Here is a 72,089-nt window from a genome sequence, read left to right as displayed (position 1 = left end):
CCCCCCTTGGGTTGTGCCGTGGCGGACATCTTTGTGGGCTATACTCGGCCTTGTCTTCGGACGGTAAGTTGGTGGTTGTAGATATCCCTCTAGTGGTGTGGGGGCTGTACTTTGGCAAAGTGGGTGGGGTTATATCCTGCCTGTTTGGCCCTGTCCGGGGGTATCATCGGATGGGGCCACAGTGTCTTCTGACCCCTCCTGTCTCAGCCTCCAGTATTTATGCTGCAGTAGTTTATGTGTCGGGGGGCTAGGGTCAGTCTGTTACATCTGGAGTATTCTCTTGTCTTATCCAGTGTCCTGTGTGAATGTAAATATGCTCTCTCTAATTCTCTCTTTCTTTCTTTCTTTCTTTCTTTCTCTCTTTCTCTCGGAGGACCTGAGCCCTAGGACTACCTGGCATGATGACTCCTTGCTGTCCCCAGTCCACCTGGCCATGCTGCTGCTCCAGTTTCAACTGTTCTGCCTGCGGCTACGGAACCCTGACCTGTTCACCGGACGTGCTTGTTGCACCCTCGACAATTACCATGCTGGTCATTTACGAACATTTTAACATCTTGACCATGTTCTGTTATAATATCCACCCGGCACAGCCAGAAGAGGACTGGCCACCCCTCATAGCCTGGTTCCTCTCTAGGTTTCTTCCTAGGTTTTTGGCCTTTCTCAGGAGTTTTTCCTAGGGAGTTTTTCCCAGCCACCGTGCTTCTTTGACATGCATTGCTTGCTGTTTGGGGTTTTAGGCTGGGTTTCTGTACAGCACTTTGAGATTTCAGCTGATGTACGAAGGGCTATATAAATAAATTTGATTTGATTTGATTTGAACCCAAAGAGTGAGCCTGTCACCAAGTCAACCCAAAGAGTGAGCCTGTCACCAAGTCAACCCAAAGAGTGAGCCTGTCACCAAGTCAACCCAAAGAGTGAGCCTGTCACCAAGTCAACCCGAAGAGTGAGCCTGTCACCAAGTCAACCCAAAGAGTGAGCCTGTCACCAAGTCAACCCAAAGAGTGAGCCTGTCACCAAGTCAACCCAAAGAGTGAGCCTGTCACCAAGTCAACCCAAAGAGTGAGCCTGTCACCAAGTCAACCCAAAGAGTGAGCCCGTCACCAAGTCAACCCGAGGAGTGAGCCCGTCACCAAGTAAACCCGAAGAGTGAGCCTGTCCCCAAGTCAACCCAAAGAGTGAGCCTGTCACCAAGTCAACATGAAGAGTGAGCCTGTCACCAAGTCAACCCGAAGAGTGAGGAAATATGACCACATACTTGTTGATCTGGGCCAGGAACATGCCTTATAGAGCATAGAACTCAGCTGTCATCTCCTTGGTGAAGTACTTCAGGTTGGAGGTGGAGATGAAAACAACTGTTCACCAAAGATATTCAGCCTCTATTTAGAAAGGGGATATAATACAGGAGGTTGGTGGCACCTTAATTGGGTAGGATGGGCTCATGGTAATGACTGGAGTGGAATCAGTGAAATGGTATCAAATACATCAAACACATGAAAATATTTTTAGATATACTGTAGGCCTACTGTAGGCAACATGAGTCTCACTAGTGTTGAGTAATGTGCTGTTAAACGTGTTGTAGGTCTTATTTATTTATTTTAATTTAACCTTTATTTTACTACATAAAGGTCTACTTACTCTGCTGGCGTCTTGACCCAGTTTATGCCCTCATTTGCAATGCAAACCATAAGAAATTACTATGGGAATAAATGGAAGAGGCAAGTGGAAGGGGGGAAAAGTAAGGAACTTCTCTGTCGGCCCTGGAGGCCTTTTGAAAACATGTTTTCACAAGGGCTATTAGCAGAACAATAGTCATAATGTGGTCCCAAAAAAACCTCTCTGACATAGGGTCCAGCATATCTATTGATAATGATCGGCCTCGGGCCGATTTCGGTGTGAGTTATCTGGCCCAAATGTATTACTTGAGGCTCGGGCCGATTGTAGCTACTCTCTGGCAGATGATTACACGGGCTGCTTTATATAATTAGCATTTCATTATTTATTTATTTTTCCGTATTTTCTCATTGAAATGTGATCAACATTTTTTTTTTTACATTTAAATTAAATTCTTTAAGAGTCCTGTTTAAGTAGAATTTCAGCATTTTAATACTTTGTGCAAGAAAGTTGATCAGCATTAAACATTTTGTGGATGGGGCCTCCCGAGTGACGCAGATGCTGGTTCGATCCCCGTGCTGGCCACGACCGGGAGACCCATGAGGTAACGCACAATTGGCCCGGCGTCGTCCGATTTGGGGGAGGGTTTGGCCGGCCAGGTGGTGGACTTTTGGTTTCGTCTGCAAACAACGTTTCTAGGATGGGCTATTAGCGGGACAATAGACTTTTTCCTTTTTTCAGATTACAACTGTTCACTTTCGGTTATTTGAAAACGAAATCATCTCCAAAATATCATTCTTTTTTAAACAAGGACTTGAAAATAAGATCGGGAACTCTGCAAACAACGTTTCCAGTCCGAGAGTGAGAATGGTAAATTACTGTAATTAAACATTCGTTCAATATATTGGAATACAAAATAAGCCATCCATCCACCCATTATGGGCTATTAGCAGGACAATAGATGCTTGCCAAGAAGGAGGGTAGGGGGAGAATTGTATCATTACGGATGAATGTTTTCAGTTGATGCCAAACAAGTTAGATCGGTTTAAATCAGGAGGCCTACATGTAGAAGTGAAACAAATATTTTTTGATATACTGTAGGACTATCGTAGGTGTTGTAGGTCTTTAATTTATTTATTTTGGTGCTACCGTTCCAGGGTTAGGACTGTAACCACCAGAGGACTTGAAAATGAGCCGGTGCTGAGAGGATCACCAAAACAAAAGTTATTTTAGTTTCAGTGCATTTTCTTTAAAAAATAGTTTACAGCCTATCAATGTGTAGGCATACTGTGTAATTAATTCGATAATGTGAATGTGTTCTTGCAGAGCATGCAAATTTGCCGACAACCATCCGTGGAGATCAGTGGACAAAGGGCTGGACAATGAGCCGCACCGAAAAAACGCATGGTTCCACAGAATACCAACTGGGGTGGATCCTGAGGCAAATGTGGCATCTTCATCAACGTCTTTATGCAAGAGGCATCACTACAGTCCCTGGTTCAACGCCAGGCTGTATCACATCTGTCAGTGATTGGGAGTCCCATAGGGCGGCGCACAATCGGCCCAGCGTCATCTGGGTTTAGCCGGTGTAGGCAGTCATTGTAAATAAGAATTTGTTCTTAACTGATGTGCCTAGTTAAATAAAGGTTAAATAATTTTATTTTTGCAATTTTGTAATGTGTTTTGTTTAGTAAATTGTTTTGTAAATATTAATTCACATGTGTGGTGCCACTAAATAACAATGAACTATTTAAATCAATAATGTCAATATTTGTATTATAATATATATTTTTTTTAATTATAATGGAAGGAAGGTGGACAGGGAGTTAAAAAAAGTTAACCCCAAAAGGTTCTTTGAGGAACAATTATGAGGGGTGCTTCGAATAACCTTTTTCAAAGATTCTTTGAAGAACTTACAGGGGTTCCCCCACAGTTTCAGAGACTTGTCCGGGATGCTGGCCTTCTAGCCAGAGATCCTCTGTCCAGTGTCTGTGTTCTTTTGCCCATCTTAATCTTTTATTTTTATTGGCCAGTCTGAGAAATGGCTTTTTCTTTGCAACTCTACCTATTTCGATCTTGCAACCTTTCGATTACTAGTCCAACGCTCTAACCACAAGGCTTCCTGCCGCCCTAAGAAGGCCAGCATGCCGGAGTCACATCTTCACTGTTGACGTTGAGACTGGTGTTTTGCGGGTACTATTTAATGAAGCTATCAGTTGAGGACTTGTGAGGCGTCTGTTTCTCAAACTAGACACTCTAATGTACTTGTCCTCTTGCTCAGTTGTGCACTGGGGCCTCCCACTCCTCTTTCTATTCTGGTTAGAGCCCTTCTGCGCTGTTCTGTGAAGGGAGTAGTACACAGCGTTGTATGAGATTTTAGGTTTCTTGGCAATTTCTCGCATGGAATAGCCTTAATTTCCCCCGAACAAGAATAGACTGACGAGTTCCAGAAGAAAGTTCTTTGTTTCTGGCCATTTTGAGCCTGTAATCGAACCCACAAATGCTGATGTTCCAGATACTCAACTAGTCTAAAGAAGGCCAGTTTTATTGCTTCTTTAACTTCTCTTGGCTTGGGGGCAGTATTTCGACGTCTGGATGAGAAGCGTGCCCAAAGTAAACTGCCTGTTACTCAGGCCCAGAAGCTAGGATATGCATATTGGTAGATTTGGATAGAAAATACTCTAAAGTTTCCAAAACTGTTAAAATAATGTCTGTGAGTATAACAGAACTGATATGGCAGTATCAGAGTATGGGTATTTTCAATTGAATGTCTATACAGTGTCTAATGGGTTAGGACACAGATTGCAGTTCCTATGGCTTCCACTAGAAGTCAACAGTCTTTAGACATTGTTTCAGGCTTGTTTTCTGAAAAATGAAGAAGAATGAGACCTTTTTGTCAGTGGACTGAGGAAGAATGCAGAGCTGGTTTGCGCGCGTGACCGATTGCGCAACCTTCGTTGTTTTTCCTTTCTATTGAATACGCTATTGTCCGGTTGAAATATTATTGATTATTTAGACAATTGACAACCTGAGGATTAATTATAAACATCGTTTGACATGTTTCGACGAACTTTACCAGTACTATTAGGATGTATTCGTCTGCATGTTTTGACCGCCTAGGAGCCAGTGGATTACTGAACAAAACGCGCCAACAAAACTGAGTTTTTAGGATATAAAGAAGGACTTTATCGAACAAAACAAACATTTATTGTGTAGCTGGGACTCTTGTGACTGCAACCACATATAGATCTTCAAGGTAAGTGATTCATTTTATCGCTATTTCTGACTTTTGTAATTCCTTTACTTGGTTGTAAAATGTTTGTATGCTTTTGTAAGCGGGGTGCTGTCCTCAGATAATCGCATGGTATGCTTTTGCCGTAAAGCCTTTTTGAAATCTGACAAAGCGGCTGGATTATCAAGAAATTAATCTTTAAGCCGATGTATAACACTTGTATTTTTTATGAATGTTTATGATGACTATTTCTGTATTTTGAATTTGGGGCTCTGCAATTTCACCAGATGTTGTCAAGGTGGGTCGCTAGCGGAACGCCTGCGCCAGAAGGTTAATCAGAACAACAGTTTTTAACTGTGCTAACACAATTGAAAAAGTGTTTTCTAATGATCAATTAGCCTTTTAAAATTATAAACTTGGGGCGGCAGGTAGCCTAGTGGTTAGAGCATTGGACTTGTAACCGAAAGGTCGCAAGATTTATCCCCGAGCTGACAAGGTAAAAATCTGTCGTTCTACCCCTGAACAAGGCAGTTAACCTGTCTGGGCTAGGGGGCAGTATTTTCACGGCCGGATAAAAAACGTACCCGATTTAAACTGGTTACTACTCTTGCCCAGAAACGAGAATATGCATATAATTAGTAGATTTGGATAGAAAACACTCTAAAGTTTCTAAAACTGTTTGAATGGTGTCTGTGAGTATAACAGAACTCATATGGCAGGCCAAAACCTGAGAAGATTCCATACAGGAAGTGCCCTGTCTGACAATTTGTTGTCCTTCTGTTGCATCTCTATCAAAAATACAGCATCTGTGCTGTAACATGACACTTTCTAAGGCTTCCATTGGCTCTCTAAAGCCGCCAGAACGTGGAATGGGGTATCTGCTGTCTCTGGGCAAAGTACAGCAGCATAGTTTGTAAGTGGTCAGCCTGGGGACAGTGAGACTGAGATGCGCATTCACGAGACTCCTCAATTTTTTTCTTTCAGCCTTTGAATGAATACAACGTTGCCCGGTTTGAATATTACCGCTATTTTAAGAGAAAAATAGCATAAAAATGTATTTTAAACAGCGTTTGACATGCTTCTAAGTGCGGTAATGGAATATTTTGAATTTTTTTGTCACGAAATGTGCTCGCGCGTTACCCTTCGTATAGTGACCTGAACGCACGAAGAAAACGGAGGTATTTGGATATAACTATGAATTATTTGGAACCAAAACAACATTTGTTGTTGAAGTAGAGGTCCTGGGAGTACATTCTGACGAAAAATAGCAAAGGTAATTTTTCTAATAGTAATTCTGAGTTTAGTGAGCCCCGAACTTGGCGGGTGTCAAAATAGCTAGCCTTGATGGCTGAGCTATGTACTCAGAATATTGCAAAATGTGCTTTCGCCGAAAAGTTATTTTAATATCTGACATAGCGATTGCATAAAGGAGTTCTGTATCTATAATTCTTAAAATAATTGTTATGTATTTTGTCATCGTTTATGATGAGTAATTTAGTAAATTTACCGGAAGTTTTCGGTGGGGATACATTTTCTGAACATCACACGCCAATGTAAAAAGCTGTTTTTTGATATAAATATGAACTTGATTGAACAAAACATGCATGTATTGTATAACATAATGTCCTAGGAGTGTCATCTGATGAAGATCATCAAAGGTTAGTGCTTCATTTAGCTGTGTTTTGAGTTTCTGTGACATATATGCTTGCTTGGAAAATGGCTGTGTGATTATTTGTGGCTATGTACTCTCCTAACATAATTTAATGTTTCGCTTTCGCTGTAAAGCCTTATTGAAATCGGACAATGTGGTTAGATTAACGAGAGTCTTATCTTTTAAATGGTGTAAAATAGTCATATGTTTGAAAAATTGAAATTATTGCATTTTTGAGGTTTTGTATTTCGCGCCACGCGTTTCCACTGGCTGTTGAATAGAGTGGGACGTTACGTCCCACCTAGCCCAGACAGGTTAAGCAGCATGGCTACCAAAGCAATCTGCAGCGATACGTCATCCCATCTGGCTTGTGATTAGTGGGACTATCATTTGTTTTTCAACAGGACAATGACTCAACACACCTCCAGGCTGTGTAAGGGCTATTTGACCAAGAAGGAGAGTGATGGAGTGCTGCATCAGATGACCTGGCCTCCACAATCACCCGCTCTCAATCCAAATGAGATGGTTTGGGATGAGTTGGACGTGCTGAGTGACTGAAAAGCAGCCAACAAGTGCTCAGCATATGTGGGAACTTCTGGAAATGTGGGAACTCCTATTGGAAAAGCATTCCAGGTGAAGCTGGTTGAGAGAATGCCAAGAGTGTGCAGAGCTGTCATCAAGGCAAAGGGTGGCTACGTTGAAGAATCTAAAATCTAAAATACATTTTGATCTGTTTAACACTTTTTTGATTACTACAGGATTCCATATGTGTCATTTCATAGTTTTGATGTCTTCACTATTATTCTACAATGTAGAAAATAGTAAGAATAAATAAAAACCCTTGAAAGAATAGATGTTTACAAACTTTTGACTTGTACTGTACATCAAACACATGGTTTGTCCATATTGTTGCTGCTACCATCTCTTACGACCGAAAAGAGCTTCTGGATGCCACGAAGAGGAACTACGATGTGGGGAATCATGAGCTTCTCGCAGTGAAGATGGCGTAGGAGGAGTGGAGGCACGGGCTGGAGAGGGCAGAACATTCGTTCATTGTGTGGACAGACCACAAGAACCTGGAATATCTCTGCACCGCCAAGCGTCTCAACTCCAGGCAAGCTAGGTGGGCCCTGCTTTTCACCGGTTCAACTTCTCCCTCTCATATCGACCGGGATCCAAGAATGTCAAGCCGGATACGCTGTCACGACGCTATAGCCTCATCGCTGATTTCCAAAACTGGCACCCCGGTCAACCAGACATGCACCCAGGTAGGACGCCATGTGGAGCTGGGGGGGTACTGTCACTCCCTGATCTGTTTCACCTGTCTTTGTGCTTGTCTCCACCCCCCTCCAGGTGTCGGCCATCTTCTCCATTGTCCCCAGTGTATTTATACCTGTGTTCTTTGTTTGTCTGTGGCCAGTTTGTCTTGTCTTATCAGGTCCTACCTGCGTATTTTCCCATCTCCCTGCTTTCTCAAGTTCTGTTTCCTAGTTTCCCTGGTTCTGACCATTCTGCCTGCCCTGACCCCGAGCCTGCCTGCCGTTCTGTACCTGCCTGACTCTGACCCGTTTACGAACCTCTGCCTGTCCTGACCCCGAGCCTGCCTGCTGTTCTGTACCTTATTGACTTTGCCCTGGATTGCGGACCTCTGACTGCCTTTGATCTATATTTTGCCTGCCCCCTGTTTGGGTCAATAAACATCTGTGACTCTAGCTGTCTGCATCTGGTTCTTATTCTGAGTTCTGATAGATGTATAGCACACTGAGAGACAACAAAAGGAAACCAGATGTAGAGGACACTGTGGGACAACAATAAGTCACCAGATTTGTCAACTCTCTCTCAATCTTCTATTTTCAGTTGTTCTCTCCTTTCTCTTGTCCTCTTCATATCCTCTCCTCCTTCTTTCTCTCCTTGCATCACTCTGAGTTTCATCTCACCTCCAGCTCTCCAACTTTCCTTCCCACTCACTATCTCTTTCTCTATCTTCCTCCTTCCCCTCTCTACTCCCCACTTTCTCTCTGTGTGTGTGTCTGTCATGCAGAGTAAATGAGTACTTTAGAGAGCTGACATTTGGGAAGGTAGAGAGCCTGAGGGGTTCAGCTCACTGTGGCCTTTTAGTGACACCCCCATCCTGAGTACTGATAGGTAGGTGTGTGTGTGTGTGTGTGTGTGTGTGCGTGCGTGCGTGCGTGTGTGTGTGTCACCTACTCTGGTAGTGGAGTGCGTCTGTCTATGCATTAAGATACGTGTCAGTGTGTGTGTCAAATTACATGTTGTAGACTCACAGTGAAATTCATACTTCCCAACAATGCAGAGAGAAAGACAATAGAGAAATAATAGAAAAGTAAAACACATAATACTGAAGTAAACAATGAGTAACAATACCGTGGCTATATACACGGGGTACCAGTGCATGGGTACGAGGTAATTGAGGTAGATATGTACCGATAACTAGGAATAAAGTGACAGATAATGAACAGTAGCAGCTGTGCATGTGATGAGTCAAAAAAGTTAGTGCAAAATAAGGTTAGTGTGTGTTTCTGTGTTTCCTACCCTGGCAGTGGTGCTGCCTCCACATGAAGATGCTGCTCCAGTGGGAGAGGTCTTCAGAGACAATGGGCAGCCTGTTCCTCCAGGTCTTCACCACAGTCTTCATGTCGTGGAGGCTGGTGTTACGGCTGGGCCATGTTTTACAGCTTTTGAGGATTTTGCAAGAATTGAGGAATAGGGAGGGGGAGAGAGAAGGGGTGAAGAAGAATTGAGGAATAGGGAGGGGGAGAGAGAAGGGGTGAAGAAGAAAGAATGCTGGGTCGAGAACCATGGTGAAAGGAAACGATTGGGAAAGAGAAAATGTGTCAGGTGGAGAGAGAGAGAAGTGGTTAACAGAGAAAAAGAAGAGAATGGTAGAGAAGAGGGAGGGATGGAGAGAAATAAAAGAGGGATGAAAGTTGGCAGAGTTTATGTTCTTTCTCTATGACAGTTGAAAAGGCAGTGTGTCCAGGCCAATTCCAAAGCCATTAGCCCACTGTATTACAGGCTAACGATGACTATTGGAAAATCTTTATCTGAAATTAGGTCCGAGAAGCCAGCAACTGATAGATGGATCAGACTGTCTTATCAACCATCTACCTTAAGGGAGCGTCAAATGAAGGCAAGGGCTGGTGGCAGACAGAAAATCATATTACTTTAATGGCTAATCACTTCTTTCAAACATAAATAAAGACCTAAAGATTGAAAATGTGAAAAATAATACACTAGATTGGGTCTCTCCATTCTGAAGGGTCTAAACCTGGAAATGAAATGCCATTGAGCTGCTAGAATCTGTGCATAATGATCAATCATTTTATTATATCAACCCATCAATCAACCTGACAATCAATATGGCTGGTGTGAATTCATTGATCGAAAGTCATTGGAAAGTCCTGCATTTTGATGGCTTGATTCTGAATGCAGTTTGATCCTAGTTATTTACCTGTAGAAAGACTTTGTTTTAGAGTCACTCAGGACTTTAAGTGTATGGTACTGGAATAGAGACTTACAACTGCAGAGCTCACTAACCAGGAAAGAACAGTTACTTTCCTCTGCTTTTATAATGAAATGGACCACACACAAACGAATGTATGGTACTGGAATAGAGACTTACGACTGCAGAGTTCACTAACCAGGAAAGAACAGTTACTTTCCTCTGCTTTTATAATGAAATGGACCACACACAAACGACTGTATGGTACTGGAATAGAGACTTACGACTGCAGAGTTCACTAACCAGGAAAGAACAGTTACTTTCCTCTGCTTTTATAATGAAATGGACCACACACAAACGACTGTATGGTACTGGAATAGAGACTTACGACTGCAGAGTTCACTAACCAGGAAAGAACAGTTACTTTCCTCTGCTTTTATAATGAAATGGACCACACACAAACGAATGTATGGTACTGGAATAGAGACTTACGACTGCAGAGTTCACTAACCGGGAAAGAACAGTTACTTTCCTCTGCTTTTATAATGAAATGGACCACACACAAACGACTGTAGCGGTACTCAATTCAAATACCTGCTTTCAAAAGATAAAAGTCCTAAATCGGTTGGCGAACTTCCCAAAATCAAATCCCCAAGAACAAAATAAATTGGGTAGTACAATATTCTCACAATTATCTATTAATATCAGCTGATGCCACATTTCTAACCTTAATTTTGGAGTGTCCATTCATCATGTAAATGCAATTTTGGAGCAGGTATTTAATCAAACACTATCTGATGGGGGAAAGCAATTACGGACAGTCTAAACCTACTGGCTCTTCTCCGTCTCTATTTTTCATCCCTCTCACTCACCCTCTCCTCTTTCTTCCATTCTATTTCACTCTCCTCTTTCTTTCTATCCCTCCCTTCCTCCTCTTTCTTTCCCTCCCTCATAGTCTGTCTCTCTTTCTGTTATCTCCCTCCTTTTCACTCATGTCTAATTTTAAAGGTTGTTATTTGCCTTTCAGGGCAGTGTTTTTCCCCTCTTCACTGCCAGAATAGAGACGACTTATCAGTGTCATTCCACAGTAAATTGGCTGGGGTCACTGATGGACTCTTCATTTGGCAGTGATTTAAAATACATTTGTTACAGCCTTTTATTGCCTCTTGTTTCAGACTTCAGATATATTTGGGTGGTGCTTGTATGTGTGTCTGCCTCCATCTCTTACCTGAAGTAGTGGTGTGTGTACGTGGGACATGATGCGAGGCAGTCTCCTCCACTCCCGTATGGCCAGACTGGAGGATCTCCACCAGCTGTTCTATGAAGTTGAGCTGCTGCTCCTCTGGGTGGCAGATAGCCAGGTAAGCACGGTGCATGTTCACCTTCCACGCCATCTCCTTAAGACAGCTCAGCTCCACCTTACAGACAGACAGACAGACAGACAGACAGACAGACAGACAGACAGACAGACAGACAGACAGACAGACAGACAGACAGACAGACAGACAGACAGACAGACAGACAGACAGACAGACACAGGTTACCGACACAGGTTACAGACACAGGTTACAGACACGGGTTACAGACACAGCGCGGGAAACCCATTACCCGTGCACACACGTTAGTTACCTTTGAAAACACAAGATGATACACAGACGTATCAAGTGTGCATTTGTCAGTATGTGTGTCACTGTAGTGTCACAGCTGTGACAATTTGGACTGCAGTTGTTTGTGTGCATCTCTGAAGTGAATTACTTTATGCCACTGACACAAAGCAGCACTCTAACAGAACACACCAGCTGTTCTAGTCTATGTCCTATTCTATTCATTCTCCTCATCATTTTTAAAGGCCTTCGTGGGTCATGAATAATCAGCCTGACATGGAGGTGGACAGAGAGACTATATTGATCGGCCCACTGAGTGCTTTAACCACAACACTACCAATATCCCAGCTGAGCCTGCCTCCTGCGCAGTCAAACCTGGGCAACATGATTAGTTGTGTGTTTTCCCCTGTCTGTTGATGAGGAAAAGAATTACAGCGATCGGTCAACATGCACTTATCACAGACAAGGGGACATGTGATGAATCTCCACTAGACAGTGGTGGCCTTATCAGAGGCTTTTTAATTCAAAGCTGTGCCATTCAGTTAGACAGGCTTCCTCTCTGAGCCAGGGGGTACCGAAGCCTCACCACAACAAGCCGGCTCTACTCTGTCTTCTACCACCGCCACATAACAGATGTTGGGCCAATTACTCACTCACAGACATATAAATATTAGATCTATGCAAAACCATGGAGAAAGGAAAGAGGGAGGAAGAAAGGGAGAGGGACACATAGAGAGAGAGAGAACACGGAGAGAGAACGAATAAGAGAGAATGGAAGAAATAGTGAAAGAGGTAGCTAGTTAAATGTTTTTCTGGACAGTTTAATGAGATGTCAGCTCAGGAGTATTTGTTATGTGTCAGCTACTATCACATTCCCCCTATACTCTGCTTTAGAAAACATGAAGCCGATAAATGAACCTCCCTAATGCCGGTGTGTGTGTGTGTGTGTGAGATATGTGTCAGGGTGTGTGTGTTAGGCATCCCCTACCTGTACCAGTGCTTCCTTCATGGCCCCCCAGTTGGGGACCCTCCAGGCACACTCCAGTACCAGTTTGGGTTGCTGTTGCCTTTTGACTGGCCGATCTCGGTCAGAGGCTCCCACTGGTTCAACTTTTCAGAACACCTGCAGAGACACGGAGGAACGTTTATATCAAGAGATGTAGTTATACTGAATTTAACTTTCTACATGAGTTACAGGGTAAATCCAGTTATTAAAAAGCAATTACATAGTTATGGCACAGTAACAGTACAAACCCCAACCAGAAACCATTGATTACAGGCAACATCCGCACTGAGCTAAAGGGTAGAGATGCCGCTTTCAAGGAGCGGGTTCCCGAGTAGCGCAGCGGTCTAAGGCACTGCATGTCAGTGCAAGAGGAGTCATTGCAGTCCCTGGTTCGAGTCCAGGCTGTATGTGATTGGGAGTCCCGTAGGGTGGCGCACAATTGGCCCAGCGTCGTCCGGGTTTGGCCAGGGTAGGCCGTCATTGTAAAAATTTTTTTTTTCTTAACTGACTTCCCTAGCTAAATAAAGGTTAAATAAAAAAAAATAATACACAGATGATGCAATCTCTATTGCACTCCACACTGCCCTTTCCCACTTCAGCAAAAGGAACACCTATGTGAGAATGCTGTTCATTGACTACAGCTCAGCTTTCAACACCATAGTGGCCTCAAAACTCATCACTATGCTAAGGACCCTGGGACTAAACATCTCCCTCTGCAACTGGATCCTGGACTTCCTGACGGCCGCCCCAGGTGGTAAGAGTAGGTAACAACTCATCTTCCACACTGATCCTCAACACGGGGCCACCTCAAGGGTGCGTGCTCAGTCCCCTCCTGTACTCCCTGTTCACCCATGACTGCATGGCCAGGTACGACTCCAACACCATCATTAAGTTTGCCTGATCACCGACAATGATGAAACAGCCTATATGGAGGAGGTCAGAGACCTAGCTGTGTGGTGCCCTGATAACAACCTCTCCCTCAATGTGATTAAGACAAAGGAGATGATTGTGGACTACAGGAAAAGGAGGACCGAGCACCATTCTCATCAACGGGGCTGTAGTGGAACAGGTTGAGAGCTTCAAGTTCCTTGGTGCCCACATCACCAAGAAACTATCATGGTCCAAACACACCAAGACAGTCGTGAAGAAGGCATGACAAAGCCTATTCAGTTTGTCACATCTGGAGTATTTCTCTTGTCTTTTCCGGTGTCCTGTGTGAATTTAAATATGCTCTCTCTAATTCTCTCTTTCTCTTTCTCTCTCTCGGAGGACCTGAGCCCTAGGACCATGCCTCAGGACTACCTGGCTTGATGACTCCTTGCTGTCCCCAGTTCACCTGGCCGTGCTGCTGCTCCAGTTCCAACTGTTCTGCCTGCAGCTATGGAACCCTGACCTGTTCGCCGGACGTGCTACCTGTCCCAGACCTGTTGTCCCAGACCTGCTGGAACCCTGACCTATTCACCGGACGTGCTACCTGTCCCAGGCCTGCTGTTTTCAACTCTCTAGAGACAGCAGGAGCGGTAGAGATACTCTCAATGATCGGCTATGAAAAAGCCAACTGACACTTACTCTTGTGTTACTGACTTGTTGCACCCTCGACAACTACTATGATTATTATTATTTGACAATGCTGGTCATTTATGAACATTTGAACATCTAGGCCATGTGCTGTTATAATCTCCACCCGGCACAGCCAGAAGAGGACTGGCCACCCCTCATAGCCTGGTTCATCTCTAGGTTTCTTCCTAGGTTTTGGCCTTTCTAGGGAGTTTTTCCTAGCCACCGTGCTTCTACACATGCATCGCTTGCTGTTTGGGGTTTTAGGCTGGGTTTCTGTCCAGCACTTTGTGATATCAGCTGATGTAAGAAGGGCTATATAAATACATTTGATTTGATTTGATTTTGATATTCCCCCTCAGGAGACTGAAAACTGCACCATCGAGAGCATCTTGACTGGTTTGGCAACTGCTCGGCCTCCGACATCAAGGCACTACAGAGGGTAGTGCGTACGGCCCAGTACATCACTGGGACCAAGCTTCCTGCCATCCAGGACATCTATACCAGGCAGTGTCAGAGGAATGCCCTAAAAACTGTTAATGCCTCCAGCCACCCTAGTCATAGACTGTTCTCTCTGCTACCGAACGGCAAGCGGAACCGGAGCACCAAGTCTAGGACAAAAAGGATTCTTAACAGCTTCTACCCCCAAGCCATAAGACTCCTGAACAGCTAATCAAATGGCTACCCAGACTATTTGCATTGTCACCCCCCTCCCCCCACCCCACCCCCTATTTTACCCTGCTGCTACTCTCTGTTAACTATCTATTCATAGTCACTTTAACTCTACCTGCATGTACAGTGGGGAGAACAAGTATTTGATACACTGCCGATTTTGCAGGTTTTCCTACTTACAAAGCATGTAGAGGTCTGTCATTTTTATCATAGGTACACTTCAACTGTGAGAGACGGAATCTAAAACAAAAATCCAGAAAATCACATTGTATGATTTTTAAGTAATTAATTTGCATTTTATTGCATGACATAAGTATTTGATCACCTACTAACCAGTAAGAATTCCGGCTCTCACAGACCTGTTAGTTTTTCTTTAAGAAGCCCTCCTGTTCTCCACTCATTACCTGTATTAACTGCACCTGTTTGAACTCGTTACCTGTATAAAAGACACCTGTCCACACACTCAATCAAACAGACTCCAACCTCTCCACAATGGCAAAGACCAGAGAGCTGTGTAAGGACATCAGGGATAAAATTGTAGACTTGCATAAGGCTGGGATGGGCTACAGGACAATAGGCAAGCAGCTTGGTGAGAAGGCAACAACTGTTGGCGCAATTATTAGAAAATGGAAGAAGTTCAAGATGACGGTCATTCACCCTCGGTCTGGGGCGCCATGCAAGATCTCACCTCGTGGGGCATCAATGATCATGAGGAAGGTGAGGGATCAGCCCAGAACTACACGGCAGGACCCAGTCAATGACCTGAAGAGAGCTGGGACCACAGTCTCAAAGAAAACCATTAGTAACACACTACGCTGTCATGGATTAAAATCCTGCAGCGCATGCAAGGTCCCCCTGCTCAAGCCAGTGCATGTCCAGGCCCATCTGAAGTTTGCCAACGACCATCTGGATGATCCAGAGGAGGAATGGGAGAAGTTCATGGGGTCTGATGAGACAAAAATAGAGCTTTTTGGTCTAAACTCCACTCGCCGTGTTTGGAGGAAGAAGAAGGATGAGTACAACCCCAGAACACCATCCCAACCGTGAAGCATGGAGGTGGAAACATCATTCTTTGGGGATGCTTTTCTGCAAAGGGGACAGGACGACTGCACCGTATTGAGGGGAGGATGGATGGGGCCATGTATCGCGAGATCTTGGCCAACAACCTCCTTCCCTCAGTAAGAGCATTGAAGATGGGTCGTGGCTGGGTCTTCCAGCATGAAATGACCCGAAACACACAGCCAGGGCAACTAAGGAGTGGCTCCTTAAGAAGCATCTCAAGGCCCTGGAGTGGCCTAGCCAGTCTCCAGACCTGAACCCAATAGAAAATCTTTGGAGGGAGCTGAAAGTCCGTATTGACCAGCGACAGCCCCGAAACCTGAAGGATCTGGAGAAGGTCTGTATGGAGGAGTGGGCCAAAATCCCTGCTGCAGTGTGTGCAAACCTGGTCAAGTACTACAGCAAATGTATGATCTCTGTAATTGCAAACAAAGGTTTCTGGACCTGCTTTTCTGATGTATCAAATACTTATGTCATGCAATAAAATGCAAATTATTTACTTAAAAATCATACAATGTGATTTTCTCACAGTTGAAGTGTACCTATGATAAAAATTACAGACCTCCGCATGCTTTGTAAGTAGGAAAACCTGCAAAATTGGCAGTGCATCAAATACTTGTTCTCCCCACTGTACATGTTACCTCAATTACCTCGACTAACCTGTGCCCCCGCACATTGACTCTGTCCCGGTACCCGCTACTGTTATTATACTGCTGCTCTTTAATTATTTTTATTCTTATTTTTTAATTATCTATTTTTTACTTAACATTTATTTTTCTTAAAATTGCATTGTTGGTTTAGGGCTTTTAAATAAGCATTTCACTGTAAGGTCTACAACTGTTGTATTGGGCGCATGTGACAAATAACATTTGGTTTGATTAGATTTTTATGTACTCATCTAATAGAACTGAACGTGAACAAGATGTCTGAAAACCTGTACCTGTTGTGGTGGAGTGATGCTCTGCTGGTCGTAGAACTCGGCGGTGCTCTGCTTGGGCTTGCTGTGCAGGCTGAGGCCCTTCTCAAAGGCCTGCTGTTCCAACATCAGAGCAGAGCGCAGCCACAGTTTGTTAGTCTTCCCAAGGTACTTCAACACACAGGGCCTGATGGGGATAAGAGGCACACACTTGGACATGGCCTCCATGAAGCAGTTGAGGGCACTGGACGGGCAGTCCCTCTGAGCCTGGTGGCTCCCACTGCACAGGAACGGACTCATCTCACCTGACAGGGCCTGGGAGGAGAGGGGGAATGACGGGGAGGAAAGGGAGGAGGAGAAGGAGGAAAAGAGGGGAAGGAGAGTCTAGATAAGGCTCGGCGTCCTGCTAGTGGGTCAACTTCCGGTGAAACTGGATGGCGCGCAATTCAAATAAATAATCATACAAATTATGAATATTAAACATTTAGGTACATGCAAGTGTATTATATCGGTTGAAAGCTTAAATTCTTGTTAATCTAACTGCACTGTCTGATTTACAGTAGGCTTTACAGCAAAAGAATGCCATGCGATTGTTTGAGGACGGCACCCCACATCAAAATATTTTTTTCCACTGGCACAGGTCTCATAAATTCACAAATAGCAATTAAATATTCACTTATATTTTGAAAATCCTCCTCTGATTTGTCATCCAAAGGGTCCCAGCTATAACATGTACTGTCGTTTTGTTAGATAAAATTCTTCATCTCAAAAAGTCTGTTTAGTTGGTGCCATCGATTTGAGTAATCCACTCGTTCAACATGCCAAGATACGAATCCGAAAATCTACCCCTAAACTTTGTTTCAACAAGTCAAAATACATTTCTATTTAATCCTCAGATACCCTAAAACGTAATCAAACTATAATATTTCATATGGAAAGAAGTATGTTCAATAGGAAAGCGATATTAGCAGGTGCGCGTTGTCTTCACGGCGCGTGCACACACAAATTTCCAAGCAGATGTCCTTGTACTAAAACTCATATTTCTTACTCGTTTTGGAAGAAACAAGCCTAAAACCTTGAACAAAGACTACTGACACCCAGTGGAAGCCATAGTAATTGCATTCTGGGAGCTAGATTTAATTATTTCCCTATACGTTCCATTGTAATAGCATGGGTTCTCAAAAAACAACAATTCCGGTTGTTTTTTCTTTGGATTTCCTCCTACCATATCTATTGTGTTATGGTCTCCTACATTATTTTAACATTTATACAAAGTTCAAAGTGTCTTCTGTCCAATGGTACCACTTATATGCATATCATGGCTTCAGGGCCTGAGCAACAGGCATTTTACTTTGGGCACGTCAGTCAGGCGGAAATTGAGAAAAAAGGACCCTAGTCTGAAGAAATAATTAAGAAGACAGACAGAGAAGAGTGTTTCTAAAGCCAAAAGCACGCAATATAATGCACAACTAAAACCAAGCTAGAGCTGATTGGAAGCCACCATTAACTACCACAGCTTCATCTCAGAGACAGCCTCAGCTGAAATAACCACATTAAGATATTTATAACCAGAAATGATCAGCGAAAATATGGAACCTATTTATGTCTTGACCCCTGTGTGTCTCTGAGCGACAAACATCATCATTAAGAGGTCTAGTTCTATTTCCAATGTGTTTCAGAGTTAAAAGCTCAATCACCGACACGACTTCCGCCGAAGTTGGTCCCTCTCCTTGTTCGGGCAGCGTTCGGCGGTCGACGTCACCGGCCTTCTAGCCATCGCTGATCCACTTTTCATTTTCCATTTGTTTTGTCTTTGTTTTACACTCCTGGTTTCACTTCCCCAATTACTTGTTCATTATTTAACCCTCTGTTCCCCCATGGTTTTTTGTGAGTGATTGTTTGCATGTTATACGGTCCGTTATGTGGGCTTGCTTTCTTGTATTGTATTTGTCTATTTTGAGTAAATTACGTTTATTTATTCATATCTGCTGTCCTGCACCTGACTCCTCTACACAAGCTACACACAGACCTCATTACAGAATCACTCAAATAAAACGAATGGAGTCAGCAGGAGCAGACACCTTCCCTGTGGCGATAGAAGAGCGCATCCAACAGCACGCAACGATGTTGCAATGTCTGGGCACCGCCATGGATCGCGTGCTGCAGACGATGGATCATTGGGAGAGAGGAGGAGTATTTCCAGTGCCTCCACCAGCCCCAATACCATCGACCCCACTGTCCACCCCTCCTTCACCCAGTCCCAGCGGGATTCGGCTCGCTCTCCCGAGGGAGTATGATGGGACGGCTGCCAGATGCCAGGGATTCCTACTACAGCTGGAGCTCTACCTGGCGACCGTCCACCCGTCTCCTTCGGGACGTGAGAGCATGTCCGCCCATGTCTCCTGCCTCTCAGGCAAAGCCCTGGAATAGGCCAATGCCGTATGGAGTAAAGGAGACGTGGCATTGGACCATTACGCAGAGTTCACCCGCCACTTTCGGGCAGTTTTCGACCACCTGCCTGAGGGTCAAGCGGCGGGTGAATGACTGTTCCACTTGAGGCCGGGGATGAGGAGCGCGCAGGATTTTGCATTGGACTTCCGGACCCTGGCCGCCAGCGTGGGATGGAATGACAGGGCCCTGATCGATCACTATCGGTGCAGTCTGAGCGAGGACTTCCGTCGGGAGTTGGCCTGCCGAGACATCACCCTCACGTTGGATCAGCTGGTGGGCCTGTCCATCTGGCTGGACAACCTGCTGACTGCCCGCGGACGTCCGGATCGGGGCCTGTAAGTTCCATCCCCCAGCACCTCCGCTCCGACGCCCATGGAGCTGGGAGGTGCTGCACTTAGGGCAACTGGAGGAGGGGCCATTCCCTGCACCATCTGTGGCCGCAGAGGGCACACTGCTGGTCGGTGCTGGGGGGTTCCTCAGGGAGTCGAGGCAGCAGGCAGGGCACTATCGTGTCACCCCAGGTGAGTCGGCACCAGGCTCACCCAGAGCCCCCTGTTGCTCACATGTATGTGTTTATCAAATTTCCTAAGTTTTCCCCGCATGCCCAGCATAAGGCGCTCGTAGACTCAGGAGCTGGGAATTTTATTGACCGTTCTTTTGCCAATAGTTTAGGGATTCCCCTGGTTCCTGTGGATATGCCCTTCCCTGTGCATGCCCTAGATAGTCGACCATTAGGGTCAGGGCTGATTAGGGAGGCCACCGCTCCACTAGACATGGTTACGCAGGAGGGTCACAAGGAGAGAATCAGTATCTTCCTTATTGATTGTCCTGCGTTTCCCGTGGTGCTGGGCCTACCCTGGTTGGCCTGTCATGACCCCACTATTTTGTGGCAACAGAGGGCTCTCAAGGGGTGGTCACGAGAGTGCTCAGGGAGGTGTGTAGGGGTTTCCATCGGTGCGACTACGGTGGAAAGTCCAGACCAGGTCTCCACCGTGCGCATCCCCCCTGAATATGCCGATTTGGCTCTCGCCTTCTGTAAAAAGAAGGCAACTCAATTACCACCCCATCGACGAGGGGATTGTGCGATAAATCTCCTGGTAGACGCAGCACTTCCCAGGAGTCACGTGTATCCCCTGTCACAGGAGGAGATGGCGGCTATGGAAACATATGTCTCCGAATCCCTGGGGCAGGGATACATTCGGCCCTCCACTTCACCTGCCTCCTCAAGTTTCTTTTTTGTGAAGAAGAAGGATGGAGGTCTGCGCCCGTGTATTGACTATCGGGGTATCAATCAGATCACTGTGAGGTACAGCTACCCACTGCCTCTTATCGCCAGTGCGATCGAGTCAATGCACAGGGTGCGCTTCTTCACAAAACTGAATCTCAGGAGCGCTTACAACCTGGTGTGTATCCGGGAGGGGGGCGAGTGGAAGACGGCTTTTAGTCCCACCTCAGGGCACTATGAGTACCTCATCATGCCGTACGGGTTGATGAATCAGTCTTCCAGGCCTTTGTTGATGAGATTTTTAGGTACCTGCACAGGCAGGGTGTAGTGGTGTATATCGACGACATTCTGATATACTCCGCTACACGTGCCGAGCATGTGTCCCTGGTGCGCAGGGTGCTTGGTCGACTGTTGGAGCATGACCTGTACGTCAAGGCTGAGAAATGTCTGTTCTTCCAACAGTCCGTCTCTTTCCTAGGGTACTGCATTTCCACTTCAGGGGTGGAGATGGAGAGTGACCGCATTTCATTCGTGCGTAATTGGCCCTCTCCCACCAAGGTAAAGGAAGTGCAGCAGTTTCTAGGGTTTGCCAACCACTACCGGAGGTTTATCCGGGGTTTTGGTCAGGTAGCGGCTCCCATTACCTCACTGCTGAAGGGGGGACCAGTGCGACTGCAGTGGTCGGCTGAGGCGGACAGGGCTTTTGGTCACCTGAAGGCTCTGTTTACCACGGCTCCCGTGCTGGCTCATCCGGAGCCCTCTTTGGCATTCACAGTGGAGGTGGACACGTCTGAGACTGGGATCGGAGCTGTGCTCTCTCAGAGCTTGGGCACGCCACCGAAGCTCTGCCCCTGTGCTTTCCTTTTGAAGATGCTCAGCCCGGTGGAGCCAAACTATGATGTGGGGGACCGGGAGCTTTGGCTGTTGTCAATGGTCTGAAGGTGTGGAGACATTGGCTTGAGGGGGCTAAACACCCCTTTCTCATCTGGACTGACCACCGCAATCTGGAGTACATCCGGGCGGCAGGGAGACTGAACCCTCGCCAGGCAAGGTGGGCCATGTTCTTTACCCGTTTTGTTTTCACTCTGTCCTACCGACCAGGTTCCTAGAACGCTAAGGCAGACGCACTGTCCTGGATGTATGACACGGAAGGAGCAGCCCATGGATCATACTCCCATACTTCCGGCCTCTTGCCTGGTGGCACCGGTGGTGTGGGAGTTGGACGTGGACATCGAGCGGGCATTACGCACAGAGCCACTCCTCCCCAGTGTCCAGCTGGGCGTCTGTACACTCCGTCTGCTGTCTGCGACCGTTTGATCTATTGGGCCCACACGTCACCCTCCTCTGGTCATCCTGGGATCGGTCGGACAGTGTGTTGCCTTAGTGGGAAGTACTGGTGGTCCACAATGGCCAAGGACATGAGGGTTTATGTTTCCTCCTGCTCGGTGTGCGCCCAGTGCAAGGCTCCCAGGCACCTGCCCAGAGGGAAGTTACAACCCCTCCCCGTTCCACAACGGCCGTGGTTGCACCTGTCGGTGGACTTCCTTACGGATCTTCCTCCCTCACAGGGCAACACCACGATCCTGGTCATTGTGGATAGGTTTTCTAAGTCCTGCCGTCTCCTCCCTTTGCCCGGTCTCCCTACGGCCCTACAGGCTGCGGAGGCCCTGTTCACTCACGTCTTCTGGCACTTTTGGGTGCCTGAGGACATAATCTCTGATCGGGGTCCCCAGTTCACGTTCAGAGTATGGAGGGCGTTCATGGAACGTCTGGGGGTCTCGGTCAGCCTCACCTCAGGTTTTCACCCCGAGAGTAACGGGCAGGTGGAGAAAGTAAACCAGGATGTGGGTAGGTTTCTGCGGTCATATTGCCAGGACCGGCCGGCGGAGTGGGCGGCGTTCATCCCCTGGGCAGAGATGGCCCAAAACTCACTCTGCCACTCCTCCACTAACCTCTCCCCTTTCCAGTGCGTACTGGGGTATCAGCCGGTTCTGGCACCTTGGCATCAGAGCCAGATCGAAGCTCCTGCGGTGGATGAATGGTTTAAGTGCTCGGAGGAGACCTGGGACGCTGCTCATGTGCATCTGCAATGGGCCGTGAGGCGACAGAAGGCAAGCACCGACCGCCACCGCAGTGAGGCCCCGTGGGTCTGGCTCTCGACCCGAAACCTGCCCCTCCGCCTGCCCTGCCGGAAGCTGGGTCCGCGGTTTGTGGGGCCATTCAAAGTCCTGAGGAGACTGAGCGAGGTATGGTACAGGTTACAGCTTCCCCCAGATTACCATATTAATCCCTCGTTCCATGTGTCTCTCCTCAGGCCGGTGGTGGCTGGTCCACTCCATGAGTCTGAGGTGCGGGAGGTTCCTCCACCCCCTCTGGACATCGAGGGGGCCACAGCGTATGCTGTTCAAACCATCCTGGACTCGAGGTGTCGGGTGAGGGGCCTTCAGTACCTCGTGGAGTGGGAGGGGTACGGTCTGGAGGAGAGATGCTGGGTGTCAGTGGAGGACGTCCTGGACCCTTCGTTGCTGAGGGAGTTCCACCGTCTCCACCCGGATCGCCCTGCGCCTCATCCTCTGGGTCGTCTCCGAGGTCGGTGTCGGCGCACTGCTGGAGCCGCGCTTCAAGGGGGGGTTACTGTCACGACTTCCGCCGAAGTCGGTCCCTCTCCTTGTTTGGGTGGCGTTCGGCGGTCGACGTCACCGGCCTCCTAGCCATCGCCGATCCACTTTTCACTTTTTTCTTGTATTGTATTTGCCTATTTTGAGTAAATTACGTTTATTTATTCATATCTGCTGTCCTGCACCTGACTCCTATACACAAGCTACACACAGACCTCATTACAATCACTTCATATCAGGACCTTTAAATGGGCCTCTTAATACTGGAGCCATCTGGTTCGTTCAACTCATTACGTTTTTATCTTCGTCATATTTTGCATAAATGAATGGTTCCTCATTAAGAGGAAATTGCATGTTTTAAAGCAGAAATGTGACAGCCAAGGTCAGGCTGACTGCCTTCTAAACTAATGTCACTGAGGTGTGTGTGTGTGTGGTGTGTGTGTGTGCGGGGGGGAGCTGACAAGTCAGACCAGAACCTGTGACCCGTGTCAGCCCTGTCCAGGTGAATAATGATGACACAGACAATGCCATTAGATCCTTGGACCTCTATCATGGCGTGACAACCAGGGTTTTGACTTTAACCTTACACACTAAATTATAAACAGCTAATCTCAATAAATAGCTCATCTCAATAAATACCTAATCTCAATAAATAGCTAATCTCAATAAATAGCTAATCTTAATGTTGCAGATAAAAACAACATCAATAGCCACTGTTATAGAATTACTATTAGAATAGTTATTCTATTTCTAGGGATCTGACATGATTCCTTCCATCTAAACGTTCTGGAATGTTGCTCCCATCTGAACACACCCCCCATCCCCTACCTGTACCAGTGAGCACAATGCTTTACAAGCCATCGTAGCCTGGCCATTCGGTGCCAACCCTTTAAGTACCTTACTGTGATTGTTTTCAATTAAAATGTTAAAAAATAAACACAAATTACTTCTTAGCAAAGAGCCATTTCTCAAGCAATAATTTTGCTAGGACTGTCTGGGAGGGGTCTGAGCGTCGAGGGGCTATTATTGGCAGCGAGGTTTGGACTCTTTCTTATTGGTCTATTAACTAATTTACCGCTTGGTGATACCAACAGGCAGGCCAAAACTCCATCCCACCAAAACAGGCTGAGATTTCAGACAATCTTTTCAAACAGCTCTTACACTAAAAGGGCATTATCCACAATTATCCAACCTCAGTGTGGAAACAACTGCCAAAATAATGGAAACACCAACATAGTGTCTTAATAGGGCGTTGGGTCACCACGAGCCACAATAGCTTCAATGCACCTTGTGCATAGATTCTACAAGTGTCTGGAACTCTATTGGAAGGATGCAACAACATTTTTCCACAAACAAATTCCATAATTTGGGGTTTTGTTGATGGTGATGGAAAATGCTATCTCTAGTGCTGCTCCAGAATCTCCCATAAGTGTTCAGTTGGGTTGATATCTGGTGACAGAGAGCCATGACATATGATTTACATCATTTTCATGCTCATCTAACCATTCAGGGACCACTCGTGCCCTGTGGATGGGGGCATTGTCATCCTATGTGGGCATAGCCATAGTAGCCAAAATACTGGCCTGCCCAATTAACATCCTATCATGACCCTAAGCATGATGGGATGTTAATTGCTTAATTATCCCAGGAACCACACCAGTGTGGAAGCAATTGATTGAAATATACTTTGTATCCCTCACACTGCAAAAAAATGAAATCTAAGCAAGCCTAAATATCTTATATTGAGTGATAATTCACTTAAAAATATATATATACTATTCTTACCAAGCTAAATTACCTAACATCATTGGCAAGAAAAAACAAGAACTTAAAAAAAAAAACAGTTTTAGTGAATTATCACTCAATATAAGATATTTAGGCTGGCTTAGATTTCATTTTTTTGCAGTGTGAGGGATACAAAGTATATTTCAATCAATTGCTTCCACACAGGTGTGGTTCCTGGGATAATTAAGCAATTAACATCCCATCATGCTTAGGGTCATGATAGGATGTTAGAATTCACTTCTTTCCAAGCGTTTCCTTTATTTGACCAGTTAGCTGTATATAAAACACAGGAAAATCGTGTTTATGACTGCACTGAGCCATTCATTTCTAAAATTGATTGGGAGGGTTGCAGAGGAGAAGAATATGATTTTAACCAACAGGACGAGGGTCGGTGTCATAACTTACCTTGACCTCTCTATGGGAATCGTGGAACTTGTCGTGGCGGTTGGTGAGCATGTGCAGCCGGTTGCCTGAGTCTTTCTCCGCCTGCTCCTTGGTGTTGGGGATGGCTGTCTGGTCCCCTGAGGCTAGCTCTATATCGATCTCCACATCCTGGAGAACAGTGAGGAGGAGAGAAAAGACAAAAGAGGGGAGAGGGTCGGTGATTTATTGTCATAATGCAAAAGCACTTAGTCTTTCCCCTTGGAGAGATGCACATCATGATGACATGGGAGAGGAAAACTAAAATATTGACTGTTACATAAATATTGCTATGAATACAGCATTACATCTGTGTGGAAAAAAGTTTGCTTGAGGAGGAAATACAAGTTAACAAAGAAGGAGCAATAGATGTTATTCCTCTCTAAGAAAAAACACATGGGATAGTGTGTCAGTCAACATGCATCTTAGTGTGTGTGTGTGTGTGTGTGTGTGTGTTTGTGTCCATGTGAACCTTTGACTTCTGTTGCGTGGCGTCCTCACCTCCTCCTCGGTCTCGCTGTTCTCCCTCGCTCTGGGCTCCTGCTTGATGTTGCCATGGCGAAGGCAGTGCGGTCGTGGCTGTCGGCCAGATTGATGACATTGGTAATGGAGGGCAGCATAGAACCCTGGCAGCTGGTCCCAATGATGCTGTTACGCTCACACACCGCCAGCAGCAGCTGAGAGAGACAGAGAGAGAGAGAGAGAGAGAGAGAGAGAGAGAGAGACAGAGACAGAGACAGAGAGAGAGAGAGAGAGAGAGAGAGAGAGAGAGAGAGAGAGAGAGAGATTAACAGTTTCTAGGGGGCTGAAGCATTATGGAGACACTTCAAGACAGTCAGAACAGACATGCTAAATCACATACCACAGTATGAAGTAGGTTTTTGTGCTAAAACAGGACAAACTGTTCAAGTTCAAAGCTGAAGTCAGGAAGCTGTTTACAAAGGGCTTAGTCGTAACTGGAATATTCAACAAATCTCCAACTGACATCATGATTCCACCCCTCGTCCCAGTCTGCCTCCTTACCTCGATGCATTGCTTGATCCAGAAGTGGCTGCTTATGGCCTCTCAGTTCTGAGAGCAGCAGACATAGAGAAGCCTCTCGTAGACACGTCTCTTCATGGACAGGTCAAACACCTCACAAAATGTAACCCTGATCAGAGGCTGGGCGCATCACAGCCCAGACAGGAAGGCCAGCTCCAACTTTGACATGATGTCACTTCTTGAGAGACTCTCGTCCCAGATTGGACAAAGAGGGTTGAAATGTACAGTGAGGGAAAAAAGTATTTGATCCCCTGCTGATTTTGTACGTTTGCCCACTGACAAAGAAATGATCAGTCCTACTTGGTAGGTTTATCTGAACAGTGAGAGACAGAATAACAACAGAAAAATCCAGAAAAACGCATGTCAAAAATTTTATAAATTGATTTGCATTTTAATGAGGGAAATAAGTATTTGACCCCCTCTCAATCAGAAAGATTTATGGCTCCCAGTTGTCTTTTATACAGGTAACGAGCTGAGATTAGGAGCACACTTTTAAAGGGAGTGCTCCTAACCGCAGCTTGTTACCTGTAAAAAAGACACCTGTCAACAGAAGCAATCAATCAATCAGATTCCAAACTCTCCACAATGGCCAAGATCAAAGAGCTCTCCAAGGATGTCAGGGACAAGATTGTAGACCTACACAAGACTGGAATGGGCTACAAGACCATCGCCAAGCAGCTTGGTGAGAAGGTGACAACAGTTGGTGCGATTATTCGCAAATGGAAAAAAACAAAAGAACTGTCAATCTCCCTCGGCCTAGGGCTCCATGCAAGATCTCACCTCGTGGAGTTGCAATGATCATGAGAATGGTGAGGAATCAGCCTCAAACTACACGGGAGGATCTTGTCAATGATCTCAAGGTAGCTGGGACCATAGTCACCAAGAAAACATTTGGTAAGACACTACGCCGTGAAGGACTGAAATCCTGCAGCTCCCGCAAGGTCCCCCTGCTCAAGAAAGCACATATACATGCCCTTCTGAAGTTTCCCAATGAACATCTGAATGATTCAGAGGACAACTGGGTGAAAGTGTTGTGGTCAGATGAGACCAAAATGGAGCTCTTTGGCATCAACTTATCTCACTGTGTTTGGAGAAGGAGGAATGCTGCCTATGACCCCAAGAACACCATCCCCACCGTCAAACATGGAGGTGGAAACATTATGCTTTGGGGGTGTTTTTCTGCTAAGGAGACAGGACAACTTCACCGCATCAAAGGGACGATGGACGGGGCCATGTACCGTCAAATCTTGGGAGAGAACCTCCTTCCCTCAGCCAGGGCATTGAAAGTGGGTCGTGGATAGGTATTCCAGCATGACAATGACCCAAAACACACGGCCAAGGCAACAAAGGAGTGGCTCAAGAAGAAGCACATTAAGGCCCTGGAGTGGCCTAGCCAGTCTCCCGACCTTCATCCCATAGAAAATCTGTGGAGGGAGCTGAAGGTTCGAGTTGCCAAACGTCAGCCTCAAAACCTTAATGACTTGGGGAAGATCTGCAAAGAGGAGTGGGACAAAATCCCTCCTGAGATGTGTGCAAACCTGGTGGCCAACTACAAGAAACGTCTGACCTCTGTGATTGCCAACAAGGGTTTTGCCACCAAGTGCTAAGTCATGTTTTGCAGAGGGGTCAAATACTTATTTCCCTCATTAAAATGCAAATCATTTTATAACATTTTTGACATGCGTTTTTCTGGATATTTTAGTTTTTTATTCTGTCTCTCACTGTTCAAATAAACCTACCATTAAAATTATAGACTGATCATTTCTTTGTCAGTGGGCAAACGTACAAAATCAGCAGGGGATCAAATATTTTTTCCCTCACTGTATTTGTGTTACCATTTCTTATATCTAATGAAAAATGGATTACAACTGCAACTTGATTGGCCCTTCCCTGTGGCTCAGTTGGTAGAGCATGGTGTGTGTGCAACGCCAGCATGGTGTGTGTGCAATGCCAGGGTTGTTGCACACACACCATGTGTGTGCAACGCCAGGGTTGTGGGTTCGATTCCCATGGGGGGCAGTACAACAAAAAAAAATATTACAAAAAATGCATGAAATGAAATGTTTGAAATGTATGCATTCACTACTGTAAGTCGCTCTGGATAAGAGCGTCTGCTAAATGACAAAAATGTAAAAAATGTAAATGTTGATTCTCTAACACAGTATTTCATGCTAATGCATTTGGGAGCCAGCTCCTTCATAAGAATGAAGATACAGAGTAGCTAAAAGCATCATGGCAATAAGTGGAGGACAAGAGGTGATGAAGGTCATCAATGTGAAACAGGATGCAGTTACATCTAAATGTTTAAAAAAGGAACATCTTATCTTTAATGATGGGAATACTCCTGGTGGAATAGTAAACCTGTTAACAGCCTACATTAGATGCTGTGTAAGAACCTTGACAATCATTTCTAGATCATTCCACAACCCTGGTGAATGGGCCTCAAGAGTACTATTTAAAAGAACAGAGAGGAACAGAAACGTCTCTCAGCAGTGAGTGTATTATATTAAAGCTACTAAATCATCACTTATTCAGAGACATGGTTGTGGAGCAGCTGCTCTGTCATTCTGTCATCTTTATGTGATGTGGACAGTGATGTGTCAATCATGGTTTTACTGCTTGTTTAAAGTCATGTGACTTACAGAGCAGATGTCTGTGAACAGGCAGACTGGGAAAGGGGATGGGGTAAGTTTTGAGGACTGAAGGAGAAGGACAGGGGAGTGGTGTGTGTGTGTTTAATGGGCCAGGCGGGATGAATAGCAGTGGGCTGAGGAGTCAGTCGCCTTTCGCTTGGCTGCCTTCTCACCCCTCTGCCACCCTCCCACACCCCCATCTCTCCCTCAAACCATAAGTCCTGTCACTGGAAGACCCCCAAACTCAACCCCCATCATTCTCTCTACCCAATCCCCACCGCTCTCTTTCTCCCCCTCCCTCTTGATAGATGAATGGTTGTGTGGCAGTGACCTGGCATACTCCACCCCCCCCCCCCTCTTTCCCTCTCCCTCCCCCTCGATGGATGAAGAAGCGTAGTGGCGCCCAGCATACTTGCCATGCATACTCGTCCAGGTGATTAATGGGGATAATTACTTATAGACGTAATTAACGAGGGCCAGGAACTGGGCGTTTAACTCAAGGTCATCAGGGAAACGCTTCTCAATATAGGTCATCATCTTCTCCAGCAGAATGGACTTCTCACAATGATTGGGCATCTGTGGGAGAGAGGGAATGAGCGAGATGTAGGAGAGAAGAGAGAGAGGGAGAGAGAGCAGATTGATTCAGTTAATTTATCTTTAGAGCATCTGGAGGGGGGAGTGTGAAGCATCTTTGTTCCTGCCCCCTCATTCTGTCTCTCTGCTGGACTCTACTCTGAATAAATGCCTAAACAGAGCAAAGACAGCTGTGTAGGTTTGTGCTTCCTGGTTCCCAGGTTGCTTTGCTGGCTAGTTGTTCTTACACAGATCATTAGCAGAGTAAGTCCTGGGTTGTTCTTCACCCACTCCTCCACGATCTTGACGATGGTGTGGAGGATCTTGGCGTCGGGTGACTTCTCGATTAGCGACGTGAAGATGACCTGGATGAAGTTCTTCCTCATCTCCATGGACATGACAGACAAATGACTATTCACCAGGTCCAACATTAAACACTTAATGCAGTCTGACTGTAGTAGCACCCAGTGTCCACACTATAACACAGCAAGAGGAATCTCTCTGCATCTATGACCCAGGAGAGGAACTAGAGCCCTGTTTGTCTCAGCCAGAGGAATCTCTCTGCATCTACAACCCAGAGCCGTGGTACATTCCCAGTGAGACCTGTCTATCAGCCCAGTGGATCTGCAGGACTTTACAGCCATTCACACTGATACAGGGGCTTCTGGATGGGCCAGACAGACCTGAGATATCTGAGCTCTGGGTCCTGAAGGGGAGGTGCCTGAGGTCCACACTCCAGTCCAGTAGGTGGTGGTAATGCACCTTAAAGTTGGTTGCCAACCGCCATATAAAGTCCAAAGAAGAAGCCTGAAGGAGGAGAGATTACTAGAAACAAACTCGGTTTACCCTTTTATATTTGGATTAATTGTCAGAGTAGAGGACCTTGTGCATTTCAGGTAAAGTAACAACCGAATGTTTATATCCCAGGACAAATTACCGTAGCTAACAACAGCAAGCTAGCTAGCTAAATTGCCATAAATGTTTAATGCTTTTCGACCTGTCCCCAAATTAATATAGTTGGTTCAGAGTTCGTTTTGATATTTCAACCTGCGTGTCCTGACTGCATCTGGTATGGATGGACAAAATCAACACGTGTGCACCCTGTCTAGTCAGCATGTAAGGCAAGTCTAGGTTTTTTAATACGTTTTAAGGGAGGGAGAAATATTTGCTTGTGTCCGACATATGCTGGCGGCTTTGATTAACCGATGCTTTTACGGGGGTGTGCGTGTGAGTTAGCTGATATATGTCCATTCAGAAAGTTTCTTAAAGTAGCCTGTCTGGAGTACATCTCTTTAATAAGAATCAAACGCTCCTGTCATTTAATCGTATAAAAGGCGTATTGTCAGTAGCGTAGGCTACATTCTTTCTGTCATTACGGCGTATTCTCTTTGAAGAACATATGCCAATACCATCGAATGACCGCAACAGCAGGGTTTGTGACATCATGCAAATATTTGGGGAAAAGTGGCAGAAAATCCATCGGACTTCGTTTGAATGGTTTTTCGCGTGAAAATAGGATCTGTATTCAATGTTTTTATATGCAGAAAAGCCAACAGACAAGCACAAGGTAGGCATATCTAAATTTTGACTGGCATTTCTTGACTGGCATTTCTTAATTTGTTGATTAATATTTATAAGTAATAACCTGAATAATAATAACGAAATGCCATGATAATACCGAATTGTAATAGCTTATTTCAAATAGGTTTTATTAAGACGCATATCCATGTAAACAAGTGTACTAACATAATTTTGACCTCCCCTGAACAGTTATGTCGGTGACTGTTTACATTGGCCTGGTTAAGTACCGTAACCTCCAATTCCAAGTCCGTCACAGCCCTATTAATTTCATTTTTTTCCTACAGATCTACATAACCTACTCCACATTTCCGAAGTGAAAGAAAGCTATTGAACCTTTTCCAAATAAAAATAAAATAACTAAATAACTGAAATATCATAATTTAATAAGTCTCCACCCAGTTAATATTTGGTTGAAGCACCTTTGGAAACCATCACAGCTGTGAATCATTTTCATAAACTTTACTCTTAGGGCAACATATCCATTGTTTTTGTCAAAATTTGTCAGGCTCAGTAAATTTGGTTGGGGATCATTGATGGACAGCAATATTCAAATGTTGTCTCAGATTTTTTAAGCAGATTTAAGTCAGGACTTAGACTGAACCATTCAGGAACACTCAACACCTCCTGCAAAGCCATTCTGGTGTGTCTTTTGCATACAAATGTGTGTAACTTTCAAGCAAAAGAATTAAACCCTATGTCAGGGTTAAGTTTTCAGAAGACTGAGGTGGGTTTTACTCTAACTTTTTACCTGGGTTTTGCTCCTTTCATATATTTTTTTTATCCCAACAAACTCCCCATAAAAAGATGCTGCCACCTCAATAAGTTTGACAAAAAATATGCATATACAGTATGTTGCCCGAAGAGTTGTGCAAATTTGGTAGAATCTCATTCAAGGGTTTTTCTTTATTTTTACTATTTTCTACATTGTAGAATAATAGTGATGACATCAGAACTATGAAATAACACATATGGAATCATGTAGTAAACAAACAAGTGTTAAACAAATCACAATATATTTGATATTTTAGATTCTTCAAAGTAGACACCCTTTGACTTGATGACAGCTTTGCGCACACTTTTGGCATTCCCTAAACCAGCTTAATGAGGTAGTCACCTGGAATGCTTCTCCAACAGTCTTGAAGGAGTTCCCACATATGCTAAGCACTTGTTGGCTGCATTTCCTTCACTCTGTGGTCCAATTCATCCCAAACCATCTCAATTGGGTTAAGGTCAGGTGATTGTGGAGGCCAGGTCATCTGATGCAGCACTTCATCACTCTCCTTTTTGGTTAAATAGCCCTTACACAGCCTGGAGCTGTGTTTTGAGTCATTGTCCTGTTGAAAAACAAATGATAGTCCCATTAAGCGCAAACCAGATGGGATGGCGTATTGCTGCAGAACGCTGTGGTAGCTATGCTACTTAAATGTGACTTAGCTAGCAACAATTCTGAATAAATCACTGACAGTGTCACCAGCAAAGCACCCACACACCATCACACCTCCTCCATGCTTCACGGTGGGAACCACACATGCAGAGAACATCCATTTACCTACTCTGCATCTCACAAACACATGGAGGGTAGAACCAAAAATCTCAAATTTGGACTCATCAGACCAAAGGACAGATTTCCACCGGTCTAATGTCCATTGCTCGTGATTCTTGGCCTCAGCAAGTCTCTTCTTATTATTGATGTCCTTTAGTAGTGGTTTCTTTGCAGCAACTCGACCACGAAAGCCTGAATCATGCAGTCTCCTCTGAACAGTTGATGTTGAGATGTCTGTTACTTGGACTCTGTGAAGCATTTATTTGGGCTGCAATCTGAAGTGCAGTTAATTGCTGATTTTCTGAGGCTGGTAACTCTAATGAACTTATCCTCTGCAGCAGAGGTAACTCTGAGTCTTCCTTTCCTGTGGCGGTCCTCATGAGAGCCAGTTTCATCATAGCGCTTGACGCTTTTTGCGACAACACTTGAAGAAACGTTGAAAGTTCTTGACATTTTCCGCATTGACTGACCTTCATGTCTTTAAGTAATGATGGACTGTCGTTTCCCTTTGCTTAATATGGACTTGGTCTTTTACCAAATAGGGCTATCTTCTGTATATCAACCTTACCTTGTCAAAACACAACTGATTGGCTCAAACGCATTAATAAGGAAAGAAATTCCACAAAATAACTTTTAACAAGGCACACTTGTTAATTGAAATGCATTCCAGGTGACTACCTCATGAAGCTGGTTGAGAGAATGCCAAGTGTGTGCAAAGCTGTCATCAAGGCAAGGGGTGGCTACTTTAAAGAATCTCAAATATAAAAGATAGTTTGATTTGTTTAACACTTTTTTGGTTACTACATTATTCCTTATGTGTTATTTCATAGTTTTGATGTCTTCACTATTATTCTACAATGTAGAAAATAGTAAAAATAAAGAAAACCCTGGACTGAGTAGGTATGTCCAAACTTTTGACTGGTACTGTATATATATCTTTTTTAATCGTTCAAAAGCCAGCTGTTACCGGCTAACAGAAACCCTGGCACATGCACACTAATACGTGCTGGTAAAACAGGGAAAAATGGTCAGTCTGTTTGTAAGGAGAAGTTATACTACAAGGTCATTTTTGGAGGAAATCTAACCGAATAACTGAGTCAAGAAAATGAGTAACGCATTTCTCTCTACACTGCTCTTGGGAGGGGAGACAATTTGTAAAATGTCACCCTCGGCAAGACACATTCATCATTTCAGTGGTGTGTGTGTAACAGAACCCCTTGTGGAGAGGACAGGGTATGAAGGCAGTTATTGACCACTGTTGCCATTTCAGGAAACGGTATCAAATAGTGTTCACGTAAGAGTGTTCTCCAACAGCCATTTGTCACTTCATGTCCCACTTACTGAAATAAATAATGCCACCTGTTTAAATTGAGACTTTATTCTCTTCTATCAAAAATAAGCTTTTCAGAAAAACTTCTGACATCTGGTAGAAAACTGATAACAGAAGAAGTAGTTAAAGACAAAAATGGGTCTTTCCCGCTACAGACTGAATTCTGTGCTGCACCCTTCATGTAACCACACCAGCTGTTAACCCACCCAGCATAGACCACTGCTTTAGATTTAAACGACACACCTACTCCTCTAATTTCTGGATAGAGATAGTGTGGTAGTGTGCATGCATGAGTGCGCCCGAGAGAGACACAGAGAAAGAGCATGAGTGACTGAGTGCAAGGCAGAAAGAGAGAGACCAACAGAGAAAGTAAAAGAGAGAGAGAGTGTTGGTACTGGTATGTGTCTTACCAAACAGCTGTGTTGGGTTAGCACTGCTGGTGGCCTTCTCATAGTTGGTGAGTCCCTCGTAGATTACCTTACCCACCACTGCATACAGACACTCCAACTCCTCATACCTAGACGACACAGTTGACGTGCCTGGGAGACGAACAGGAAAAGGCAACATATTTGATTATAGTAGAATAAAGCTCTCTATTTAGTAGGGAGAAGGAGAATGGGAGAGTGGGGGAGGAGAGAAGAAAGAGATAGAAAGATTATTTGGACTCGGAGCAGACCCTTTGGACAAATATGTATTAATGAAAAAGGTGACTCAGTTGTTAAGGCTCTGGTTGAAGTAAAAAAGTATGAATTTATAGCTGTAGGAGCAGAATAAGGCCTAGTCTCTGGTGTGTTTCAGATAGATGTGTGTGTGTTCTGCCCTCTCCCGCTGTCCCTTTAATCACTGACATGACAGTACAATGAGATGATAAAGGACAATGTGATTTACAGCTCTGTTCATTACTCTGGATAAGACTGCTAGCCATGTACAGTTCAGTCTCAAGAGGGAGAGGACACATCTCTGAGGTAAGGTTGGGCCTTGGTTTGAGGGGGCTGCAGCGATCCACGGAGAGAAAAACAATCATTGTCAGACATTTGGGGAAGCACTCAGATAAGCTTGTCTTAGGAAGCTCATGAATAGGGAGGAGTGGAGGAGGAGATGGAGGGATGGGTGGGTGGAGGAGGGGAAGTTCACGTGGACTTACTTTAGTTATCTCTACTACACTGATTGAGGCTGCTTCACATCATGACTAAATAATGACAGGGAACTGATAAGGGACAAAGGAAGTAAAATAGGAAGACAGACTGGAACTTAGGAGCTGAGGAAAACAACCGACTGAAGGTGAAATCCCAGGAGGGAACTTTGCAAGAACACACTACAATAACTCACTCGTTAAAAAGACAACAGCTATTCATGGTTGATGTAAGTGGATGTGAGTATTTCAAATAATTTATAAAGCCATGATGAGGCTTTATGATGCAACATACGTCATCAGAGCACACAACAGAACACTGTACTGTCTACACTCGGTTTGTTGTTAATATTAAATACTTTTCATTAAATTGATTTTATTCAGAACTAAAGTTTTGTTTCTAAGGATTCCACGACGCGGTTAGCCTTTACGGCTGGGACTGCAAGTTTGTGTTCCATTTTTTGTGTGGATTCCGCGAGTGCTAGCTGGCTGTACTACAGACACCTGTCGTCGTCGTGGGAAAGACTCATTGTTATCTTTTCGTAAAAGAACTGGTTGCAGTAAGGAGCCAACCTGGATACTAAGGAGATCCTGAGGGATATTGACGAGTACCAACAGCTTTACGCTATGGAGGAACAACATACTCCATCATGGAATGATCCGACCACCTCACAAAATAACTTTAACCTGACAAAAAAAGAAAAACAGATTCATCTACAGACATGGACGATTTTCTTAACGTTGAAGTAGAGGCTAGTGCTCTGGCTGTAATCCATGCAACACTGGAAATGTTGTGTGAGGAGGTAGCAGGGCTGAGGGGGAGTATGGAGTTTAGCCAGAGTAAAATTCTCACGCTCCAAGGAGAGAACAAGGCACTTACAGCCAAGGTAAAAATCCACGATTCCAACATGGATTGTCTACTCAGGGAAAACAGGGTGAGGGAGTCGCTACTAGACATACAAAGTCGTAGCATTCATGAAAATGTTTTTTTTCTGGGATTCCTGATAACGCATCCAATAATCCAGAGGGCTCAATCAGAGAATTCATGCAATCCGCCTTGAAATTTCCTATAGAGACTAAACAAGGTGGCTTTCCACCGAGTACACAGACTTAGAGCTCTAAGCGACAAGACCAAGGGTCCCCGACCGATCATTTGAACACTACCAACAAAAGGAGCTGATCAAAAGCAGGAGAAGGGAGAGGACCAAATTTGGTCTCAATTTGGTCTCTACAATTCATTTCAATAGAAAACTTGTAAAAATAGACAAGATCCTTCAACCATGGAGATGTAAATACCTGTCTATTTATGGAAAAATTGCCCTGATTAACTCCGTCATATCTCAGTTTACTCACTTACTTATGGCGCTCCCTACTCCTGATGATTCATTTTTCAAATCATATGAGCAAAAAATATTTTGCTTTATCTGGGAAGCTAAGCCAGACAAAATAAAGCATGCCTATCTATATAATGAATATGAATTGGGTGAGTTGAGATTATTAAATATAAAAGCACTAAACCTCTCTCTAAAAGCTTCACTAATTCATAAGTTTTACTTGAACCCTAAATGGTTCTCAAGTAGATTACTAAGAAAAGCTCATCCATTGTTTAAAAATTGCCTTTTTGACTTTGTGCAGATGTCTAATTTTCGATTAACTGAAAATGATACTTTGACAAAAGTATCTCTCTTTTTCAAATGAGCATTGCAGAGCTGGCTACAATTTCAATTTCATCACCCCGAAAAGATACAACAAATATTATGGCTGAACTCAAATGTGCTGGTTGATAAAATACCTGTATTTATGGGAAAGATGTTTGAAAATTGTATTTTGTTCTTAATGTAAATTGGAATGGTAGAGTTATGTCCTTCATGGAGTTATCAGAATTGTACAGAAAGGTCTGCTCAATCCAAGAGTACAACCAATTGATTACAGCATTACCACAAAAATGGAGGAGGCAGGTGGCAGCGGGAGGAGGTAGTGAACTGGTCTGTCTGCCCAATATAAAGGATCAAAACTGGTGGAGGAATAAAAATAGCATAAATAGGAAAGTATACTACTTTCATTTGAGGACCAGAATGTTGACAACTGTGCCATACAGATTGCAAAATAGATGGGAAGAGATTTTTGATGTACTGATTCCGTGGTACAGGGTGTTTGAGTTGATATATAAAACAATGCAAGGTTCAAGACTTTGTGCTTTTCAGCTAAAATTATTATATCGAATTCTTGCCAACAACAAAATGTTGAATATTTGGGGCATAAAATCATCGAAGCTCTGCAGATTTTGTTGTGAGGATACAGAATCAATAGACCATTTATTTTGGTATTGCCCTCAGGTAGCCTGTTTCTGGTCTCAGGCATGGTTGAAAATAAATAGCATTGATGTAAAATTGACCCTAGAAATAGTACTGTTAGGAGATCTGGAGAGACCGGGTCAGTCAATTACTAATATACTAATACTCTTAGTAAAAGCATTTATCTTCAACTCGCAATCTGTGGATTCTATTCGATTAGATAGATTGAAATTGTACGTTACGCTAAACATCACAGCATAGTTGAAAGATATATGTTGCGTAGAAATCCGAAGAGGGTGGCCAGCAGAGATAGGTGGGATTGGCTGAGGGAAGCTGAGGGTTGGGAGGTGGAATTGGAGACAAGTGGGAGTTGAGTTGCTGTGCTGGAGATAGAATGATGGTCAAAGAATGACATGACGGACAGTGTTTTTACAGCTAATGCTGGCTTGACTGAGGCTGATGCCGTGCAAGTGTGTGTACACATGCATATACACACACTTTCATTCAAATAAACGCAAACAAGAACACGCTCTTGCTGCTGGGGATTCTCTGATCCACCTCTACGCAGATGACACCATTCTGTATACTTCTGGCCCTTCTTTGGACACTGTGTTAACTAACCTCCAGACAAGCTTTAATGCCATACAACTCTCCTTCCGTGGCCTCCAACTGCTCTTAAATGCAAGTAAAACTAAATGCATGCTCTTCAAACAATCGCTGCCCGCACCTGGCCGCCCGTCCAGCATCACTACTCTGGACGGTTCTGACTTAGAATATGTGGACAACTACAAATACCTAGGTGTCTGGTTAGACTGTAAACTCTCCTTTCAGACTCACATTAAGCATCTCCAATCCAAAATTAAATCTAGAATTGGCTTCCTATTTTACAACAAAGCATCCTTCACTCATGCTGCCTAACATACCCTCGTAAAACTGACTATCCTACCGATCCTTGACTTTGGCGATGTCATTTACAAAATAGCCTCCAACACTCTACTCAGAAAATTGGATGCAGTCTATCACAGTACCATCCGTTTTGTCACCAAAGCCCCATATACTACCCACCACTGCGACCTGTATGTTCTCGTTGGCTGGCCCTAGCTTCATATTTGTCGCCAAACGCACTGGCTCCAGGTCATCAATAAGTCTTTGCTAGGTAAAGCCCCACCTTATCTCAGCTCACTGGTCACCATAGCAGCACCCACGCGTAGCACGCGCTCCAGCAGGCATATTTCACTGGTCACCCCCAATGCCAATTCCTCCTTTGGCCGCCTTTCCTTCCAGTTCTCTGCTGCCAATGACTGGAATGAATTGCAAAAATCACTGAAGCTGGAGACTCATATCTCCCTCACTAACTTTAAGCACCAGCTGTCAGAGAAGCTCGCAGGTCACTGCACCTGTACATAGCCCATCTGTAAATAGCCCATACTGTTATTTTTTTGTTGTTGCTCCTTTGCACCCCAGTATCTCTACTTGCACATTCATCTTCTGCACATCTATCACTCCAGTGTTTAAATTGCTAAATTGTAATTATTTCGCCACTATGGCCCATTTATTGTCTTACCTCCCTTATCTTACCTCATTTGCACACACTGTATATAGACTTTTTTTTCTATGGTGTTATTGACTGTATGTTTGTTTATTCCATGTGTAACTCTGTGTTGTTGTTTGTGTCGCACTGCTTTGCTTTATCTTGGCCAGGTCGCAGTTGTCAATGAGAACTTGTTCTCAACTGGCCTACCTGGTTAAATAAAGGTGAAATAAATAAAAAATATAACTTTTTTTTAAGGATTTTAGTTGTTCTTGATGTCCTTTGTTTTTTATTTTTTATTTTGTTGTTTTTTTATTAAAATTTTTTGCATTGTTGTTTGCTGTTTTCTATCTTTTTATTTTTCTCTTTAGTTCATTCTCTTGGTTGTTGGTGCATTGGGGTTCTTGGGGGTGGGGAATGGAATTAATTGTATTTTTGTTTTTATTTTTCCTCTTGGGGGGAACTGTGGGGGGGGGGGATCTTAGAGGGTTCAGGTTCACATTTTTTGGCCTGGTGGGAGATCTGTCAACGTGCCCTTGAGCAGGGCATTGACCCTGGATGCTTCTGTGTGTCTCTCTGAATGGGAATCTGTTGGATGACTGGTATGATGTAGTTGTTGAGCGGCTTCCCTGCAAGTATATTGTATGTTTCGGATATTCAATAAAAAATAAATATATATATAAAAAATACATTTAAAAAGCCATGATGAGGCCCAGAAGAGGAGCAAGTGCTTAATAAGGAACTCGATTGTTAATATTGTAGATCTCTGTGAAGCCTTACCACAGTCATGAGGAGTTTGTCAAACCACTGTAGTTTGAGCTCAGCTCTGGACCACAGCCCTGTACACTGATTAATCTAAATAAAATGTACAGATGGGCCCCTGACAACGCAACACACCTCAATACAGCGTTGAACTGCCCAGAAGTTACAACCTGTATCAATGATTTCCTTTCAAGTACATTCAGCCCAAACCTCCCTGACATAAATTTGACTGTGAACAAATTAAATGAGATCTATCATAAAGCAGCCACAAAAGCAAATTTATGCAAAATTAAAAAACAGTTCTAATTCGAAACATCAAAAAGATAAATGGTTTGATGCCGAATGTAAAATGTAGTTCTCTGTCAAATGGAAAAACATCACCAACCACAGGATAGAGACGTTTGGCAAAAATAGTGACACATTGAAAGTATGCAAACAAAACCTAAGATTGAAGAAACGGAAGCATTTTGATAACACTCTCAAAGAGATTGAAGACTCCATTGATGGAAACCAGTTGTGGGAGAAATGGAATGGTCTAAATGGAAAACAGAGGAATAACCTAGCCATTCAAAATGGCAACATTTGGAAGATCAATTTGAAAGTCTCTATGGAATATTACCAGCAGAAGACCTTACTTTACATGCCCTAAACAGTACTCCTGAGCTGCAGGATGTCTTATTAAAACTATTCATCCTGGTTTTGGAGAGTGGCTGCTTGCCTGGTATTTGGAACCAGGGGCTCATAACCTCCATATATAAAAAGGTGACAAATTAGGCCCTAATAACTATAGGGGAATACGTGTCACTAGTAACATGAGGAAACTGTTCTGCTGTATTCTCAATGACCGAATACAGACCTTCCTCACACAACATAACGCTCTCAGCAAAAAAACTAATTAGCTCTCTACCCAAACACAGAACCGACCACATACACACATTACACACAATAATAAACCAGCATGTTCATCAGAAGCAGAGGAAAAGTATGTGCATGTTTTGTTGATTTTAAGAATGCTTTTGATTCCATATGGCATGATGGATTTTATTACAAAACCCTCCAAAGCTGGCGTTAAGTGAGTTAAAATATATGATATCATAAAATCTATCTACTTGAACTACCCATGTAGCATTAAACTGAACAATAAAATATGATTTTTTTGGCGAAAGGGAGAGGGGTGAGAAAAGGGTGCAGTTTAAATCCAACCCTGTTCAACGTCTACATCAATGATTGTAAATATAAAGAGAAGGACATTAAAACGTTGGCACCATTTGTTTATTTATTAGCCATTCATTATTCTTCTTTTTTGTAATCTTATTTTTATTGAATTATACTGAACCCAAATAAAAATGCAACATGCAACAATTTAAAAGAATTTAATGAGTTACAGTTCATATAAGTCAGTCAATTAAAATACATTCATTAGGTCCTAATCTATGGATTTCATGTGACTGGGAATACAGATACGTATCTGTTGGTCACAGACACCTTAAAAAAAAAAGTAGGGGCGTGGATCAGAAAACCAGTCTGTACCTGGTGTGACCACCATTTGCCTCATGCAGTGTGACACATCTCCATTCGCATAGATTTGATCAGGCTGTTGATTGTGGCCTGTGGAATGTTGTCCCACTCCTCTTCAAAGGCTGTGCAAAGTTGCTGGATATTGGTGGGAACTGGAACACACTGTCGATCCAGAACATCCCAAACATGCTCAATGGGTGACACGTCTGGTGAGTTCTCAGGCCATGGAAGAACTTGGGACATTTTCAGCTTCCAGGAATTGTGTACAGATCCTTCCGACAAGGGCCTGAAACATGAGGTGATGGCGGCAGATGAATGGCACGAGAATGGACCTCAGGATCTTGTCATGGTATCTCTGTGCATTCAAATTGCCAACGATAAAATGCAATTGTGTTCGTTGTCGGTAGCTTATGCCTGCCCATACCATAACCCAACACTAACAACGCTGATATCAGCAAACCGCTCACCCACACTACGCCACTACACACGTGGTCTGCGGTTGTGAGCCCTGTTGGACGTACTGCCAAATTCTGTAAAACAATGTTGGAGGTGACTTATGGTAGAGAAATGAACATTCAATTCTCTGACAACAGCTCTGGTGGTCATTCCTGCAGTCAGCATGCCATTTACACACCCCCTCAAAACTTGAGACATCTGCGGCATTGTGTTGTATGACAAAGTTATATTGTCCCCAGCACAAGGTGCACATGTGTAATGATCATGCTGTTTAATCATTACACCTGTCAGGTGGATGGATTATCTTGGCAAAGGAGAAATGCACATTAACAGGGATGTAAACACATTTTTGCACAACATTTGAGAGAAATACACTTTATGTGCTTATGGAACATGTCTGGGATCTTTATTTAAGCTCATGAAACATGGGACCAACACTTTACATGTTACGTTTCTAACTTTTTTTCAGTGTAATTGTATTGACCAAAGATCACACAAAAGCAGTACTGTTGTACCTGGATACATGATAACATGTACTATTATTATTACTACTGAAATTAACTGGATTTTATTAGCCTTATTGCATTGTACTGTATTTACTGAAACTATAGACTATTGACAGACTATTGCCTTTGCAATATCTACAAATTGTATTTCATGCCAATAAAGCAATCTGAATTAGATTATTTTGTTGTTGAGAAAGACAGACAGACCGAGCAAGAGAGAGAAAGAGAGAGACAGACAGACAGACAGACAGACAGACAGACAGAGAGAGAGCGAGAGCCAGACAGAGTGAGAGCCAGCGAGAGCCAGCGAGAGCCAGCGAGAGCCAGTGAGAGCGAGAGCCTGCGAGAGTGAGGACACAGAGTGAAGAGACAGACAGACAGTGAGGAGACAGACAGACAGAGCGAGGAGACCGACAGACAGAGCGAGAGCGAGGAGACAGACAGACAGAGCGAGAGCGAGGAGACAGACAGTCAGAGCGAGAGCGAGGAGACAGACAGACAGAGCAAGACAGACAAAGCGAGAGCTAGGAGACAGACAGACTGAGAGCAAGACAGACTGAGAGCGAGACAGACAGAGCGAGAGACAGAAAGACAGACAGAGAGCGAGAGACAGAGAGACAGACAGAGAGCGAGAGACAGAGAGACAGACAGAGAGCGAGAGACAGAGAGATAGACAGAGCGACAGAGAGACAGACAGACAGAGAGACAGACAGACAGACGGCACGAGTGGCAGACAGACAGACAGACAGACAGACAGACAGACAGACAGACAGACAGACAGACAGACAGACAGACAGACAGACAGACAGACAGACAGACAGACAGACAGAGCCAGCGAGAGCCAGACAGAACGAGCGCGAGAGACAGACAGAGCGAGAGACAGACAGACAGAGAGCGAGAGACAGACAGAGCAACAGACAGACAGTGACAGGCAGACAGAGTGACAGACAAACAGAGCGACAGACAGACAGAGCGAGATTGACAGACAGAGCGAGAGCGAGAGCCAGACAGAGCGAGAGTCAGACAGAGCGAGAGACAGACAGAGCGAGAGACAGACAGACAGACAGAGCGACAGACAGAGCGAGAGCCAGACAGAGCGAGAGCGAGAGCCAGACAGAGCGAGAGCGAGAGCCAGACAGAGCGAGAGCCAGACAAAGCGAGAGACAGACAGACAGACAGACAGAGCAAAATACACAGACAGAGCAACAGACAGACAGAGCGAGCGAGAGACAGACTGACAGAGCGAGCGACAGACAAAGCGAGAGATGAAAACATTTGAGAGGATGCTGTGTTCCCATATGTCCGTGTGTGTGTGTGAGAGAGAGAGAGAGGGAAGGGTGGGTTGGTTACCTTGGCTTTGAGCTCATTGTTGAAATGTGGGTCATTGTAAGAAGAGAGTTCGTTTTTGAGCGATGCTGTAGTTCTTAGGGATCTCCTCCTCCATGTGGTCCTTTAGGAAGGTCATGTTCCACAGGAAACAACCCATAAACGCCCTCAGCAGCTGGAACAGCAGCTCGATCTCATTGAAGTTACGCCTGGAGGAAAGGGGGGGTGAGTAAACAGTGAGTAGAACACTGACAGTGTGTGAGCATGCAAGGTATAAAAAATAAAGTTTTACATGAAAGATAGATGACAGTCAATGATGCATCTTGATCTTAGAAGTATTGACCAACCCAGGCAGTTTCATACTGAAGTGGTAGTGCAAATGATGCATATTTACAGCAGTATCATGGTGTGTGGGTTTTTTTGTACATACTTGCAATGGCTGAGCAGACTGTAGGCCAGCAGCTTGGGCTCTTTCCAGTTGATGGCGGCTATGTTGTCTTTGCGGTGTCGTTCCTGGAAGGCCTAACTGGCCCAAACCTGTCTGAGCTGGCTGACCAGAGAGTGCTGCCCCGCTAACCAACCCTCCTCGTTGTTCACTATGATACTGATGATCTGAGGAGAGGAAAGAGAGCAGTGGACACACAGGTGTGAGAAGGTGTAGCTGTTGGAAAGGATTGGATAGGTGAAAGCAATATGGCTGAAACTAGCCGGTCAGTGGTAGATTTACATGAAGTCTCACAGGTTAAGGGAGGGTGCATTTGTGTGAGTTTGCCTGAGTGAGTGTGTAATAATGTTAATCATAATGATGTGGGTGCTTATATTTGTCCTATTGTGTGTGTGTGTGTGTGTGTGTGTGTGTGTGTGTGTGTGTGTGTGTGTGTGTGTGTGTGTGTGTGTGTGTGTGTGTGTGTGTGTGTGTCCGTGTCTGTGCATCAGCGTGCAGCCATCCTCACCTTGATGGCCTGGAACTGCAGGTCGAGCCTGGCGGTGTTGGTGGTGGAGGACCCAGACCTGGCTGTGGCTGCAGTACCAGCAGGGGGGTGAAGCGGCTGGGGTTGGAGGCCAGCATGTCCGTCAGGGGCTTGGCTTCTTTATGTTTCAGGAAGCTCTGGAGCACAACAGAGGAAAGGGGATGAGGAGAATGGGAATTATCTCATGCATTTCTTAAACAGATCCATGGAGCAAAGGCTCTGAATGAGAACACCCGGAGCATAATGTTAGCAGCCATAACTGCAATTCTATCTGACATCAAACAGGGATTCCTCCACACAGTTAAAGCTCCGTAGTGAGACGTAATGTACCCGAGGCTCTTGGGCAGGATGGCGTTTGTCTCACCATGAACATGTAGCTCCACTGTGGGTCATTGAGTGTGGCCTCCATCATGAACAACTCTACAGTCTGAGATGGGGGATGCGTCAGGAACTTGATCAGGGGCTCCCTGAATGGACTGCCAGCCTGGGAGGGGGGGCAATCAGTCAGTTAACCATGTACATGACACATTGATGTGTTGACATTTCAAGCCAAAGCGCATAACAAACACTCTGGACGGGGTGATCGGACATCTAAAGTTGTAATTAAATAGACAGAGAGATTGAAAAGAAAGTGGAGGAGAACTATAATTCAGGGGTAGATAGGTGGGGATGAGGAGATGAGAAGAGGGAGAGAGAGACAGGGAGAGTACCTCTATGAGCATGGCCCTCAAACACCATGACCAGAGTCTGAGGAGCTGATTGGATCAGAAGGAACAGGAGTGAGTGAGTGAGTGAGTGAGTGAGTGAGTGAGTGAGTGAGTGAGTGAGTGAGTGAGTGAGTGAGTGAGTGAGTGAGTGACAGAAGGAAGACAGAGAGAGAGTGCTCATGAGCTCCTGAGTTCTTCTGCAAAAAAATATAGAATTAGAGTTGGATGAAAGTAGATCAACTTACATTTTTAGCCTCAACATTAAAACCTTCAATCCAAATCAAAATTCCATACCTAAAACCTTGATTTTGGACAAAATGACCTGAATGGACTATTATTACCAAAGACTATCAAGAAAAAAAAACTAACAAACCAAAACCTGCAGATGAAACACAGGGGAACCTGGAAATACACCCCCCCCCCTTGCATTGAACACACCCAGGTCCCACAACTGCACTGCTCTCCATCATTGAGAGGGATAAATTCACAGAGCTGGAGAGAGACATGGTGGAGCTCAGAGAGCTAGTCTACACAATCCAGACAGAACAAATCCACAATACAGACCAGCACAACAACACCCGCCACCCCAACAAGACCCAGAGGGCAGAAGGTGGAGCTGGATGGCTGTCTGAGAGAGCTGGCTGCTCTACGGACTGACGTGAGAGAACTTAAAGTAGCACACATAGCAATGAAGGACGAGGTCAGAAAGCTGAGGTTTGACACAGAGCAGGACACTCCCCCAGACATGCCAGCAGAACAGCCCACCTCAGACTCGGACCACAACCTCAACACCCCAATGGGACAGACAACACAGGACCCACCAACCCAAAAGACCCCACCTCCTCCTAACAGCCCTCTTGTCAGCTCCCCCGATAGCCCTCCTGACAACCCCCCCACATCCACTGAGGACACACAAAAGCCAGAGATTGTGCTCCTCATTGACGCCAAGAGGACCTACAGTGGGGGAAAACAGTATTTAATCCCCTGCTGATTTTGTACGTTTGCCCACTTACAAAGAAATGATCAGTCTATAATTTTAATGGTAGGTTTATTTGAGCAGTGAGAGACAGAATAACAACAAAAAAATCCAGAAAAACGCATGTCAAAAATGTTATAAAAGAATTTGCATTTTAATGGGGGAAATAAGTATTTGACCCCTCTGCAAAACATGACTTAGTACTTGGTGGCAAAACCCTTGTTGGCAATCACAGAGGTCAGACGTTTCTTGTAGTTACTTGGCCACCAGGTTTGCACACATCTCAGGAGGGATTTTGTCCCACTCCTCTTTGCAGATCTTCTCCAAAGGTTAAGGTTTCGAGGCTGACGTTTGGCAACTCGAACCTTCAGCTCCCTCCACAGATTTTCTATGGGATTAAGGTCTGGAGACTGGCTAGGCCACTCCAGGACCTTAATGTGCTTCTTCTTCAGACACTCCTTTGTTGCCTTGGCCGTGTGTTTTTGGGTCATTGTCATGCTGGAATACCCATCCACGACCCATTTTCAATGCCCTGGCTGAGGGAAAGAGGTTTTCACCCAAGATTTGACGGTACATGACCCCGTCCATCGTCCCTTTGATGCAGTGAAGTTGTCCTGTCCCCTTAGCAGAAAAACACCCCCAAAGCATAATGTTTCCCCATCCATGTTTGACGGTGGAGATGGTGTTCTTGGGGTCATAGGCAGCATTCCTCCTCCTCCAAACACGGCGAGTTGAGTTGATGCCAAAGAGCTCCATTTTGGTCTCATCTGACCACAACACTTTCACCAGTTGTCCTTTGAGTCATTCAGATGTTCATTGGCAGACTTCAGACGGGCCTGTATATGTATTCTTGAGCAGGGGGACCTTGCGGGGGCTGCAGGATTTCAGTCCTTCACGGCGTTGTGTGTTACTAATTGTTTTCTTGGTGACTATGGTCCCAGCTGCCTTGAGATCATTGACAAGATCCTCCCGTGTAGTTCTGGGCTGATTCCTCACCGTTCTCATGACCATTGCAACTCCACGAGGTGAGATCTTGCATGGAGCCCCAGGCCGAGGGATATTGACAGTTCTTTTGTGTTTCTTCCATTTGCGAATAATCACACCAAATGTTGTCACCTTCTCACCAAGCTGATTGGCGATGGTCTTGTAGCCCATTCCAGCCTTGTGTAGGTCTACAATCTTGTCCCTGACATCCTTGGAGAGCTCTTTGGTCTTGGCCATGGTGGAGAGTTTGGAATCTGATTGATTGATTGATTCTGTTGGCAGATGTCTTTTATACAGGTAACAAGCTGCGGTTAGGAGCACTCCCTTTAAGAGTGTGCTCCTAAACTCAGCTCGTTACCTGTATAAAACACACCTGGGAGCCAGAAATCTTTCTGATTGAGAGGGGGTCAAATACTTATTTCCCTCATTAAAATGCAAATCAATTTCTAACATTTTTGACATGCGTTTTTCTGGATATTTTTGTTGTTATTCAGTCTCTCACTGTTCAAATAATCCTTTTTTCCCTCACTGTACCTCGGCCTAAAGATCAGCGCCACAGGTAAGCTGTGAACGATCTGAGAAACATGTCAAGAAGGGCCTTCAATGCCATCAAAAGGAACATAAAATTCGACATACTAATTGAGAACTGGCAAAAAATACTTCAATCAGTTATAGAATCCATTTCCCTTCATGATTGTGAGGTCTGGGATCCGCTCACCAACCAAGAATTCACAAAATGGAACAAACACCAAATTGAGACTCTGCATGCAGAATTCTGCAAAAATATCCTGTGTCTACAACGTAAAACACCAAATAATGCATACAGAATAGAATTAGGCCGAAACCCGCTAATTATCAAAATCCAGAAAAGAGACATTAAATTCTACAACCACCTAAAAGGAAGCGATTCCCAAAACTTCCATAACAAAGCAATCACCTACAGAGAAATTAACCTGGAGATTAGCCCACTAAGCAAGCTGGTCCTGGGGCTCTGTTCACAAACACAAACAGACCCCACAGAGCCCCAGGACCAGCTTGCTTAGGGGGCACTTCTCCAGGTTAATTTCTCTGTAGGTGATTGCTTTGTTATGGAAGTTATGTTGTAACTTCCTAACCTCCTGCCAAATGTATGGCCATGTTAGAGACACATATTTCCCTCAGATTACACAGACCCACAAAGAATTCGAAAACAAATCAAATTTTCCTGAACAGGAAAAAAATGGAAAATTGGTTAAACAAACAGGTATAATTGTGCTGTCCTCTGTATCCCTCCCTCTACCTCTCTCTGTCCCTCCTCATCCCCCTCTCCCCTTCTCACTATTTCTTCATCATCCAAATCTCTCCCCGTCACCCCTCTTCCTTCTGTATCCTCCCTACACCTCATCCTCTTGTCCTTTCTAACTGTTTTCCTGTGTGTTTGACCTGGTGGTCGCGGTGGCCTTGATGTCAGGCCCCTCAAAGAGAAGAGGAGAAGCAATCGAACAGAGGGCCAATTTACACGTTATTACCACTAGGTTTAAAGAGCGGAGAAAGAGGAGGACAAAATGAGGAGATAATGGATGCTGTTTGTGCAGAGGTGGGCAGGCACCGCGTCACCTTTTCTGTCCCTTTACAAGGTTATCTGTCAGAGAGATAACGAGAGGCGAGACGGTAGCATTGCTACTGGCTCTGCTCTCTGGCTGGCGCCTAATTAATCATTAATTGTAATATGGCCACTCACTTCTCATGTAGAGCAGGCCACATTGAGGTGGTGTCAGGGTGTGTGTGTCAAGGACTCTTCCTGTGTGTTCATACTCACACAGCCATAGCTGCGCTGGCCTCCATTGTGGGTTATCACCACCACCACAGGTGTTGCTGAGAGAGAGAGAGATTCAATGAATAGGAATATATACAGTTGAAGTCGGAAGTTTACATACACCTTAGCCAAATACATTTAAACTCAGTTTTTTACAATTCCTGACATTTAATCCTAGTAAAGATTCCCTGTCTTAGGTCAGTTAGGATCACCACTTTATTTTAAGAATGTGAAATGTCAGAATGATAGTAGAGAGAAGGATTTATTTCAGATTATATTTATTTCATCACATTCCCAGTGGGTCAGAAGTTTACCTACACTCAATTAGTATTTGGTAGCATTGCCTTTAAATTGTTTAACTTGGGTCAAACGTTTCAGGTAGCCTTCCACAAGCTTCCCATAATAAATTGGGTGAATTTTGGCCCATTCCTCCTGACAGAGCTGGTGTAACTGAGTCAGGTTTGTTGGCCTCTTTGCTCGCACATGCTTTTTCAGTTCTGCCCACACAAGCTTTAACTTCCTGACTGATGTCTTGAGATGTTGGTTCAATATATCCACATACTTTTCCTCCCTCATGATGCCATCTATTTTTTGAAGTGCACCAGTCCCTCCTGCAGCAAAGCACCCCCACAACATGATGCTGCCACCCCCGTGCTTCACGGTTGGGATTGTGTTCTTCGGCTTGCAAGCCTCCCACTTTTTCCTCCAAACATAACAATTGTCATTATGGCCAAACAGTTCTATTTTAGTTTCATTAGACCAGAGGACATTTCTCCAAAAAGTACGATCTTTTTGGAGAAATGTGCAGTTGCAAACCATAGTCTGGCTTTTTTATGGCGATTTTGGAGCAGTGGCTTCTTCCTAGCTGAGCAGCCTTTCAGGTTATGTCGATGTAGGACTCGTTTTACTGTGGATATAGATACCTTTGTACCTGTTTCCTCCAGCATCTTCACAAGGTCCTTTTCTGTTGTTCTGCGATTGATTTACACTTTTTCGCACCAAGTGAGTCTCCATCCTGAGCGGTATGATGGCTGCGTGGTCCCATGGTGTTTACACTTGCGTACTATTGTTTGCACAGATGAACGTGGTACCTTCAGGCGTTTGGAAATTGCTCCAAACTTGTGGAGGTCTACAATTTTTTTTCTGAGGTCTTTTGATTTTCCCATGCAAAGAGGAACTGAGTTTGGATGTAGGCCTTGACAAGTACACCTCCAATTGAATCAAATGATATCAATTAGCCTATCAGAAGCTTCTAAAGCCATGACATCATTTTCTGGAATTTTCCAAGCTGTTTCAAGGCACAGTCAAGTGTATGTGTATGTAAACTTCTGACACACTGGAATTGTGATACAGTGAAATAATCTGTCTGTTGGCAATTGTTGGAAAAATTACTTGTGTCATGCACAAATGAGACTAAAATGACTTGTGTCATGCACAAATGAGACAAATGAGACTGACCGACTTGCCAAAACCAAGAAATTTGTGGAGTGGTTGAAAAACGAGTTTTAATGACTCCAACCTAAGTGAGTGCAAACGTCAACTTCAACTGTATTTTACTTTATAAGGACTGAATGCTAAATTATCAGACAGATTACCAACCCTTTCGAATCCCTCCGTACCTTCTCCGCTATGCAATCTGGTTTCAGAGCTGGTCATGGGTGCACCTCAGCCACGCTCAAGGTCCTAAACGACATCATAACCGCCATCGATAAGAGACATTACTGTGCAGCCGTATTCATCGACCTGGCCAAGGCTTTCGACTATGTCAATCCCAACATTCTTATTGGCAGGCTCGACAGCGTTGGTTTCCCAAATGATTGCATCGCCTGTTTACCAACTACTTCTCTGATAGAGTTCAGTGTGTCAAATCGGAGGGCCTGTTGTCCGGACCTCTGGTAGTCTCAATGGGGGTGCCACAGGGTTCAATTCTCGGGCCAACTCTCTTCTCTGTATACATCAATGATGTCTCTCTTGCTGCTGGTGATTCTCTGATCTTCTGGCCCCTCTTCGGACACTGTGTTAACCTGTCTGGGCTAGGGGGCAGTATTTTCACGGCCGGATGAAAAACATACCCAATTTAAACAGGTTACTACTCTGGCCCAGAAACTAGAATATGCATATTATTAGTAGATTTGGATAGAAAACACTCTGAAGTTTCTAAAACTGTTTGAAAGGTGTCTGTGAGTATAAAATAACTCATATGTCAGGCAAAAATCTGAGAAAAAGTCAACCAGGAAGTGGAGGATCTGAGAATTGTAGTTCTTCTTTCTAGTCCCTTTCGAAACTACAGTATCCGTGGGGTTACGTTGCACTTCCTAAGGCTTCCATTGGCTGTCTAAAGCCTTCAGAAAGTGGTTTGAGCATTCTCCTGTCACTGGGCAGATAATAGGAGCTCAGTTTCTGAGTGGACTGCCTGGCAACAAAGGGATTGGATATGCGTGGTCAGGCGAGCACGCTGTTCCTTCTTTTTCTCCTTGAATGAATACGCTATTGTCCGGTTGGAATATTATCGCAATTTTACATTAAAAATACCATACAGATTGATTTTAAACAGCGGTTGACATGCTTCTAAGTACGGTAATGGAACATTTTGACTTTTCGTCTCTGGTTCCGCGCTCGCGCGTTATGCCTTTGGATAAGTGATCTGAACGCACGAACAAAACATAAATATGGATTATTTGGAACAAAAACAAAATTTCTTGTGGAAGTAGCAGTCCTGGGAGTGCATTCTGACGAAGATCAGCAAAGGTAAGAGAATATTTCTAATACTAATTCTGAGTTTAGGTTGCCCCGAACTTGGCGGGTGTCTGTATAGCTCACCGTGATGGCTGAGCTATATACTCAGAATATTGAAAAATTAGCTTTCTCCGTAAAGCTATTCTAAAATCTGACACAGCGGTTGCATCCAGGGGTAGTCTATCTATCAAATCAAATCAAATCAAATGTATTTATATAGCCCTTCGTATATCAGCTGAAATCTCAAAGTGCTGTACAGAAACCCAGCCTAAAACCCCAAACAGCTAGCAATGCATGTGAAAGAAGCACGGTGGCTAGGAAAAACTCCCTAGGAAAAACTCCCTAGAAAGGCCAAAAACCTAGGAAGAAACCTAGAGAGGAACCAGGCTATGAGGGGTGGCCAGTCCTCTTCTGGCTGTGCCGGGTGGATATTATAACAGAACATGGTCAAGATGTTAAAATGTTCATAAATGACCAGCATGGTCAAATAATAATAATCATAGTAGTTGTCGAGGGTGCAACAAGCACGTCCGGTGAACAGGTCAGGGTTCCGTAGCCGCAGGCAGAACAGTTGAAACTGGAGCAGCAGCATGGCCAGGTGGACTGGGGACAGCAAGGAGTCATCATGCCAGGTAGTCCCGAGGCATGGTCCTAGGGCTCAGGTCCTCCGAGAGAAAGAAAGAAAGAGAGAAAGAGAGAATTAGAGAGAGCATATTTAAATTCACACAGGACACCGGATAAGACAAGAGAATACTCCAGATGTAACAGACTGACCCTAGCCCCCCGACACATAAACTACTGCAGCATAAATACTGGAGGCTGAGACAGGAGGGATCAGAAGACACTGTGGCCCCATCCGATGATACCCCCGGACAGGGCCAAACTATAATTCTTTAAATAATTGTTATATACACTGCTCAAAAAATAAAGGGAACACTTAGACAACACATCCTAGATCTGAATAAAATAAATAATCTTATTAAATACTTATTTCTTTACGTAGTTGAATGTGCTGACAACAAAATCACACAAAAATAATCAATGGAAATCCAATTTATCAACCCATGGAGGTCTGGATTTGGAGTCACACTCAAAATTAAAGTGGAAAACCACACTACAGGCTGATCCAACTTTGATGTAATGTCCTTAAAACATGTCAAAATGAGGCTCAGTAGTGTGTGTGGCCTCCACGTGCCTGTATGACCTCCCTACAACGCCTGGGCATGCTCCTGATGAGGTGGCGGATGGTCTCCTGAGGGATCTCCTCCCAGACCTGGACTAAAGCATCCGCCAACTCCTGGACAGTCTGTGGTGCAACGTGGCGTTGGTGGATGGAGCGAGACATGATGTCCCAGATGGGCTCAATTGGATTCAGGTCTGGGGAATGGGCGGGCCAGTCCATAGCATCAATGCCTTCCTCTTGCAGGAACTGCTGACACACTCCAGCCACATGAGGTCTAGCATTGTCTTGCATTAGGAGGAACCCAGGGCCACCCGCACCAGCATATGGTCTCACAAGGGGTCTGAGGATCTCATCTCGGTACCTAATGGCAGTCAGGCTACCTCTGGCGAGCACATGGAGGGCTGTGCGGCCCCCCAAAGAAATGCCACCCCACACCATGACTGACCCACCGCCAAATTGGTCATGCTGGAGGATGTTGCAGGCAGCAGAACGTTCTCCACGGCGTCTCCAGACTCTGTCACGTCTGTCACGTGCTCAGTGTGAACCTGCTTTCATCTGTGAAGAGCACAGGGCGCCAGTGGCGAATTTGCCAATCTTGGTGTTCTCTGGCAAATGCCAAACGTCCTGCACGGTGTTGGGCTGTAAGCACAACCCCCACCTGTGGACGTCGGGCCCTCATACCACCCTCATGGAGTCTGTTTCTGACCGTTTGAGCAGACACATGCACATTTGTGGCCTGCTGGAGGTCATTTTGCAGGGCTCTGGCAGTGCTCCTCCTGCTCCTCCTTGCACAAAGGCGGAGGTAGCGGTCCTGCTGCTGGGTTGTTGCCCTCCTACGGCCTCCTCCACGTCTCCTGATGTACTGGCCTGTCTCCTGGTAGCGCCTCCATGCTCTGGACACTACGCTGACAGACACAGCAAACCTTCTTGCCACAGCTCGCATTGATGTGCCATCCTGGATGAGCTGCACTACCTGAGCCACTTGTGTGGGTTGTAGACGCCGTCTCATGCTACCACTAGAGTGAAAGCACCGGCAGCATTCAAAAGTGACCAAAACATCAGCCAGGAAGCATAGGAACTGAGAAGTTGTCTGTGGTCTCCACCTGCAGAACCACTCCTTTATTGGGGGTGTCTTGCTAATTGCCTATAATTTCCACCTGTTGTCTATTCCATTTGCACAACAGCATGTGAAATTTATTGTCAATCAGTGTTGCTTCCTAAGTGGACAGTTTGATTTCACAGAAGTGTGATTGACTTGGAGTTACATTGTGTTGTTTAAGTGTTCCCTTTATTTTTTTGAGCAGTATATTTTGTCAACGTTTATGATGAGTTTTTTGTAAATTCTTGTGCACATTCACCGGCCGTTTTGGTGGGAATACATATTCTGAACATCATGAGCCAATGTAAAATGCTGTTTTTGGATATAAATATGAACTTTATCATTATGTTATTGTGTAACATAATGTCCTAGGAGTGTCATCTGATGAAGATCGTCAACGGTTAGTGCTTCATTTAGCTGTGTTTTGGGTTTTATTGACACATGTCCTTGCTTGGAAAATGGCTGTGTGATTATTTTTGTCTATGTACTCTCCTAACATAATAACATAACGCTAGCGTCCCACCTAGCCCATAGAAGTTAACTAACCTCCAGACGAGCTTCAATGCCATACAACTCTCCTTCCGTGGCCTCCAACTGCTCTTAAATGGATGTAAAACTAAATTCATGCTATTCAATCGATCACTGCCCACACCTGCCCGCCCGTCCAGCATCACTACTCTGGAAGGCTCTGACTTAGAATGTGTGGACAACTACAAATACCTAGGTGTCTGGTTAGACTGTAAACTCTCCTTCCAGACTCACATTAAGCATCTATAATCCAAAATTAAATCTAGAATCGGCTTCCTATTTAGCAACAAAGCATCCTTCACTCATGCTGCCAAACATACCCTCGTAAATCTGACCATCCTACCGATCCTCGACTTCGGCGATGTCATCTATAAAATAGCCTCCAACACTCTACTCAACAAATTGGATGCAGTCTATCACAGTACCATCCGTTTTGTCACCAAAGCCCCATACACTACCCACCACTGCAACCTGTACGCTCTCGTTGGTTGGCCCTAGTTTCATACTCGTCGCCAAACCCACTGGCTCCAGGTTATCTACCAGTCTCTGCTAGGTAAAGCCCCGCCTTATCTCAGCTCACTGGTCACCATAGCAGCACCCACTCGTAGTACGCGCTCCAGCAGGTATATTTCACTGGTCACCCCCAATGCCAATTCCTCCTTTGGTCGCCTTTCCTTCCAGTTCTCTGCTGCCAATGACTGGAATGAACTGCAAAAATCACTGAAGCTGGAGAATCATATATCCCTCACTAGCTTTAAGCACCAGCTGTCAGAGCAGCTCACAGATCACTGCACCTGTACATAGCCCATCTGCAAACAGCCCATCTATCTACCTCATCCCCATACTGTATTTATTTATTTATCTTGCTCCTTTACACCCCAGTATCTCTACTTGCACATTCATCTTCTGCATATCTACCATTCCAGTGTTTAATTGCTATATTGTAATTACTTCGCCACCATGGCCTATTTATTGCCTTAACCTGTTTGGGATAGGGGGCAGTATTGAGAATTTTGGAAAAAATATGTGCCCATTTTTAACTGCCTCCTACACCAACTCAGAAGCTAGAATATGCATATTATTGTTCAGGTTTGGATAGAAAACACCCTAAAGTTTCTAAAACTGTTTGAATGGTGTCTGTGAGTATAACAGAACTCCTATGGCAGGCAAAAACCTGACAAGGTTTCATGCAGGAAGTGGCCTGTCTGACAAGGAGTCGTGCGTCTTGCATCTGTTTATTGAAAAGTAAGGATCTTAGCTGTAACGTGACAATTCCTAGGGCTCCAATAGGCTCTCAGAACCCGGGAAAAACCTGAACGATGACGAGGCGGCCTCTGGCTGAAACAGATTATCGCCTTTGGTAAGTGGCCGATCAGAGGACCATTGAATGAGGCGCGTGCACGATTCGCCCCCGTGGAGAAATTTCATTCGGCTGTTTAGGCTCATTACAGATTCCCGGTCGGAATATTATCGCTTTTCTACGAGATAAATGGCATAAAAATTGGTTTTAAACAGCGGTTGACATGCTTCGAAGTACGGTAATGGAATATTTATACATTTTTTGTCACGCCATGCGCCATGCGCACGACCGTGATGTAGCATTCTGATAGTGTCTAGAACTCACGAACAAAACGTCGCTGTTTGGATATAACGATGGATTATTTGGGACCAAACCTACATTTGTTATTGAAGTAGAAGTCCTGGGAGTGCATTCTGACGAAGAACAGGAAAGGTAAGAACATTTTTCTTATAGGAAATGTGATTTTGGTGAAGGCTGAACTGGGTGGGTGTCTAAATAGCTAGCCCGTGATGGCTGGGCTATGTACTTAGAATATTGCAAAATGTGCTTCATCCGAAAAGCTATTTTAAAATCGGACATATCGAGTGCATAGAGGAGTAATGTATCTATAATTCTTAAAATAATTGTTATGCTTTTTGTGAACGTTTATCGTGAGTAATTTAGCAAACTGTTAGTAAATTCCCCGGAAGTTTGCGGGGGGTATGCTTTTTCTGAACGTCACATGCTAATGTAAAAAGCTGTTTTTTGATATAAATATGAACTTGATTGAACAGACATGCATGTATTGTATAACATAATGTCCTAGGTGTGTCATCTGATGAAGATCATAAAAGGTTAGTGCTGCATTTAGCTGTGGTTTGGATTTATGTGACATTATATGCTAGGTTGAAAAATGGGTGTCTGATTATTTCTGGCTGGGCACTCTCCTGACATAATCTAATGTTTTGCTTTCGTTGTAAAGCCTTTTTGAAATCGGACAGTGTGGTTAGATTAAGGAGAGTCTTGTCTTTAAATAGCTGTAAAATAGTCATATGTTTGAGAAATTGAAGTAATAGTATTTCAAACGATTCAAAAATCGCGCCACCGAATTCAGGTGGCTGTTACGTAGGTGGGACGAATTCGTCCCACATGCGCCAGAGGTTAACTCCCTTATCTTACCTCATTTGCACTCAGTGTATATAGACTTTTTTGTTTTATTTTTTGTACTGTATTATTGACTGTATGTTTTGTTTATTCCATGTGCAACTGTGTTGTTGTATGTGTTGAATTGCTATGCGTTTATCTTGGCCAGGTCGCAGTTGCAAATGAGAACTTGTTCTCAACTAGCCTACCTGCTTAAATAAAAGTGATCTAAAAAATAAAAAAACATATCTGCACTCTGGACTGTGGTGAGACAACATCAACAGGAGAAAGAGCAGGAGCAGGAGAAGAACAGAGCACTCGAGGAGAGGATCAGAGTGCTGGAGGAGAGGGTGAGGGGAATATCTTGTGACAGAGAACAACCCATTAGAAAGGTGGCCACCCCCGCAGAGAAGCCAGCAGAACAGCCTGCCTCAGCTCTCGACAAAAATCTTGGCACCATAGCAGAACAGTCCACCCCAGACCTTGACCATAGCGTCAACATCACAGCAGAACAGACAAATGAAGAACCCCAAGCCCAGGGGATCCCACCTCCTCTGAGCACCCTCCCTGTCAACCACCCTGATAGCCCTCCTGACAACAGCCCCACACCCACTGAGGACAAAAACACAGATTGTACTCCTTATGGACTCAAACGGGAAATATATACAAGAAAATAAACTTTTTCCCAAACACAGAGTGTCTAAACTCTGATGTCCAAACACCCAGCGCACCCTAGACCTTCTGTCTGAGGACTAACTAGGGTCACCCAGCCACATAATAATACACACAGGCACAAACGACCTGAGAGCACAGCAGGAAACGGTGGCCACAGCACTCAAGGGAGTGATTGAAAAAGCTTCTTCTACTTTCCCCAATGCACAAGCGGTTATCTCCACCTTGCTACCACGAAAAGACTTCCACCCTGCCACCATACAGCGGGTAAACGCAAGTATTTCCCGTGACTGTGCCTCAAAACCAAATGTTTACCTGACCACCACTCCACCCTGGACTTGAACAGTCTTTACGACCAGGTCCACCCATGCAAGGCAGCAGTGCCCACCTTCGCCCGCACCCTAAAGGACATCGCTTTCAAACGCAGCCCCAACAATTCACACAGGAGCAATGGATCAACAGACACTCCGTCCAGACCAGCACGACACTCTACCAGACCTGCGGGACCCCCCCGGACCTTCACATAGAGGATTCCCGCCGAGAGGACCCGCATCCAGACCACAGCACCACCAACCACATCCCCCACCCAAACCAATCAACACCCTCCCAAGTCAACCATGCCCACACCCCAACACCCTCCCAAGTCAACCATGCCCACGTCCCGGAGGACGAGGCGCAGGGCGATCCGGATGGAGGGGGTGAAACTCACTCAGCAGAGATGGGTCCAAGTCGTCCTCCACCGGCACCCAGCATCTCTCCTCCGGACCGTACCAATCCCAACCCACGAGGTACTGCAGGCCCCTCACCCGACGCCTGGAATCCAGTATGGAACGCACTACGTACGCCGGGGCCCCCTCAATGTCCAGGAGGGGCGGAGGGATCTCCCGCACCTCAGCTTCTTGAAGCAGACCAGCTACCACCGGCCTGAGGAGAGACACATGAAACGAGGGTTTAATACGGTAATAAGGGGGAGCTGTAACCTATAACACACCTCGTTTATTCTCCTCAGGACTTTAACCTGTTTGGTATAGGGGGCAGTATTGAGAATTTTGGAAAAAATATGTTCCCATTTTTAACTGCCTCCTACACCAACTCAGAAGCTAGAATATGCATATTATTGTTCAGGTTTGGATAGAAAACACTCTGAATTTTCTAAAACTGTTTGAATGGTGTCTGTGAGTATAACAGAACTCCTATGGCAGGCAAAAACCTGACAAGGCTTCAAGCAGGAAGTACCCTGTCTGACAAGGAGTCGTGCGTCTTACCTCTTTTTATTGAAAAGTAAGGATCTTAGCTGTAACGTGACAATTCCCAGGGCTCCAATAGGCTCTCAGAGCCCGCGAAATAACTGAAGGTTTACGAGGGAACCTCAGGTTGAAATATATTATCGCCTTTTGTAAGTGGATGCTCGGAGGACCTTTCAATGATGTTCGTGCATGAGTCGCTTCTGAGGAGAAATTTTATTCGGCTGTTTAGGCTCAATGCATACTCCCGGTCGGAATATTAACACTTCTCTACGACATAAATGGCATAAAAATTGGTTTTAAACAGCGGTTGACATGCTTCGAAGTACGGTAATGGAATATTTAGACATTTTTGACACGCCAATGCGCCATGCGCGACACCGCGAAGAAGCATTCTAGAACTCACGAACAAAACGTCGCTGTTGGAACATAACGATGGATTATTTGGGACCAAACCAACATTTGTTATTGAAGTAGAAGTCCTGGCAGTGTATTCTGATGAAGAACAAGCAAGGTAAGAACATTTTTCTTATAGGAAATGTGATTTTGGTGGAGGCTGAACTGGGTGGGTATCTAAATAGCTAGCCCTGTAATGCCGGGCTATGTACTTAGATTATTGCAAAATGTGCTTCATCCGAAAAGCTATTTTAAAATCGGACATATCGAGTGCATAGAGGGGTAATGTATCTATAATTCTTAAAATAATTGTTATGCTTTTTGTGAACGTTTATCGTGAGTAATTTAGTAAAATCACCGGAAGTGTTCGGTGGGAATGCTAGTTCTGAACGTCACATGCTAATGTAAAAAGCTGGTTTTTGATATAAATATGAACTTGATTGAACAGACATGCATGTATTGTATAACACAATGTCCTAGGTGTGTCATCTGATGAAGATCATCAAAGGTTAGTGCTGCATTTAGATATGGTTTGGGTTTATGTGACATGATATGCTAGCTTGAAAAATGGCTGTGTGATTATTTCTGGCTGGGTACTCTGCTGACATAATCTAATGTTTTGCTTTTGTTGTAAAGCCTTTTTGAAATCGGACAGTGGGGTTAGATTAACGAGATTCTTGTCTTTAAATAGCTGTGAAATAGTCATATGTTTGAGAAATTGAAGTTATAGCATTTCTAACGATTCAAAAATCGCGCCACTGGATTGAAGTGGCTGTTACGTAGGTGGGACGAAATCGTCCCACATAGCCCAGAGAGGTTAAATGGCCCCACAAACTGCGGACCCAGCTTCCGGCAGGGCAGGCGGAGGGGCAGGTTTCGGGTCGAGACCCAGACCCGGTCCCCTGGTGCGAACACCGAGGCTTCACTGCGGTGGCGGTCAGCGCTCGCTTTCTGCCGCCCTTCGGCCCTTTTCAGGAGCGCTTCACACAATCCTCCACCACAGGAGCCTCGGTCTGGCTCGGATGCCATGGTACCAGGACCGGCTGATACCCCAACACGCACTGAAAGGGCAAAAGGTTAGTTGAGGAGTGGCGGAGTGAGTTCTGGGCCATCTCTGCCCATGGAACGTACCTCGCCCACTTTACTGGCCAGTCCTGGCAATATGACCGCAGAAACCTACCCACATCCTGGTTCACTCTCTCCACCTGCCTATTACGCTCGGGGTGAAAACCAGAGGTCAGGCTGACCGAGACCCCCAGACGCTCCATGAACACCCTCCAAACCTGGGACGTGAACTGGGGACCCCGATCAGAAACTATGTCCTCAGGCACCCCGTAGTGCCGGAAGACGTGTGTAAACAGGGCCTAAACAGTCTGTAGGGCCGTAGAGAGACCGAGCAAAGGGAGGAGACGACAGGACTTAGAAAACCGATCCACAACGACCAGGATTGTGGTGTTACCCTGGGACAGAGGAAGATCAGTCAGGAATTCTACCGATAGGTGTGACCAAGGCCGCTGTTGAACGGGGAGGGGTTGCAACTTCTTTCTGGGCAGGTGTCTAGGAGCCTTACACTGAGCGCACACCAAACAGGAGGAGACGTAAACCCTCACGTCCTTAGTCAAAGTGGGCCACCAGTACTTCCCCCTAAGGCTTCGCACTGTCCTATCGATACTCAGATGACCAGAGGAGGGTAACGTGTGCGCCCACCGAATCAACCCATCGCGGACACCAAGTGGGACGTACTTCCGTCCAGCTGGACACTGAGGTGGAGTAGGCTCCAACCGAGATGCTCGCTCATTGTCCGCGTCCACCTCCCACACTACCGGCGCCACCAGACAAGAGGCCGGAAGTATGGGGGTGGGATCGATGGACCGCTCCCCTGTATCTTACAGACAGGACAGTGCGTCTGCCTTAGCATTCTGGGAACCTGGTCTATACGATATCGTAAATCTGAAATGGGTGAAAAACATGGCCCACCTTGCCTGGCGAGGGTTCAGTCTCCTCGCCGCCTGGATGTAATCTAGATTACGGTGGTCAGTCCAGATGAGGAAAGGGTGTTGAGCCCCCTCAAGCCAATGTCTCCACACCTTCAGAGCTTTTACGACAGCCAGCAACTCCCGGTCCCCCACGTCATAGTTTCGCTCCACCGGGCTGAGCTTCCTCGAAAAGAAAGCGCAGGGGCGGAGCTTCAGTGGTGCGCCCGAGCGCTGTGAGAGCACGGCTCCAATCCCAGCCTCGGATGCGTCCACCTCCACTATGAATGCCAAAGAGGGATCCGGATGAGCCAACACGGGAGCCTCGGTAAACAGAGTCCTCCAGCGACAAAACACTCTGTCCGCCTCAGCCAACCACCACAGGCGCACCGCCCCCCCCTTCTGCAGTGAGGTAATGGTAGCAGCCACTTGCCCAAAACCCCAGATAAATCTCTGGTAGTAATTGGCAAACGCTAAAAACCTCTGCACCTCCTTTACCGTGGTGGGAGTCGGCCAATTATGCAAAGCTGCAATGCGGTCACACTCCATCACCAACCCTGATGTGGAAATGCGATACCCTAGGAAGGAGACAACCTTTTTGAAGAACACGCATTTCTCAGCCTTGACGTACAGGTCATGCTCCAACAGTCGCCCAAGTACCTTGCGCACCAGAGACACATGCGCGGCGCGGGTGGCGGAATATATCAGAATCTCATTGATATAAGCCACCACACCCTGCCGGTGCAGGTCCCTGAGAATCTCATCTACAAAGGATTGGAAGACGGCTGGGGCATTCTTCAACCCATACGGCATGACAAGGTACTCATAATGGCCAGATGTGGGACTAAACGCTGTCTTCCACTCATCTGCCTCCCGGATACACACCAAGTGATACGTACTCTTGAGATCCAGTTTTGTGAAGAAGCGTGCTCCGTGAAATGACTCAGTCGCCATAGCGATGAGAGGTTGCGGGTAACTGTACCCCACCGTAATAGAATTTAGACCTCTATAGTCAATGCACGGACGCAGACCTCCCTCCTTCTTCTTCACAAAAAAGAAACTCGAGGAGGCGGGTGATGTGGAGGGCCAAATGTACCCCTGCCTCAGAGATTCAGAGACATATGTTTCCATAGCCAACGTCTCCTCCTGTGACAGGGGATACACGTGACTCCTGGGAAGTGCTGCGTTTGCCTGGAGGTTTACGCACAATCCCCTCGTCGATGAGGTGGTAATTGGGTCGGCCTCTTTTTACAGAAAGCGATAGCCAAATCGGCATATTCGGGGGGAATGCGCACGGTGGAGACTCTCCACCGTCGTTGCACCGATGGAAACTCCCACACACCTACCTGAGCACTCCTCTGACCACCCCTTTAGAGCCCTCTGTTGCCACAAAATAGTGGGGTTGTGACAGGCCAACCAGGGAAACCCCAGCACCACCGGAAACGCAGGAGAATCAATGAGGAAGAGACTAATTCTCTCCTCATGACCCCCCTGCGTAACCATGTCCAGTGGAGCCGTGGCCTCCCTGACCACCCCTGACCCTAACGGTCGACTATCTAGGGAGTGCACATGGAAGGGTTTGTCCATCTGAACCAGGGGAATCCCTAACCTATGCGCGAAACCGCGGTCCATGAAATTCCCCGCTGCGCCTGAATCTACTAGCGCCTTATGCTGGGAATTGGGGGAAAACTCAGGGAAAGAAATTAACACATACATGTGACCAACAGGGGGCTCTGGGTGAGCCTGGTGCTGACTCACCTGGGGTGTCCGAACAGTGCTCGGCCTGCCGTCTCGACTCCCAGACGAGCTCCTCCAGCACCGGTCGGCAGTGTGCCCTCTCCGACCACACCCAATGCAGGAGGAGGCTCCTCCTCTGATCGCTCTCGCTGCAGCACCCCCTAACTCCATGGGGGTTGGAGCGGAGGCGCTGGGAGGTGGGACCAACAGGACCTGATCCGGACGCCTGAGCATAGCCAGCAAGTTGTCCAACCTGATGGACATGTCCACTTGCTGGTCCAGGGTGAGGGTAGTGTCTCTGCATGCTAGCTCCCTGCGGACATCCTCATGTAAGCTGCACCTCTAGTGGTCAATCAGGGCCCTGTCGTTCCACCCTGCGCCGGCAGCCAAGGTCCTGAACTCCAGAGCGAAGTCTTGTGCGCTCCTCGTCTCCTGCCGTAGATGTAACAGCCGCTCACCCGCCGCTCTGGGTAGTGGTCCCTCGCCGAGTCTGGTCCATCCCAGACCGTGTTGGCCCACTCCAGAGCTTTGCCTGACAGGCAGGAGACGAGGGCGTTCACGCTCTCACCTCCTGAAGGAGCCGGGTGAACGGTTGCCAGGTAAAGCTCCAGCTGGAGCAGGAAACCCTTGCACCCGGCAGCTGTCCCATCATACTCCCTCGGGAGCGTGAGCTGAATACTGCTGGGGCCGGATGCCGCCGAAGAAGGTGGTGGTGCTGGTTGGGGTGTGGCTGGTGGAGGGATAGGCAGGCCACCCCTCTCCCATCTCTCCATCGTCGCCATTAATTGATCCATTGTGGTCCCGAGACGGTGGAGAACGGTGGTGTGGTGTTGCACGCGCTCATCCATGGAAGTGGAGAGCGCGTCAGCTCCTGCTGACTCCATTTAGTTGGTGCGGGATTCTGTTACCTGCCTCCTTGGAGGAGGGAGGTGCAGGAATCAGGAGCAGGAGAGCAAGGAAGTCCCAGTGGCACAATCGTTTATTAACTTCTCAAGGGTAGGGGGCCATATTTTGACATCCGGATGAAAGGCGTGCCCGTAGTAAACTGCCTGCTACTCAGGCTCAGAAGGTAGGATATGCATATTATTAGTAGATTTGGATAGAAAACACTCTGAAGGTTCTAAAACTGTTTGAATGATGTCTGTGAGTATAACAGAACTCATATGGCAGGCAAAAACCTAAGACAAATCCAACCAGGAAGTGTGGAAATCTGAGGTTTGTAATTTTTCAAGTGATTGCCTATACAGTATACAGTGACTTAGAATTAATTTTGCACTTCCTAAGGCTTCCACTAGATGTCAACAGTCTTTAGAACGTTGTTTCATGCTTCTACTGTGAATAGGAAGAGAACAAGAGGTCCTGGAAGTAGACGACTGAGAAAATGACATGAGTTCAGTGGCGCGCACTGACATGAGAGTTAGCTGTGTTCCTTTTCTTTTTTGAAGACATTGGAATTGTCCGGTTGGAATATTACTGAAGATTTATGATAAAAACATCCTAAAGATTGATGCTATACATCGTTTGACATGTTTCTACGAACGTAAATAAAACTTTTTTTTACTTTTCGTCGTGACATTTTGCATGCGCTTCCTGCATTTGGAGTAGTGGACTAAATGCGCGAACAAAAAGGAGGTATTTGGACATAAATTATGGACTTTATCAAACAAAACAAACATTTATTCTGGAACTGGGATTCCTGGGAGTGCATTCTGATGAAGATCATCCGAATGCACACTCTAGCGTCCCACATACCCCAGAGAGGCTAACCACTTCTGGGAAAACACTAAACAAACAACAACACGAAGAGTTATCTATCCAAAATGGAGATGTATGGGTAAACCACTTTTCCAATATTTTGGCCCTAAAACAAATAACAAACAGCAAAAACATATACATGATCAAATACAAATCTTAGAATCAACTATTAATATCAGGATAAAGGTAAGTCCCAGATGCAGACCGTGTCGAAGTAACAATGTTTATTACAGCAACAGGGGCAAAGGTACAGGACGGTAGGCAGGCTCAGGGTCAGGTAGAGTGGTCATTTGGGTGGGTACAGGGTCAGGACAGGCAATTGTCAAAACCAGGAGGATGAGAAAAAAGAGACTAGGGAAAAGCAGGAGCTGAATACAAAAATGCGGGTTGACTTGACAAACAAGATGAACTGGCAACAGACAAACAGAACACAGGTATAAATACACAGGTGATAATGGGGAAGATGGGCGACATCTGGAGGGGGGTGGAGACAATCACAAAGACAGGTGAAACAGATCAGGGTGTGACAATTAAAGACTACCAGAATCCACTGGATTCTCCAATTCCATTGAATGAACTGCAGGACAAAATACAAACCCTCCAACCCAAAAAGGGCTGTGGTGTTGAATGTATCCTCAATGAAATTATAAAATATACAGACAACAAATTCCAATTGGATATACTTAAACTCTTTCACATCATCCTCAGCTCTGGCATCTTCCCCAATATTTGGAACCAAGGACTGATCACCCCAATCCACAACAGTGGAGACAAATTTAACTCCAATAACTACCATGGGATATGAGTCAACAGCAACCCTCAGAAAATCCTAGACATTATCATTAACAGCAAACTCGTACACTTCCTGCGTTTGAAATAGGCAAAAAAACATGTTTCTTTCTACATGGCCAGGGGGTGAGACAGGGATGCAGCTTAATCCCCACCCTCTTCCACATGTACAGTTCAAGTCGGTTAGGAAGTCTATGTTGCGCATGACACAAGTAACTTTTCCAACAATTGTTTACATTCAGATTATTTCACTTATAATTCAATGTATCACAATTCCAGTGGGTCAGAAGTTTACATACATTAAGTTGACTGTGCCTTGAAACAGCTTGGAACATTCCAGAAAATGATGTCATGGCTTTAGAAGCTTCTGATAGGCTAATTGACATAATTTGAGTCAATTGGAGGTGTACCTGTGGATGTATTTCAAGGCCTACCTTCAAACTCAGTGCCTCTTCGCTTGACATCATGGGAAAATCAAAAGAAATCAGCCAAGACCTCAGGAAAAATATTGTAAACCTCCACAAATCTGGTTCATCCTTGGGAGCAATTTCCAAATGCCTGAAGGTACCACGTTCATTTGTACAAACAATAGTACACAAGTATAAACACCATGGAACCACGCAGCCATCATACCGCTCAGGAAGGAGATGCGTTCTGGCGGAGTGCAAATCAATCGCAGAACAACAGCAAAGGACCTTGTGAAGATGCTGGAGGAAACAGGTACAAAAGTATCTATATCCACAGTAAAACGAGTCCTACATCGACATAACCTGAAAGGCCGCTCAGCAAGGAAGAAGCCACTGCTCCAAAACCGCCATAAAAAAATCCAGACTACGGTTCGCAACTGCACATGGGGACAAAGATTGTACTTTTTGGAGAAATATCCTCTGGTCTGATGAAACAAAAATAGAACTGTTTGGCCATAATGACCATCATTATGTTTGGAGGAAAAAGGGGGAGGCTTGCAAGCCGAAGAACACCATGCCAACCGTGAAGCACGGCGGTGGCAGCATCATGTTGTGGGGGTGCTTTGCTTCAGGAGGGACTGGTGCACTTCACAAAATAGATGGCTTCATGAGGAAGGAAAAGTATGTTGATATATTGAAGCAACATTTCAAGACATCAGTCAGGAAGTTAAAACTTGGTCGCAAATGGGTCTTCCAAATGAACAATGACCCCAAGCATACTTCCAAAGTTGTGGCAAAATGGCTTAAGGACAACAAAGTCAAGGTATTGGAGTGGCCGTCACAAAGCCCTGACCTCAATCCTATAGATAATTTGTGGGCAGAACTGAAAAAGCATGTGCGAGCAAGGAGGCCTACAAACCTGATTCAGTTGCACCAGCTCTGTCAGGAGGAATGGGCCAGAATTCACCCAACTTATTGTGGGAAGCTTGTGGAAGGCTACTCGAAACGTTTGACCCAAGTTAAACAATTTAAAGGCAATGCTACCAAATACTAATTGAATGTATGCAAACTTCTGACCCATTGGGAATGTGATGAAAGAAATAAAAGCTGAAATATATAATTCTCTCATTTCACATTCTTAAAATAAAGTGGTGATCCTAACTGACCTAAGACAGGGAATTTTTACTAGGATTAAATGTCAGGAATTGTGAAAAACTGAGTTTAAATGTATTTGGCTAATGTGTATGTAAACCTCCAACTTCAACTGTACATAACTCACTTCTGTGATTGTAATGTTTACTGTTATCTACTTCATTTGCTTGGGCAATGTTAACATATGTTTCCCATGTCAATAAAGCCCTTGAATTGAGTTGAATTTAATTGAGAGAGAGAGAGAGAGAGAGAGAGAGAGAGAGAGGGAGACAGACAGACAGACAGACAGACAGACAGACAGACAGACAGACAGACAGACAGACAGACAGACAGTGAGGCCTCACACAGCCTTCTCCTGCATCATGCAGGCCTCACCTGCCTCACACAGGCCTCTCCTTCCGCATACTCTCCTGTATCCTGCAGACGAGGAATGAAGGGGTGGAATGAGGAATGAAGGGGGGAGAGGAGGGAAATGAGGAATGAAGGGGGAGAGGAGGGAAATGAGGAAGGAAGGGGGGGAAATTAGGAATGAAGGGGGAGAGGAGGGAGATGAGGAATGAAGGGGGAGAGGAGGGAGATGAGGAATGAAGGGGGAGAGGAGGGAAATGAGGAATGAAGGGGGAGAGGAGAGAGATGAGGAATGAAGGGGGGAAATTAGGAATGAAGGGGGGAGAGGAGGGAGATGAGGAATGAAGGGGGAGAGGAGGGAGATGAGGAATAAAGGGGGGAGAGGAGGGAGATGAGGAAGGAAGGGGGAGAGGAGGGAAATGAGGAATGAAGGGGGAGAGGAGGGAGATGAGGAATGAAGGGGGAGAGGAGGGAAATGAGGAATGAAGGGGGAGAGGAGGGAAATGAGGAATGAATGGAGGAGAGGAGGGAGATGAGGAATGAAGAGGGAAGAGGAGGGGGTGAGGAATGAAGAGGGGAGAGGAGGGAGATGAGGAATGAAGGGGGGAGAGGAGGGAGATGAGGAATGAAGGGGGAGAGGAGGGTGATGAGGAATGAATGGGGAGAGGAGGGAGATGAGGAATGAAAAGGGGAGAGGAGGGTGATGAGGAATGAAGGGGGGAGAGGAGGGAGATGGGGAATGAAGGGGGAGAGGAGGGTGATGAGGAATGAAGGGGGGAGAGGAGGGAGATGAGGAATGAAGGGGGAGAGGAGGGAGATGAGGAATGAAAAGGGGAGAGGAGGGAGATGAGGAATGAAGGGGGGAGAGGAGGGTGATGAGGAATGAATGGGGAGAGGAGGGAGATGAGGAATGAAAAGGGGAGAGGAGGGTGATGAGGAATGAAGGGGGAGAGGAGGGGGATGAGGAACAAAGGGGGGATGAGGAATGAAGGGGGAGAGGAGGGAGATGAGGAATGAAGGGGGAAGAAGGAGAGGGATGAGGAATGAAGGGGGAAGAAGGAGAGGGATGATGAATGAAGGGGAGAGGAGGGAGATGAGGAAGGAAGGGGGAGAGGAGTAAGAAGAGGAATGAAGAGGGTAGAGGAGGGGGATGAGGGAAGAGAAGGAGCAGAATGAGCTACAGTAACAGCAATAATGTATATTCACAGACAAGAATTAAAGCACTTACAGTAATAGAGAATTCACTTCCTGTTCAAAACATATCAATTGTATAAATCAACACTAGCACACATTATAGTAAGTGATGCCATGCCACTGGTAAACCCCCAAGCCCTCCGTCTCTCACCCTCTCCTCGGACCCCAGGATGATGGAGGCTATTTCGAAGATAACAGCCAGAGCCACCTCCTATTTTACACTGCTAATTTTCCTCGTAGGCCACGCAGACGGCTATGGTGTTGATCAAACCATTCTCCTCACTGTGGAACATAGCTGTGTTTGGCTGGCTGCCCAGCAGGTAGCACTGCAGCAAGAATGGACCTGGGGGGCGGGGTGGGGACAAAAACCCAACACCTATGAGAAGCATACAAAAGGAGGAGAATAGAAAGGGTAGAAGGTGTGAGAGAATGACACAGAAGGAGAGATGAGACAAAAAGAGATGGAGCATCCAGCCAAATGAGACAGAGGTGGAGAGACGTTCAAGTCCCAAATGCGAGTGAGACAAAAAGACAAGGTAGCAGAGAGAAATATGCCTTCTCTCACCACACTGCTGAGCCACAGTCACTATGGTGAAAAAAATCTGTCAATGTGCCCTTGAGCAAGGCACTTAACCCTAACTTGCTCCGGGGGCGCTGTACTACTATGGCTGACCCTGTAAAACGACACACTTCACTTCACTTATCTGGTGCATGTTACAATAAAACATTCTAAATGAAAAGTTTAGCCCTGCTGAAGTGGACGTGTTGTTTTAACAGAAAGGGAAAAGTCAATTAGCCCTTGCCCGGAGATCAATGATGGTAATGGGGGAGAGAGAAATATGGAGATTGATTAAGGCATGAAGAGATGAAGACAATACCCGAGGTCATGTGGAGTTGAGCGGAAACTGGGGAACATTAAAGAGTGCATGTGCGTGCAAATAGTTTTACTTGGGGTGAGCCAGGAGTTGTTACAGGGCGTGTTTGTTGTCATCCAAGGAGATCTTAGCAACCAGAAACACTTGAGCCGTCTGTTGTACGGCTCAGTGTTGGCACTCTTCAGACATTCCAGAGCCGTCTCTATAACCTGAAGGGGAAACAGAGAGAGGCGTTTAACCCTAACCCTAACTCAGTGTTGGCACTCTTCAGACATTCCAGAGCCGTCTCTATAACCTGCAGGGGAAACAGAGAGAGGCGTTTAACCCTAACCCTAACTCAGTGTTGGCACTCTTCAGACATTCCAGAGCCGTCTCTATAACCTGCAGGGGAAACAGAGAGAGGCGTTTAACCCTAACCCTAACTCAGTGTTGGCACTCTTCAGACATTCCAGAGCCGTCTCTATAACCTGCAGGGGAAACAGAGAGAGGCGTTTAACCCTAACCCTAACTCAGTGTTGGCACTCTTCAGATATTCCAGAGCCGTCTCTATAACCTGCAGGGGAAACAGAGAGAGGCGTTTAACCCTAACCCTAACTCAGTGTTGGCACTCTTCAGACATTCCAGAGCCGTCTCTATAACCTGCAGGGGAAACAGAGAGAGGCGTTTAACCCTAACCCTAACTCAGTGTTGGCACTCTTCAGACATTCCAGAGCCGTCTCTATAACCTGCAGGGGAAACAGAGAGAGGCGTTTAACCCTAACCCTAACTCAGTGTTGGCACTCTTCAGATGGTGGGTCACATTGAGATTGACTTTATAATTTATAAGTATAAGGTTCTGTATTTATTTTCTTAGTCAACCTTGTGTTCAGTCCTAGTTTTGATTCACCTGCCTGTTTGCCTACCTATGTATGACCATTGCCTGCCTGTGACCACGATTCCTGCCTTCTGCGAAGGCGAAATAAACACCTGCCGCACTCTGCTGGTGAATCTGCACCTTTTTCTCCCTGAGTTTTCACCACAATAAGGTAGACTCGGCGAGATGACGTTGCCAAGAGCAGCACCTCAGATATTGGGCGCGTTTGAGGTAAGGCTAAATCAACGGACCATAGACGAACGTCGAGGAGGGAAGTTGGGGCAGGTGCATCTGAAAGTCAGACACTAATGTGGATTTCTAACAGCAAGGCTCATATCAACGCTCATATCAATTTCAGTGTTGAAATTGTTTATAAAAGGTTTTCTTTATAAGTTTGAAAAAAACAGGTCTCCAACCCCCATATCACAAACTCACTAACTGCAATCATAATATAATATTATGTGTGTACATTGTACAATCAATTAGTTAAAGAGAGCCTCAAATATCACATTTATTTGTATATATCCACTGTACACATAAATTAGTCACATTTTTGCATTTTAGCTAACCCAACCATTTTCCTAACCTTAACCTAATTCTCCTAATCTGCTATGCTAATTCACCTAACCTGCTGCGTAAATTCTCGTAACTTGCCATGAAAAATCACTCTAGTCATAACCCAGAAATCGCAGCAAATTGGTTCTTGTTTCAGTCATGTTATTGGTCACGTTCATGTAGGTCAAACAGAAACACACTAATGATTGTTTGACAATAGAGCCCACAATGCAGGCGATGGCTGCAGGATGAAGTCCGTGAAGAGCAACTTGCAGTCAACTGCAGTCAAAACTTTGTGACCTTTGATCACCATCGCTTCATACTCGTGGCCAAACCCACTGGCTCCAGGTCATCTACAAGTCTCTGCTAGGTAAAGCCCCGCCTTATCTCAGCTCACTGGTCACCATAGCAGCACCCACCTGTAGCACGCGCTCCAGCAGGTATATCTCACTGGTCACCCTGAAAGCCAATTCCTCCTATGGCCGCCTGTCCTTCCAGTTCTTTGCTGCCAATGACTGGAATGAACTGCAAAAATCACTGAAGCTGGAGACTCATATCTCCCTCACTAGCTTTAAGCCCCAGCTGTCAGAGCAGCTCACAGATGACTGCATCTGTACATAGCCCATCTGTAAACAGCCCATCCAACTACCTCATCCCCATACTGTATTTATTTATCTTGGTCCTTTACACCCCAGTATCTCTACTTGCACATTCATCTTCTGCACATCTACCATTCCAGTGTCTAATTGCTATATTGTAATTACTTCACCACCATGGCCTATTTATTGCCTTACCTCCCTTATCTTACCTCATTTGCACTCACTGTATATAGATTTTTCTTTTTTCTACTGTATTATTGACTGTATGTTTGTATATTCCATGTGTAACTCTGTGTTGTTATATGTGTCGAACTACTGTGCTTTAGCTTGGCCAGGTCGCAGTTGTATATGAGAACTTGTTCTCAACTTGCCTACCTGGTTAAATAAAGGTCAAATAAAAAAAAAATACATGATTTTTGTAAAGTTCATGCAGTTCACATGTAGGCACAAGTCTGACATGTTTTATCCCCAGAAAACACTTTGAAAGGTGTTGAACAGCAGTGGTCACAGACTTGAACAAAATGGTCAGCTAGGACGCAGCCATTGAGATGAGCACGATGCAAGACTTTGCTCTCACACAGTCACACAGAGAATCTTGGCATGTGCACGGGTACGCTTCATGCTGCTACAACATGCACACTAC

General features: G+C 45.3%; 1 pseudogene; it reads right to left on the bottom strand.

Moving 5' to 3' along the window:
• Positions 1 to 16,699: 16,699 nt before the first annotated feature.
• On the bottom strand, positions 16,700 to 63,692 carry LOC115153652 (transformation/transcription domain-associated protein-like; annotated as a pseudogene).
• Between the last annotated feature and the right edge of the window lie 8,397 nt (positions 63,693 to 72,089).

Source organism: Salmo trutta, chromosome 18 (assembly GCF_901001165.1).
Source record: "Salmo trutta chromosome 18, fSalTru1.1, whole genome shotgun sequence".
NCBI lineage: Eukaryota > Metazoa > Chordata > Actinopteri > Salmoniformes > Salmonidae > Salmo > Salmo trutta.
Note: the sequence above shows the minus strand (reverse complement) of the source record. Positions and strands in the feature narration are given on the sequence as shown.